The following is a 72089-nucleotide window of genomic DNA, read 5'->3' on the forward strand; positions in this document are numbered from 1 at the left end:
GCAGAAGTTTCATTTATTGGCCAAGAAATTGGATTTAAAACCTTACCGCCAGTTGATTCAAACTCATTGCCAATAAATGAAACTTCTGCTGGCGGAGAAAAAGCGTGACGGGCAGCCACTATCCCGAAGTGAAGAGCTGTGTGGTGTAACCTCCCGGAAATTGGTGTCAACGCACGTACTTTGCTTGCAAAACCGGCGATACTTGTCTTTAGTTTCTGGGTCTTTTCTGCCTTATTAAAGCCTCGTTTTTGGTGAGTGGTTTCTTCGTGATTAGAATGCGGTACCATATCGATAGAGACAAGCTTATATTTGTCCTCAGTGACACTGTTCCTGCCTGAAGCCTATCTAGAATCAGATTAAAAATGATGCTCGAAATATTAAATGCCGTCGCAGTATTTATTCGTTTTGATATCTGCCTACGACTCTTCCGTGTATTCACGAATCCCTCAGGTGTTGCTGGTCGGAGCTCTAAAGATATTACATCTGCTATCGCTCAGTGTGCTGTTCAGATACTCCAGTTTTACAGAACTTCACAAAAGCTACATCACATAAAAAATGCCATGAAGATGTAGTCAAAGGAAGACGCAGAACAGCGCAGGTTGAAAGAAATTCTAATCAAACGGCACTCGTCGGGAGTTATGCACGCTGCGCCACATTCGGAAAAGACTTCGTTTAAAGCGCGTTGAGGGTCTGAATTCTTTGCGCTGAAATACCGATTAGAATCGCATTTGCACACAAGGTGCACATTCCATGTGCAGTGCGCGAACCAGCTGTGGCCGCTGGGGCCCCCAGCTGTGTGAAGAGAATGCGAGGCGCTGTGAGGCTTTCTCAGTGTAACAGCTTCAGCTTCAGACGGCTGCTCTTAGGCAAGATAAGCCAATTTTCCCATAGCTATGAACCGAAAGGTTTCACATTCTGTAAAATTCAGCGCGCAAAGAAAGAGGACAACAGTCACTGAAACCAAGAAAAGCATAGGAAATCCCTATTTTTTTTAATTGGAGCTGCTGATTATTGGGAAAATAGTACCATTCTTATCGTCCTAACCTGAAGCCCAACATTTGGAAGAACCCGACCAAGAACTTATCCGTAATATATCCCGAAAACTTCGGTTTCAAAAGTACCCAGCAGAAAAAAATTATCTGCAGCCATAAGTAGTACTTGGATTTAGAGGTGCTGCAAACAGATCAGCTCCGCTTCCCGCTGCCTAAGACTGCTCTTCCTTCTCTGCTTTTATTTTTTATTCCCTGCTTGGAGAACTTACAGAAGAGAAAAAAGCTTAAAGTGCGCTTATCATCCTGAGATTCCCGTTGGCATTTAAAACTTCTTCAGGTCTACAAGAACAATCAGGAGCCCAACCCAGCCAGAAGGCTCTGGCAGTGCCCGATAGGCTTCACGTGTATGCATGACGCTTTTTGTTAAATTTTCCCTGACTGGCCGAGTGTGGACATAAGCGTGCCTAACCAAGTTCTCCACATGCCATGGGGGCGCAATATTATGAATAAGTCATTAAGGATGCAGAAAAATAATTGCATTGCTTGGTTTACTGCACATTCTTTTTACTCTTGGCACACGATGGCCTTAGATGCATATATGTCATAAAACACAACACAACAAAAAATTATTTTAACTCTTTTGAAAACATCACCCATGGCCTCCATGGTACATGATCCTGTACACAGGCGGGGCTTCCAACGAGCCAGGAAGATCATTATACAGTGTTCTCCTCCTCACGAAATTCAGGTACTCGGTAGAAAAGCGCAGTTTCAACATTCAGAAAGCCAGAACAACTTCACGACAAGACCCAATAACGCCAGGGCATCTGTACTCACAGGATGAGACAACAAACTGTGATGATGCAGTCCCTAAACAGGCTTGCATCACCTTGTGCAAAAATTGGCCGTTTTGACTTCTCAAGAAAAGAAAGCCTGACACAATTTGTTGAACAAGATGGTGGGAGAGGCCTATTGCGTCGTTGCGTACTGCATGAAACAAATTTGAGCCGCTGGTCTGTTCCCACTTTGCACCACCAATGGACACAGGAACACTTCAGATTTTTTTTGCATCGTAGTGCGCTTTATAAAAAAGGATTCCAAACATACTACGGTTTAGCCACTGTAAAGACATCACCGACCGTTTGTCGGGCAAACATGAACAGGTTATGACTGTGCCAATATTGTGTTCTCTCTCTGGCCTTATACGTTTCCGCGCTCCAGTACTCGTCACTTTTCTTGTTGTGATCGAGGTGCAAAGCAAGGTAAAGTCTTTGTCAAAAATATACAGCCCAAAGGGTTTGCTTCCAAGCCATGTCGCGGGGCTCTTCAGTGCATTCAACAGTCCTAAGCCTGGGAGGGTTGAGGACATCAGTTCCTCCCTGGAATAGGGACACCAACCCTGCCAGATAGAATATATCACCATCAGGAAGATGGAAGAACTCTGTTGGACCACTGAATGACTTTGTAATTAGAGCAAATAAAGTTTATCCTATCCTATCCACTTTCGTGGGATTAGGGTCCCTGATTAGGGTCATCGCCTGTTGGCAAAAACTTGGAGATTTATTCCAATTGCCATTTAAAAATCCAGCCGATTTATCCCTGTTTATTTGAAAACCTTTTTCTTTACAAAACTCTCCCAAAGTCGGACCCTTCTATGTCGCTTTGAAGTGGACCTGCATCACTAGCTCGGAGAAAAAGAAAGCCTCGAAAGAAAATGGGCCCGTCCGGGATTTGAACCCGGCATCTCTCGCACCCAAGGCGAGAATCATGCCAACGGGCCAAGCGGGGAAGTCGTGTGAAAACTTGTATGTTCTGAAATGCGGCTTTGCATTTATATTTTCAGTTTCATTACGCTGTCGTGGCACATTTTTCTTTCTAAGAAGCAACCCGCTGCTGCTAATTAAAATTATTGAGGCCATGCGTCTCTTTTATCGCACTGTACCCCATAGATACTCTTTAAATCGCACAAGGCAAACGGCATAAAGATGTTGCTTAGCAAACCATTGAAGGGCACAGATACAAAATATCCGAACTGGTAACCGTCAGCGGGGCTGAACATGTCCGCTTTCTGGGGAGAAACAGGAACGTTCTAACCGAATGGAGGGCACGGCTTAAGTCTTTCTAAGCGAATACCTCAAAACAAGAGACGGCAATTTCTAAAAAAATGTCATAGCACATCTTCCTCTTTGGGGACACAGCGGTTAAAAGAGAAAAAGTGACTTCGCGCACGAAAAGAACATTGATCACCATTCAAAACGGCTGCATCAGAGGAATCTCTACTTTTTGCCTCTAGTTTTTCAGGAGCTACTAGCGAGTGAACTGGAGGTCTTTACATCCCGTTTTAGCACGAAAACCCACTAAAGAAGCAACCTGCTTCCAGTTCCTTCAAAGAACAAACTGGAAACATACCGGACATGACTACCAGCAATAACTGGATGTATCCGGGGAACTTAAAATCAGGGGGTCTGGGAGGGGCCTCAGACCCCTCTCCAGTATTGACAAGAAAGCTGACATCCCATGGGCTTGAATATAGAGACTGCTTTAATCAGAAGCAGGTAACCGTTTATTCTTCTCATTGGTGATCACAATATTAATTATCTAATGTTTGGAAAATTTCAATGTGATTTTTAATAAGAATTTTTACCGTGTCTTCTGAAACCCGAGACAGCGAAAAATAAAAAGTCGGCAGCAATACACAAACGCTGTGAAAAAAAGGGAAACAAGAGCCCTCACGCCAGAAGTCAGTCCAGAGTTGGCCACTCAGGCCCAAAGCTACCTATCTATATGCACACTTGCAGAGCGTGAGGATCACTTGTTTCAGGTATGTGCCACAAACTCAGAAAGCTACGACATTTAAGAAAATAGAAGCCTTCTTAACGGTTCCTTAACGAAAAAAAATGTTCTAGCATTTAGGTTGTCGGTCTTGCTGTCTACGTTGTAATTCCGATGACTTTCCAGGGATTAAATATTCTAACCTTCGCCATCAATATGTTATGTTATGTAGACACAAACACAAAGAACCACTCCAGAGAGGCATGGACATCCGGCCTCAGTATTCGTCAGCTCCTGTCAGACGGATGCTCGGCGCACCATCGCCGCACATAAAAACTATCACTGCCTGCCAAGAATAATAATAATAATTGGTTTTTGGTAAAAAGGAAATGGCGCAGTATCTGTCTCATATATCGTTGGACACCTGAACCGCGCCGTAAGGGAAGGGATAAAGGAGGGAGTGAAAGAAGAGAGGAACAAATAGGTCCGTAGTGGAGGGCTCCGGAATAACTTCGACCACCTGGCGATCTTTAACGTGCACTGCCATCGCACAGCACACGGGCACCTTAGCGTTTTTCCTCCATAAAAACGCAGCCGCCGCGGTCGGGTTCGAACCCGGGAACTCCGGATCAGTAGTCGAGCGCCCTAACCACTGAGCCACCGCGGCGGGGACAGCCAAGAATGCCTGAAACCATATTTTGCACCCATTTCACATCACGACACCAATGCGCGCCAAAACTGGAAATCCACTCACTATGCCTACCTAATCGATGTTAGGTTGGCCTCCCGCCAAACTTTTTGGGGGTGGGCCAACCGCTAAATTTGTAGAGTGGACCAAGTTCTAAATTTTGAGGGTGGGCTAACTGCTTAATTTCGGGGTTGAGCCAACTGCCAGACTTTGAGGCGTGGGTCAACCGCCAAATATTGAAGCAGGGCCAACTGCCAAATAATCAAGCAGGGTCAAATACCAAATTTTTAGGAGGTGGAATGGAAAATTTTTGGTTTGGTCACCTGCCAAATTTCAGGGATGGGCCACACCGAAATTTTGGAGGTGGGCAAAGAGAAAAATTTTGGGAAAAGGCCAAGTAGGTAATGCTTTGGGTCCGCTCCCAAACTTTGGGATGCGCCAAGTGTCAAATTTTTTTGAGGTGGGCCAACTGCCAAATTTCTGGCATGAGCCGAATAGAAAAGTTTTGGGTGGGTGAGCTGCGAAATTTTGAAGGTGGGCCAGCTGCCAAATTTAGTGGTAGTCGAACTAAAAATTTTCGGTTTGGGCCAAGTTCCCAATTTTGTGGGTTGGTCAAGTGCCAAATTTTCTTGAGGTGGGCAAGCTGCCAAATTTCGGGGATGAGCCGAATAGAAAAGTTTTGGGGTGGGTGATCTGCGAAATTTCGGAGGTGGGCCAGGTGCCAGATTTAGGGGTAGTCCAACTGAAAATTTTTGGTTTGGCCCAAGTTCCCAATTTTGTGGGTGGGCCAAGTGCCAAATTTTGTTGAGGAGGGCAAGATGCCAAATTTCCTGGATGAGCCGAATAGAAGAGTTTTGGGGTGGGTGATCTTCGAAATTTCGGAGGTGGGCCAGGTGCCAGATTTAGAGGTAGTCCAACTGAAAATTTCTGGTTTGGGCCAAGTTCCCTATTTTGTGGGTGGGCCAAGTGCTAAACTTTCTTGAGGTGGGCAAGCTGCCAAATTTCGGGGATGAGCCGAATAGAAAAGTTTTGGGGTGGGTGATCTGCGAAATTTCGGAGGTGGGCCAGGTGCCAGATTTAGGGGTAGTCCAACTGAAAATTTTTGGTTTGGCCCAAGTTCCCAATTTTGTGGGTGGGCCAAGTGCCAAATTTTGTTGAGGAGGGCAAGATGCCAAATTTCCTGGATGAGCCGAATAGAAGAGTTTTGGGGTGGGTGATCTGCGAAATTTCGGAGGTGGGCCAGGTGCCAGATTTAGGGGTAGTCCAACTGAAAATTTTTGGTTTGGGACAAGTTACCAAAATTTTGTGGGTGGGCCAAGTGCTAAATTTTCTTGAGGTGGGCCAACTGCCAAATTTTGGGGATGAGCAGAACAGAAAAGTTTTGGGGTGGGTAATCTGCAAAATTTTGGAGATGGGCCAGGTGCCAGATTTAGGGGTAGTCGAACTGAAAATTTTTGGTTTGGCCCAATAATAATAAAAATTGGTTTTTGGGGAAAGGAAATGGCGCAGTATCTGTCATATATCGGCGGACACCTGAACCACGCCATAAGGGAAGGGGTAAATGAGAGAGTGAAAGATGAAAGGAAGAAAGAGGTGCCGTAGTGGAGGGCTCCAGAATAATTTTGACCACCTGGGGATCTTTAACGTGCGCTGACATCGCGCATAAAAGATCCCCAGGTGGTGTTTTGAGAAAATTCTAATTTTGTGGATGGGCCAAGTGCCAAATTTTCTTGAGGTGGGCAAACTGCCAAATTTCGGGGATGAGCCGAATAGAAAAGCTTTAGGGTGGGTGATCTGCGAAATTTCGGAGGTGGGCCAGGTGCCAGATTTACGGGTAGTCGAACTGAAAATTTTTGGTTTGGGCCAAGTTCCCAATTTTGCGGGTGGGCCAAGTGCTAAATTTTCTTGAGGTGGGCCGACTGCCAAATTTTGGGGAAGAGCCGAACAGAAAAGGTTTGGGGTGGGTGATCTGCAAAATTTTGGGGGTGGGCCAGGCGCCAGATTTAGGGGTAGTCGAACTGAAAATTTTTGGTTTGGGCCGATAATAATAATATTAATTTGATTTTGGGGAAGGAAACGGCGCAGTATCTGTCTCATATATCGGCGGACACCTGAAACGAGCCATAATGGAAGGAATAAAGGAGGGAGTGAAAGATGAAAGGAAGGAAGAGGTGCCGTAGTGGAGGGCTCCGGAATAATTTCGACCACCTGGGGATCTTTAACGTGCGCTGACACCGCACATTAAAGATCCCTATGTGGTCTTTTGAGAAGTTCTCAGTTTTGTGGGTGGGCCAAGTGCCAGATTTCTTGAGGTGGGCAAACTGCCAAATTTCTAGTATGAGCCGAATAGAAAAGTTTTGGGGTGGATGATCTGCAAAATTTTTGAGGTGGGCCAGGTGCCACAGTTAGGGGTAGTCCAACTGAAAATGTTTGGTTTGGGCCGAGTTCTCAATTTTGTTGGTGGGCCAAGTGCCAAATTTTCTTGAGGTGGGCAAACTGCCAAATATTGGGGTCTCTTGGAATTTCATAATTCATGCTGCTATCTGACAACTGCCAAGTATTGGGAGTCAATAATTTCAAATCTGGCGGTGCTCTCCGACTGGTTCTTGCCGGTTCGCATGACCCTGATGACGTCATATAAATTTCACAAATCATGAAATTTTGTTAACGAGAAACCAGGTGGTTTTTGCAAGGCGATGACCTAAATGCTATTTAAAATTTCTCGCTTTGTATAAAACGATGCGTAAAATAGGCAAGCGGCCCCTTTCTCTCTTCTCGATTAATTTCTCTCTTCAACGCTGCTCGAATCACTAGAGAGACCCCTTCGATGGATCCAGACTTTGAGGACTGGTGCACCCGTAACACCTGTGTTAATAGAGGAGCTCTCATGCGATGCCAGAGTATTTGCTTTCAAAGAAACTCTGAAAGACAAAAAGAATTCGTCGCACTGCTAAAGATGTGGAGACAGTCACCAGTAGAAGACAGCTACAGGTTCGACAGCCTAAAGAACATCTTATAGGAGGACCTAAGAATATCGGCCCCAGCATTTTTACAGCATTCTTAACACCTAGCAGAACATCCACTATGGCATGCAGTTCATAGGTGACCCCCAGATCACAGCCCAGCCCAAATTGTTGACCCTTGTGGGGAACAGAGTTGCCAGAGGAATTCGCACACTACGAACAGACCTACGCTCTCATAGACCGGGAGGAATACAGCTCGAAGATGCTTTAGGCAGTGGTCCAAACAGTGCTGCCATCGTCTGTTGGCGGTTTTGTAAAATATACATGCTTGCGATTACCGTATTGTCCCCACACGTCATAACACCTCAAGAACGAAGTTTGAGCAAGCACTTTCGAAATTCTACAACCAACTGTGCATAGCGTGTGAACCAATAATGCAAAAAATTGGTGCCCTTTCCTTCTGTGACCCGTTTTGTAAACTGAGAAAAATTTTCCTCATAACCGCCACATTGAGCTTATGCACTGTACACTCTAAAACGGTAGTAAACGGAGCGGTTACCAAGTCTTACTGCACTTTACTACTTTTTTGCTATTTACTACCCTCTTCAAAATAGAATGTAAAAGTCGACCCTTCTTACCCTTTGACTACCTATAGCCGCTAGTTAGTATCTGGTTAATAAGCGTTTCTTCAGCCCTAAACTAAAGGCGCAGAAAATAACTGACATTGATTTCTGTCAGTACCCGGTTTTTATCCCTAAAATAAGGTCGCCGAAAATAATTGACACAGACTGTTTCGAGAATAAAATGGTTTTGCAGTTAAACTTTTTTGCAGCGTGTTGCCTCTAGGTAGATCTAAGCTGATTCTACAATCACATCTTCATAATTAAAGCTGGTATCTTAGCTGAACGGGTAATAGCCACTAGCATGAAACTGAGAGGCAGATTTACGGAGTTTACAAGGCGGAGAAAGGTTTACTCCTGCAAAGCGCACTGCGCGTGTCGCGGTTTCTTGTCTCTTTCTGATATATGACTTTCTTGCAATCTCAACCTTTGTGTGTGCCCGGTAGGGTTGTTGGACGCCATCGCGTCGCATGATTTTACACATAATGCTCACTATGCACGAAACTTAGTGTGTAATTCACGACTAGCACAACGTGGCAGCTGTCGGTGGTGTCGGTCACTCGTCGCATTCAGCATATAGCTTTTTATTTTTGCAGTGTGTACAAAATTTAACAAACTAAGCCAACACACTGCTCAAAACTCAAGCTACACGAGAAAACGGTTTCTAAACATTTTCCTCGTAAACACTACCACCTTTTTGTTCGTGACTGTAGTCTTTATCATTAGCAGTCTACTTTTTACCGGCTCCAGTTGATAAGAACATTCTGGTCTGGTTAGCAGTTGCTTAGCGGATTCTCCGACCGTTTCCTTATAGCGTACAATGTACCGAAAAACGCCTATTTCCCAAAAATTAATGCATACAGCTTAAGTTCACGGCCTAGTTATAATATGCCACGCCGACGGCGTTTCAGCCAAATAACGTCTCTAACAGTTGTTGGCATAAAATGCTATTCTCGCAAGCAGAACGTTTTAACAATGTCAACAAAGCTACTGGGGTGTTTATTATTATAATTGGTTTTTGGGGGAAAGGAAATGGCGCAGTATCTGTCTCATATATCGTTGGACACCTGAACCGCGCCGTAAAGGAGGGAATAAAGGAGGGAGTGAAAGAAGAAAGGAAGAGGTGCCGTAGTGGAGGGCTCCGGAACAATTTCGACCACCTGGGGATCTTTAACGATCATAATTTTCGTTGTTGCCATGTGTCGCTGCGTAGCGCTGTGTATTTGCAACGTGGCAACAGAAGTCATACGGTAGTAAGCAGAAATAAGCTTCTCTAAGTGAATCCCGCGGTTCAAACAGATACCAAGCACAGCGTAGGCCATTGAGAATTTTGCGTTCTTCTGAATGCAGGAAGTCGTACACGTAGAGGTACCGCCAATAGGCAGGAAACAATAAGTTTGTACGGGAAGACAAATCTTTCCATTACTGCTTTACTAAAGTTGACTTTTGGATATTATACGCTAAGAGGAAAAACAGTTAGGGAAAATAAAAAATTGTGCTTGTCACACATTATTATGGAGTAATCGTTAACTGAAAGATAAAACTTTGTTCCCTTTCCTAATGAAGGGACCTGTACGTTCGAGAAACAATTTTGATCTGAAGATACGAGGCGAAGCCGGTGTGTTTAACAACTGCGTGGCTGCGTGAAAACTCCATTTTTTAAGCCGGTTAGAGCCATCGAATACTTATCACATTTCATAAAAGCCACCGGGTAGCAGAACGCTCAGCATCAGCCTTCTGAACGGCAGTAGTTGTGCTCATATTTTCACGAAGTAATCAATGCACATGGGGTCCAGTAAACAACGCAGCACAGTGCGGCTGAAAGCAACACGCATTCAGAATTCAGAAGGGTTCAGAATTCAGAATATGTTGATAGGGTTCAAATATTACTTGCACCAAGCCAGAACGCAATTATCCTCGGTGTTTCTGTGTACCCAAGCGCACCTCGTTTCGACAGCACAGTTGGACATGGCCCGTTTAGGACATTGTTGCTCTTCGCGACAGTATGGGGTTCCTACGTGCAACACCCCCCCCCCCCCCACACACACACACACACTTTTCAGAATATCTCGTGAAAGAGTACAGGAACCCTTCACAGTACAGTTCAGGACATTTTCTACCCGCGTGGAAACCATACATGCAGAAGGGAGGCTGCACGCCTTTTTTTAAACATTTCTGCAGTACACTGATTGTTTCTAAATGGTGACAGCAGGAAAGGACTATTGTCTACTGTCATTGAATGTGTGCGTAGATGGTGTCTTCTGGAGTGGACTATGTTATACTGTGAGCAAATGTGTGTATGGATTGTGGCACTGCAATGGACAATGTTCTACTGGGACTGCATATGTGCATAGATGTGACTTCTGGAGTGGACTGTGGTGTGGACTGTTTGGAGTGAATGTGTGCATAGGCGGTGAATGCGGGGGTGGCATATTTGCTATCATAAGCGACTGTGCGCATGGCGGGGTCGATCCGACAGGTTTCAGGACATTATTAACATAGAAGTGACGCTACGGTGGAGCAATTTCCTGCAGAATAGGCATGGCTCATCCCACCTGTAGCATTCAACACCTCAATTCAACGCAACTCTTCAGTCCTCTCTTCGGGTCCGCTGTTCAGATCCACTGTTCAGGGATAGCAGTTGTTCCGACAGCGATAATGGGCCAACCTCCATGCATGCGGGATTGGTCATTCCCTCCATTCATAGATCAATGGCGAGTTGGAGCATTTGCAATTTTCGACACGTAGTGCAAAAAGACGAGGACACAGAAGAAGGCAACCACGACACGAGCGCTCTCTCACAATTGAACTTTTATTGGAAGGGTAAACAGAATATAAACTCTGGGAAACAAAGAGAATGAAGAAGAAGGGACACATTAAAGACCATGAAAAAACAAGATGTAGTGACGAACAAGATCCTGAATAAATGCCAGTCTGAAAAAAAACAACCAAAAACACGTGCAATGCTACTCAACAACTGATTCTAGGTACGCATTGTCATTTTTCGTCAAGTTGATGGATATGTGACTGGTACACTTTTCCCCTCCTTTCACAATATGAAACGCCTCAATAATTTCCTTGTGCCCTGAATATGCGCTTTGCCAAGTGCAACACTCTTATCGAAAAGGGGACGGCATTTACAATTCCTGCAATGTTTCGGCAAATTTTCGAGTACTGTTGGGGTTAAAGAATTTCTGTGTTCAAACAGGCGGACAACCAAACAACGACCGGTCTACCCTACAGAGTATTTATCACAAGACAAAGGAAACTTGTAAATTACATGTTTTCTGCACTGTACAAATCCTGATTTGTGGTTAACATGGCAATGGGGCGCACTTTGGAATGCTTCTGTTTTCATTTTAACCAAAGCACACAATTCAGATAATTTATGGAAGCTGACATTACTGTGCCCACCTCGTACCGAATGGCAATATTTCGCAACCTATGTGAAAAAAAATGGGCAGTGGCTTAGCTCGGCTATGCCAGGATATACGTAGCGAAAGCTAGGGCGGCTTCTCCTCTGACGTCACGTCAGATGGCGAGGAGGTGGCGCCGTGGCTGGTCACGTGGCGCGGTGCGACCGCGATGGGACTGCGAGCACCGCGAAACTGCGTGTTCATGGCCAATGTAGCTTTCGCTAAAAAACTGTGCACGGTGGGGCTGCCACACTACATCAACTAAACCTTTACTTCATTTTCATTCCGGTTAGTTCAGAGTAGGGCAAAATGCTGTTGTGTCTTCCTCCTAACGCTCTGCTCTTTTTAAGCCGCGCCAGGATAAATATCAAGTTTTCTTGAACAAGTGTAAAGACTGACTGATTCTGGTTATGCGCTTTAAATAATCAGTAGTAGTTGTGAAAAACTTCTGTTGTGGTTGAACGGCAAGAACACCAAGAAGAGTATGTTGTCTGAACTAGGAAGAAGCAGTAAGCCTGCCCTACTTGCACCTTTCGGGGACCAGGATGGCGATGAAACCCAGCACCTCCACCAAACTGTCACGCGTGGATGAGAAAAAGGCCGCAAGAACCAGTGACGGGCTTCGACGAACGTCTTGATCACAGGTCCAGATCACTGCCACTTCCACTTCCTCTTTGGAGGCAGTCGTGCTTTACATCAGGGCTAGGCGAACGTGCGGAATGCATTGTGCCAATATGTATGTTGTAAGCACAGTGCGCGACCTTCGTCTTCATCTGTAAATAGTCATCATAATCACGCATCTTCGTCTTCGGAGGAGTGCCCACCATACTTGCGAGTGGCAATAAAAGCTCGCTTCGTCCACAGTATCATAAATGGTGGAGGCTCCTCTCGATCCTGCGTCCTCTCCATCGCCACACTGCAGCTACGTTCCGGTCGTCACCTGGTCGGAGAGACCTAGTGCGCCACGCATGCCGGATGGCCAGGAACCGTGGTGCCTTGAACTAGGGGCGCCAACCACGCTCAGCCTGGAAGACATCGCCAATCTTTGGGCAAGCAGCAAGACTCCTTTATTAGAGCAATAAAGTTTACTAACTCACTCACTCACTCACCCCCGATAGAAACCGTCGACCAACATCGCAGCGGCTCTCCCGCTGACCTTGCCGGTGCCTCAGCAAGTTTCCTTCCCCTTCATGCGGATCCCTCCGCCCGCAGTCCTGATTCCAACGCACCCGCTACCTCTCCGTCACCTGGACACCCGACATGGACCGTCACCACCCTTCAGTGCAAGCCTCCTACAATTGCGGCTATTCGTGGTGATAACGTCGAGGACAGGCTCGACCAGTACAACCAAGTAAGCGGCTACAATCGCTGGGACTCTGTCATGAAGCTCATCAACGTCTCATTCTATTTAACCGCCGTGGCAAAGACTAGGTTCATCAATCACAAGGATGCTATCCCGGATTGGGTCCACTTTACCTCGCAGCTTCGGCAAATTTTTAAAACTGTTGGTGCAAGCCCGGCCATCTACAAAAAAAGTTAGATGCGCGTGTGCAGCTGCCCGGCGAATAATACACGCATTACAATGAAGGTGTATTAGGCCTGTGTCTTCGTGTCAACAGTGCAATGTCTGAGTACGATCGGGTCCGTCACAATCTTAAAGGCATAGGATCATTTGCTTTTGACACGCTTGCTAGCCGAAATCCTACCTCAATCCACGATACCCGCACCACCTGTCTCCGTCCTGACGACCTTCAATCGCTCCGCTTGCGAGACGCCTGAGACCCCCGCCTTTCAACCGATGTAGACTTGCGCTCTCTCAATAGCTCCATCATCCCAGAGGAGCTGCACAGCTCCACCTTACCGCCGGTGGAATCCCATCAACACCGGCCTCCAACCTCACCGTTGCGCGATCTCATCAAGGACGAGCTCGCTTCAGTCACTCGCACCGAACCACCTGTACCCCTTTGTGTGCCCACATATGCCCAGGTTGCTGCGTCTCCCGCTGCTCTCGGCTACCCTTCACATTCGCCGCCCGTCCAGCAGTGTGTCGCCTCCTTAACCCAGCGACCCGATATGTATCCAGCGGTTTGGCGCCCGCCCCCGCCTCGTCCTATCTGCTACTACTCAGGAATTCGTGGATATTTATTTATTACAATACCTTCAGGGCCCCAGTGGGGCGTTACAGAAGGGAGTGGATAAAAAAGTAAAAACAAAAACAATGCAGCAAAATGAAAACAAAAAGTAAATGGAAAATGTAATGTAATACAGCAAGGAAAGAAAAAACGTAAGCTTGAACAAAATACAAATCAGATTACGTAAGAAAACAGCCTAGTCAAGCAGATAGTTTTCCGCGGAATTTTTGAATAAACAGGTGTCAGAAATGTCGGCAACCAAGGTGAGCAGGTGGTTCCAATCGCTCGCCGTCTTGGGTATAAACGAGTTAAAATATGCATTGCTTCGGCAGTATGGAATGCGTACCTTGTGGCGATGATCCGTGCTAGGTGATATGAACGATGGTTCAAATAGAAGATCCCGTTTTAGCTGATGATTGTGGTAGTAAATCTTGTGAAAAGTTAGTATTCGCGCGAGTTTTCTACGAAGGGAAAGGCTAGGAAGGTTCAAAGTATTTTTCATTGTAGTTACACTAGCAGTGCGGGAAAAATTTGACAAAATAAATCGGGCGCTACAATTCTGTACTGACTCTAACTGATTAGTAAAAGTTTCAAGTCCCGGGTCCCACACAGAGCACGCATATTTTAATTTCGATCTAACTAAGGTTTTATAGAGTAGCAGTTTTAAAGAAGATGGAGCCATGGAAAAATTACGACGCAAGTAGCCAAGCATGCGGTTAGTACTGTTAACAATATAATCAACATGTGCCTGCCATGAAAGGTTAGCAGTTATATGAACCCCTAAATATTTATATGTGGTAACTTGCTCAAGGAGAGAACCTGAAATATTGTAGGGAATAAGATTTTCGTTAGCAGACCGGTGTGAAATACGCATGACCCTACACTTGTTAGTATTCAGTCTCATGAGCCAAATATTACACCAATTAGATACCTTATTTAGGTCACTTTGAAGTAAGGATGAGTCTGAAGCGGATTTGATTACTCGATAAATAACGCAATCATCTTCGAAAAGCCTAATTGTGGAGTTAATAGAAATTGGTAGATCGTTAATGTATATTAGAAACAATAGCGGCCCGAGCACGGAACCTTGAGGCACGCCGGAGGTAACAGAGCATGGTGAGGAATCAGCGTTATTTGCAGTGACGAATTGAGTTCTGTTACGCAAAAAACTCTCGATCCATGAAAGAATGTTTGAGTCGATGTTTAGTTTGCCGAGCTTAAAACAAAGTAGTTGGTGATTAACAAGATCGAATGCTTTCTGAAAATCTAAAAATACACAGTCAATGAAAAATCTCTTGTCTAATGCATCAAATAAATCATGGGTGAAGGAAATCGTTTGCGTTTCACAAGAAAATGATTGACGAAAGCCATGTTGATGAGGGAAAAAAACGAATGATTTTCTAGAAATTTAACCAGATTAGAATAAATGACATATTCCAACAGTTTACACGGGACACTCGTTAATGATATGTTGCCGCGTTTCTCGTCGGCGTCAGCGCGACGAGCGTAACCAGGTGGGTTACTCCCGCAAAGACAAAACCCACTCGTCGTATGGTTACCGCCCTACTTTTCCAGCTAATGCTCCTCACCAAGGCGACACGTACTGATCCTATCCATACCGGCTGACGTTTCTCCCCAGCGATCCTCCCCGCTCCTCCTCTCCGTCGTCCTCTCCCGACCACTCGTCGAACACCGTCACCGTTCCGCCGCTCCTCATCGCCTCTACGTCCAGCCTCAGAACCCTGGTCGCCATACGAAAAACTAAATTGTGCAGATATCGGAGAAAAAGCTGCACCACCGGCCCTCAATTCAATTCCTCCTCCGCCACCCTCGAACATTTTAACCGTTGTTGTTGAAGGCAGTATTGTAGAAGCATTGATTCATACCATCGCCGCTGTTTCCGTCATCAGTTCTGCTTTGTGTTCCCATCTTCGCAGACTGCGCCGTCCTTACTGCGGTCCTTCTCTCCGTGCTGCTAATGAAGAATCAATGCATCCTTCCGGTCTGTGAGCAGCCCGGTCTGTGCACTCCGGTCTGTGTACAGCATTATAATATGCCACGCCGACGGCGTTTCAGCCGATAACATGAATTTCTGATGTTGGCATAAAATGCTATTCCCACATGCAGAACCTTTAAACGGCGCAACAAAGCAACTGGAGGGCCTGTTTAGTTCTTCATTTTGGTTGTTGCAGCGTATCGCTGTGTAGCGCTGTGTATCTGCAACGTGGCAACGGAAGTCCCACGGGAGTAAGGAGAAATATGCTTCTTTCACCAGCTGCCGGAAGGGATTCCGGCGGTTCAAACCGTCTCCGAGCAGACCGTAGGCCATTCAGTAGGGTGGTTTCTTTTCCACGTAGGAAGTCGTACACGTAGAGGCCCCGCCAATAGATAGAAAACAATTCATTTGTTCAAGAACGTGAATTTTTTTATTACTTCTCCACTAAAGTTGAAAATTACTTTTGCATATTAAACATTAAGATGAAAAAAGCTTGGAAAGAGGAAAAAAATGTGCTTGTCACACATTATTACGGAGTAATCATTAACTGAAAACTAAAATTTTGTTCGCTTTTCTAACGATGGGACCTGTATGTAGTTTTATAAACAGTAGTAGTTGTGCTCTTATTTTCACGAAATCATCAAATCACAAGAGGTTATTAGGATTGGCGCCAGCAGGTCTCGAGATTTTCCACCGAGACAGCAACCCTCGCCATGTGTCAGCATAGTTCTTTTACCACGCTTCGCCCGGTCGTGGCGTGGGACCAAACGGGGAGCAGGATTCTGGGAACGTTCCATTTCTGGAGTCCCGACGCCGCCGCCGCCTGTAAGGGGCCGCGGACATCTACGAACCTTCCCCGGCTTCTCTAACGACTTGACTACTCATGGCTTCCCGGGACCCGAACGGGTAGCGTTGAAATCAACCCTTTCGGCGGTATTCAGTGCCGCTCGCCCACAGCAGTCACCGGCCTCGCTAATGGCCGAACCACTCTGGATTATCTCTCGACGGGGCGCTCGGGCTTTGCGCTTCGGCTTCTTCGAAAGAAGAAAAGGGTTCGCCGACCGTGGGAGAATTGGCGGACCAGCTGACGTTACCTACCAGACCGGCGTGGTTCTGACCCCGACTCATTCCGCGATTGTGTAAATTTTTGAAGGAAGCAAAATGCTTAATCTGTAAAGCCAGGAGCTCCGTGGACTGAGCGATACCATTGCCTAAGTGTCCGCTGTGAATGAAGGGCATCATTGAATTTGGACCCGACGTAGTCATACGCGGCCGGGGAATAAAAATGCAGTCAGCGCGTACGCACAGAGCTCGGGTGTGTATACACCCTTTTGCTTGTTGCCTGCTCTGTTCAGAAGCTGCTGAATATCACTTGAAAATGAAGACGTGAACACCTGTGATCCTTCTTCTGAAAGGAGTTTTTGATCTCTGATTTCCTTGATAATTTCTTGCGCTGTCAGTTTGCTTTCAATCCGGTGAGAAGGTGGTGGCGACTCCAGGTCACATGACCAAGGTGGCCCACCTAGCTTGCTTCTGCGGGAATTTTTCACTCCCGACACCGCTGACTCTAAAGTTTAGATTTTCTGTACAACGGGAGCTTTAAAGCTATTCTGTTAAAAGCCTCTGCTAAATTGCAGCTTTGCCAAACACTAATATGTTCTGGGCAGTAAAAATCAACATGCCAAAGCAGAAAGTTTATTTTGTACACACAAAAACAATGGCACTTACACTGACTGCACACACGTGCTGCAGCAAGAGTTGAATGCTCTGGGTAAATGCTGAAGGTCCCTTAAGGTTTTTCAACGTTTATCATTTGAACAATGCAGAAATGCATGAGTGAATTCCACAAAAGATGACAGAAGTAATACTGCCCTTTCTGGGAAACATGAAAGAGAATTGCACTGAAGTGCACAAAGCTGGGCTGCATCAAAGCAACACGATGCAGCTGCCATCTATAAGATGACCCATGCACGACATCACAGAGCCCATCATGAAGGATCATGCATAGATTCCACGGGGCAGGCAGCTATCAGCGGATTAGATCGACTGACAGGATTTCTCCATGTTCTAGTCCACCAACATGACAATCGTAACAGGCACAAGGATCAGCACTGGAAAGCCAAATGGCTACTCATAATATTCTGAAGTGAATCATAAATCGAGTTGACAATAACATGAAATCTAGCCTTTAGATTTCAGCAAGAACACAGGAAGACCCTATGGAGTCTCCTTCAGCAAACCTATCCCAGTGCTTTCCCTAAAAGCTTGGAAAATAGGAGGCACCACATTTTTACGTGGCTCATCAGTGAAAAAAAGCACACAAGGAAAAACCAACAGGTAAAACACCTACATCAGTGCACTGCAGTTACAAAAATCAGGCTAACGAGTATATGACGAACTCAGCTAACGAATCATTATGCCTTCCTTTGGTTCTACAGTGCACCATTTAATCATTTGTGCAAAACAACAAAGCTTCCTTTCTAGTGAATTAGCATTCCACTTCACAATGAAAAGAAGCGGCAGGCACATTTAAAACATACATATTCAATCAGTCGGCAAGCTGCTACCACAAACATCTTTCACAGGTTATTTAGCTAAAATCTTGTTAGCTTCAACACAGAACAGTAGCTAGCAAACATATTGGTAAGAGGCATCATGGACCACTGCTATTTGTGCATTACATCCTTGTGGTGTTTCAAACCTTCCCTCCTAGAGAATGTTTTTTGACACAAGTCGCAATGGAAGGGTTTTTCACCCCTATGGGATTTCACATGCCTCCGCAAGTTTGAGTGGTCTGCAAAGACCATGGGGCACAGATGGCAATGATATGGCTTTTCACCTGTATGGGTACGAATGTGCATCGCCAGGGTGCTCTTCATTGAAAAGCACCTACCACATTTGTCACAACGATACGGATGTTCACCAGTGTGAGTGTGCAGGTGTGCCACTAGGTCACGGTTTTCTGAAAAGCTGATACCACAGTGGTCACAACGAAAAGGACGTTCATCAGTGTGAGTGCGTAAGTGGCGTTGCAGGGCGAATTTGACAGAAAAGTTCTTTCCGCAGTGCTCACAGCGGTATGGGCGTTCACCGGTGTGGACTCTGAGATGAGTCATTAAGTTGGAGTGTTTTTTGAATTCCATGTCGCAGTGGGTGCATTCGTAGCGGTGCTTTCCTGTGGGTTTACTCTGGCGGTTGCCAATGCCAGCAGTAGATTCCATGCAATGGCTGAGATGGGAAAAATCCAGGCCAGGAGATGCACCGTGTCCGGTCTGGATGACCATAGAACCTGCATTTTAAAGGTAGAATACTTTCAGTAAAAGACAAGAACCAAGAGTCCACAGTTCACTTGGAGCTAAGGATATGAGATGAATGCGGAGGACTCTCTCATCAACAGCTATGGATGTTTACAAAGTTTTATTCAGTAGATTAGCCTTAAGAATTCAGGCCAGTAGCAAGACATCCCTACAGTGAATTCTGCATGCGGTTGGAGAACATTTAGGCTGTCTATGAGGAGGCCAAGGCTAAAGGCTAGAATTTTGACGAGACCATGGCCCCTGCACAGGTCTTCGCATCAGGAAACAGAATTCACAAGGGTGACAGTTCAGTCAGTAGTTCACATATCACACAAAATACGTTCCAGAATATCGAAGGCAAATATCGCCGTCATTCACCACAGTTCAGGGAAATAAATATTCCATATCCTTCATAGTGATCTTTGAAAGTCAACCTTCAAGAACTTAAGGAGAAAAACTGCAGGATTTAATCTGGCAAGTTTTTGAACATACGGTACATTATGTGTGCTGTCCCTGATGAAAGCCTGCATGTGAAAGATTATATCCACTGAGACAAGTCTACACACGCCACAGCTCATTTTGCGTTACATACATCAGACAGCAAATACAAAATGCAATCTCTTACAATAGCTGTGCAAATTCAGTAGGGTGAGCTTATAAAAAAGGGAGTCCCAAAGCAAATATTCCTGACTTCTAGTTCTATGAGCAGAAGAGAAGTATACTTATGCTCATAAAAACTGATGATTGCTTAATATTCAGGCATATTGGATTCAAGTCAACAGACACTTTACTGACCTGTTAGCTTGCACAATTACTGGATTCATGAGAAGGACAGTAAAAGTCTGCCTTATCGGGCTATGAACTCATGAGTGTGTTATGCAATTAACGACACAACACACTGGCACAGCACCATCATGACTTGAAATCCATACATAATGAATTATAGATGTTCAGAACAGCAATCAGTATATTCAGAAAACTAAGGAGTTTCTACATCACAGTACGCCTCATGCAGCCAAGTATCGCCTGTTATTAAAAACACCGCAAAACAGCATGGAAGATGTCAGAGCAAGGATAAATGCACACAGAACAAATAGTCTTGACAGTGCAGTAATGCTATGTGCATGAGGAAAGAAGGTCAGTCATCTGTGATCAACCACAAGCAATCTCACTGTTCTCGTCAGCAATGCCAAAAAATTCTTTTAAACCAGCGAACAGTTACAAACAAAATAACATGTAGAATTCACCACACGATACTGACAGAACAGGCTTTGCATAGCTACAGTCTTTACATAGCCCCAGCCAGCAGACAAAGGAGACAAAAGTGGTGCCGTCACATAGAATGACATAAACAAGAATTTGCAGATTCATGGCTGTACAGCACAATAATCAAGACAATAATTGATGTTATGTAAAACACAGATGTACCAAAACGGTAATTGAATTTCAACTCATACGATATTCACCTTTGATATTTCTGCTTTGAGTGAAAAAGACAAAAGGAAACATAATATGGCACACACATATGGCATAAATGAATCAAATAGCAGGCTTAAGAGAGCGACTAAACATTATCCATCATAACTGCATTTTCAACTCAGATATATAATGTGACACGTTTCACAATGGCGATCAAGTGATCTTGCTTTGAAACACCCAATGTGCAACATTTCCCGAAAGTTATGACTGCCCTGAAAAACATGCCAAATTGACCCACTGTCCCCTGGAATGCCCTCCCAGGCCATTCAGAACACTCGCCTTTCCTTCCCCTTATTCTCGTGGAGTGCTTGGCTTGCCTTGGATCACTGCAAGACCAACTGGTACTTGTGCACCAGGCCTACTCCTTTCTTCGCACTTGATACTGAGTGACCAAATAATGTGATTCTAATACTATTGCTACTACTAAGTGCACTTCATGAAGAGTACACAGGTCAGAGGGTCTGCTTTATTGCTGTGCGCGTCAGATGCTCTGTATGTGCCACGACACATGGGAACCTCACCTAGAGCTCAATGAAAACTGTTCAACCACAGTGCACCAATGGTTTATGCTGCATGACACTCGAGCCAAGAAGAAAAAAGATCCCCCCCCAGCACCACAAACCCTGAAGAGACCCCTGTGCAGCCATCTATTATTCCCTCTCTTTTCCAAAACCCGTTGTCATTCCTGTGGAAAGAACTAAATATATTGTTTACAAAACAAGTTCAATAAACAAGATTTCTGCTTTCAGGATGATGCCCATTTCCCTTATTTAGATACCTGTGATTCAGACACATAAAAACCATTTCGATTCCACTTTGACCATAGACACAATGCACTGAAATTACTGCACATGCAATCTTCTAGGCGATGAGCATGAAGAAATGGAGTCATAGAAGCTTGGCAGGCGTCGTATTGAAGGTTTCTTCCTCTGGAACCTTGTATGCATTGGCATTTTAATAATGGCCTGCAAAATAATGAAGAACAAAGGAGTCACTACAAGGAAAAAAAATCCCACAAGCAGAGGTGCCTGTCTGCTTTCATATAAATGACAATGCACAAAGCAGCAGTGAGAATTCACAAAAACCACACCTGACTGCACATTGTCATTTGGTTACTTCTGCAGGCACCAAATATGAAAGGATCTGAACAAGAAAAAAGAAGTGCACATGGCATTGTGCAGTAAAATATGAGAACAAAACTTTGAAACAGATGTTTTCTAACATGCTAAAATGCAATGTCAACTGTGATATTTTTAGCACAGCTGGTGGGGATAGTTCTTTTGGCACAGCCAGATGGATTCTGATGCACCTAAATTCACATGTACAAATAAATGAAGGTAAGTTTTTGCACAAGTTCACAGTGCCCGGTTGCTTTTAAAGGTTCTCCCTCAGGCATGCACTCTGTCCTTCTAATACTGGTCCTCAGGCCTGCAAATTTAAACAAAGCAGAACAGACTAAGCAGGAGACTCCGAAAAACAACATTGTTTATATGCTTTGTGTGTGGAGCATGTAAAATGCAGCAGGCACCTGCATGCTTGAAAGGCATCACAGGTTTATGGATTAATGCGTAAGCAGTACCAAATACTACTAATGGGTGTGTGAATTTACAGCCTTTCAACCGCAAGACACATAGAAAGTAAGGGCTGGAACCAGCTTGCAAGGTTCATTCTTGGCAGATTCTATTCCCAGGCATACATTGCTCTGAAAAGTCAAGTAGAGCAAAGACAGAAAAATTAAGGAAACAACCCAACTGCCATTAGCGGAAGTGCCTGTTTTATGGATTCAACAATCATAAATTGGCATCACAGTGTCGATTTCAAGAGAAGAATAGTTAACTTCAAACGGTGGGTAATAACAGTTATCTGTGGAGCAGCAGTGCTTATAAGAGAGATATGCATTGGGTACAATGGAATGATTTTCTTACTGGAAAAGGGGCACATTTTATCATAGTCTGAAAAGGGTCGCAGGTGACAGGGAGGACTACACTTGACAGCCTGTTAAAATGCCGCTACCAAGCTCCATAATCCGCCAGAGTAGATATGGAATTGCACGGCACATAACACAGCATTGCCTTTTCATGACTGTCATAGTAAAGCTGCCCGATTGTATTGAGCACTGCAGAAAACTCACCCCATATTGGGTGTGTGATTAAGATCCCAAGAAAATGCATACATGTGAGAATAAATGAACGTAGAATCTGTTTTGGCAGCACTCAAGAAGATCATTCCGCCGAAATTCTCCCAGGACACCTAACTAATTAAGTACTTAGGGGAATATGGGAACAATTTGCTTTTCTTAGCCTTGTATTTTTTAAACCCGTTTCTTGCAGGATGAGCAGATTATCTCGGCTGAAAAAAAAAAAGTCAACACAGCTTAGCACAATCAAAAGTAAAAGATGAACAAAACTCAAATCCAACCAAAGACAAAACAGTAACTGTAAACTCTGAAATGGTCTGCAGCAGTATATAGGCTCTGCCAAATCTAGACCTCTCATTTTCTTGTCACAAATTGCCCAGAAGGATTCTGATGTGCCTAACTTAGCAGAGTCAACAGAAATTCAGAGCATAAGACATAATACAGTTGGAAAGGATGTAAGCCTAAGAATATTATATGCATAGTTTGGCAGCAGTTGTCCATGCAGGTTGTTCATCTATCTAGCAGACCATCTCCGACTATTGTTTGATTTGCCTGCAAGATAACACACAGAAAAGCAGAATGTGCACAAGGAAAAGTGACAGTTACACAAAGCAGGGTTTAAACAGCAGACACTTGTGCATGGGTAAGCCAGAGATTGTTTAGCGTGATCAAGAGGCACCATAGCCCCTTAGAGTTTCAGCAGCACCCATCAAAACCCAAGAATACATTTAATCTTGTGATAAACCCACGTCAGCAGAGAGACAACTCCCATACATACGAGACCCGTGGTGTGATGCATCTATGGAACATAGATGTGATTTTAGACGCAGACACCTGGGTAAGGTAAAACTTAGATCCACCACATCAAGGAAAGAAATTCGGAAGGACAGTCGATAATATGCAGTCATAACATGATATGAAGCTCGAACCCCAGTAGCAAAGTGCTGTTACCTACACATGTTATGTACAGAAGTGCTTGCGTGACTAAGCCTACAAGCTGGAAGAAAACTTTCACTGTATTGCTACTGGAAAAAAGACTGGAATGGGCACTTTATCCCCGCCTTAAGGGTAGGACGCAAGAGGGTTACTAAGTTAATAAGCATATATGTTGAATTGGTCCTCCTCTAGTTTACACTCAGCGTAGTAAGGCTAAATGCGATTGAAGTGCTCTACCACTTTTTCACTTTTCGGCTGTTGATGGGATGTAGCTATTCAGATAGCTATAACAGGTTAACGTCCAGATATGAGAAATTCGTCATTCTCAACTTTACATACATAGATCCCTAGAAGTCCCCGTACTACTCCTGGTGCAGTGGCAGAGCTGTTAAGCAAGGTGTTACTGCCCTGCTATGGCAGGCGCTGCCATCAGTGCGACTTGGGATGCTCTGGTCTCTTCTCCCACCTCTTGCGAACCTGTCACTGTCGGCAGGTTGCTATGCATGTGTGCGTGCATGTATGCGCACACACACAAACTGGGCAGGTTCTCCACAACCCAGTGGGTGGGTGGCGAGCAACTAACTGTTGAATTTGATATGTGATTATGGACACAGAAGAATGCATACATCCAAGAACTGCGAATGGTGTGATCTCCACGAGCCTGCAGTCTTTTGGTAAAGCATGCTACCAAAGCGTGGAAAGCTCAGTGGAGACCAAGTTAGTGATATGGTCACAGCTGAAGACACACACACACACAATGAAATTAGATAGGTTGTCATTTCCACCATTCCAGCCTGTATTGCGTCCACTTGTTTTGCAGATGCACGCATTGAATAGCCGGCTTAAAAAAATAACTCCGGCAGGTTTCACCGAAGCAAATTAGTCTCCAATTGCGGCTATACATTTCTGCAGCTTTAGAGGTAAAGGAGTGAACAAGGCCGAATCTGTCCTGACTGTGCGGTGGTGCACAAAGACGAACCACATTTTTACTGGCACACACCATGCAAAAGTGACACTCCCCAAGTCACTCGCAATTCCCCATTCTCTATGGGCATATGGATTTCTTCCCCCGAAGCTTTACCTTCTTCTCACAGACTAACACACAGAAATGAATATGTAAAGCACCACACAGCAGAACTGGAACCAGTGATATACGAATTTTGTGCTAATGTTGATGCAGCTTGTGTCATCATACAGTTTATGAGCATGGTTGCCATGGGCATGTTTAAATACAACTAGACACTATGAACATCACATGGAGAACCTAAATTAACTATATCTTATGAAGCAGCAAATTTTCATCTGTGCATAAGGCACTGTTGATTGCAAGCTGCCTATCAGTTGTGACCCTGCAACATGAGCATGAAATGTGTGACAATTTGATATTCATGAGCTGACACTTATTGGGCCATTAATACCATGAAAGGCAGGAAAACTTTCATAATTTAGATTTCGAGAGACCAGAAAAAATGCCTGAACTGCCCAAAGTTCGATAATAAGAAGCGCAGTAGGTGCCCATGTGCTGTGCATTGTCACGGCACGTTAAAGATCAGCCAGGTGGTCAAAATTATTCCCGAGTACTCCATTATGGGCTTACCAGCTGCCGTGGCTAAGTGGTTAGTGTGCTGGGCAACTGAGCCAAAGTCCCCAGGTTCGAACCCAACCGCTGCAGCGGTGGCTTTTCGATTGAGGCGAAGCACAAAAGGCTCCCGTATGCTGTGCACTGTCACTGCACATTAAGATCACCCAGGTGATCAAAATTATTCCGGAACCCTCCGCTATGGGTTTACATGCTGCGGTGCATAAGTGGTAAGTGTTGCTGGCTGCCCCCCCCAACCCCTTCGAAAAAAAAAGAAAATGCGGTGATAGCTTATGAGGAGGCTGCATTGCCTAAACAGCACACAGTTTCGGCCTGCTGGAAGGACAATGCGGACGTAAACAAGGGGAACGAACGTTGGTATTGAAACGGTGAGACCACTTATGAAAACAAAAGGATATAACCCGTGGCGAGTCAGTTGGCATCTAAAAGTAATGTCGGAAGAGACGCCTTCTCCAATGGACATGTCAGATCTACACGGACTACAATGCAACATGCAATAGGACGGATTTTAACACTATTGCTTGCACTGCCAATGACATGACCGCCCTCTTCTGTCTTCAGAAACCTGATGCAAGTCTACAAGTGGGTTTTCCTCAGGATCTCCAGAGATAGCACAGCTCATGCTACAAGAGTTGTGATGAACAAGTGCCATGGGCATTGGTGTTAAGCATGTGTCACATTAGAGATTAAAAAAAGAGAACGCAGGCTTTCACGTATTTACTCTTAAAAAGGGATGGTTGGCCATCCAGCTTTCATCACATGTGATATGCAGGAAAGTCCACAAAGAGAATTCCAGAGCAAGTCAATGCCTCACAGAGTCCAAAAGTGACCAGCCCACACTATAATTGATGCAGAGGATGCCTTTTTACTCTTTCCATGACACTTTGGTCAATTTTCAGAGGCCCCTTGACATGCCTTGCTTTGGGACCTCCTGCTGAACAATATCTGCAAGAATGTCATTACTGTTAATTACTACTACTTAGTTTTAAATTGATTCATTGACTGATTATACTAGTTCAGATATTGTGGTTTTTCCACATGTGCTAAACGACTACCCATTCTTTCTCTGTCAGCATTGCCAGGATCGACCAAGAAAAAGCCTTCCAGTCCCTGTCAGCAGTTGCATCTCATGGAAACAATAAAACTCTGAACTGCAGAGTAGTGCACTTCACAGAGCAATGCCAGCTCACTCAAATGCAGGTAAACAGCAAACAGTGATGCACGTGCCTTCAACATACAAGAATGCACACCCACGCCAAAACTCTGCCCGTACTCATGTGTCCTCTGGCTGCCGACTTAGCACCAAAGGTCAATAATGTCTCAGAAAGTGGTCACAAAATGCTAATGACATTAACCTGCAAGCATTGTGTACTGTAATATTGCAATGTATTTCAGCAAGCAACTACTGTGGTGGTTCAAGGTTGGGGAGGGATCCAGTCACTGTGATGCAAGTGGATCACACTTTTATGTTATGGCAAGTGTGTGAACTAGTATGCATGTGGTAAGTGTGTAAACACTCAACATCACCTGTGATGATGAAGCATTTCAAGGCTGTGGGGTGTATGCTGGAAATCCGAAGTTGCATTGCACAGAGTCAGAAGTAATTTTTCTTTTCTCTATTCAATTTTGAAATGCGAGCAAGAACTACGACCTTCACGCCACTGCTTACCAGCCCCTTTTATGAAATCATGTGTCAGCAGAACTGAAAAATGAGTAAACTGCCCTTCATGCAGTCACAAATAGGGCATCGTGTGTACAGAGTTGGTTTTGTAACTGCGATGTGCCTTAGAATCGTTCTTTGAGTACACATTGTGTAAGGCGGTCTATATTGTAGGACACCAAATTCGCTTACTCAAACCTGACTACAGTTATGGGTAAACATATACGTCATTTACTTGGACCTGAATGACCAGCCGTAGACATCCCAGTCAGGCAGTCGACCTCGGAGCGACGGAAAAGATCAAATCAAATCAAATCAAATCTCTATTCAGCATTCTTCTGCGTGTAACAAAGGAATGCTGGGACAAGAGCAAAAAAGCTGCTACAAGCAGCTTGACAAGGCCCTTGCCCCTGTTTGATTGGCAGCGTGAAGGTTTTTCAGTCATGTTAAATGCAAGTTTATACATATATATATATATATATGTTGCATCTCACAGATAAAAGCAATACAAATGTATTCGCGTACAACAGCATCCCACGTGCAGGCCAACATATTTGGATACATATGCAGCAAAAGGGAAAGTAAAAGAAAAAAAAAACGAGTTTGTGGTCTAAGTTAGACCATTTACACTCAGGACGTACAGACAAATAAAAGAATCGTACGAACCTAATACAAAAACAAGCATGCTCCAAAATAAGAGAAAACGTTTACATTACAACATTTTTCTTCTGTACTTTTTTCTTAAATTTGGATACCGTCGTTCGTCATTAAAAATTTTTTCCATTGTTTTCAAGTCATGGTGTTCGGGTCTATATGTAACTTTTCAAGGCTATTTAGCAGGAATGGTACACGATATTGCAACCTGTTAAAACCGTTATTGGTTCGGGAAAATGGCAAATCCCATGTATCTCTTTGCCTTACACTGTATGGCAGCTGCAAGGATTTTTTAAGGCGGCTCATTCGAAGAAAATGCTCATTTGTGTGTTTTAAGCTGCTCTTGTATTTTAAGAACAGGTTAAATATGTATGCATGCGTGACAGTCAAGACATTAAATGATTGAAATAAATCCCGCGTATGGGAATCGTATGGGGCATTTGCAATATGGCGGATAGCTTTTTTCTGTATTAAAAGTAATTTGTGGATGTGTGTAGCAGATGTTGTCCCCCAAACAAGGTTACAGTAGTTTATATGCGGGAGAAATAAGGCATTATATACAAGAAGCTTGAGTTTCGGTGGAATCACCTGTCGCAATCTACAAATCATTCCGCATGAGTATGCGTTTTATAGTGTCTGAATGAAATCGATGAGATCAAAAGCTGTGTGTACGCTCCACAATGCTACTCAGAAAGAATTAGCTGCAAAGGTACAGGCAGCACATGCAGTGCAGCTGTGTGCGAGCTTCAAAGAATACCAGTGTAAAACATTAACAGGACTGCACAATGTGCAACAAATACAAAAACTGTTATCTTTTCTTAATTTACAGAGAAGGTTATGATAGTTCATTAATAGAATGAATGCATGCAAGGGCATGTGTATGTAAAAGGGCGGTTTTTGGGAGAACAAAAAATTCATAAATTTTCTCCAAACCAACCAACAAATCTGACACGGTCAAATGATTGAGGGGAATCCCCCAAGGTAGACCAGATTGTAATAAGGAAGTTATTACTCAATGGCATCGACACAAGCGCAGCCTTACGGCTAGAAAGGAAAGCTGTACAGCTTCTACAGATGCCTCGTAGTTAAGGAAAAATTTGTTGGTAGAGCGACTGTCGGAGAGAAGCGGCAGTCCCAGGTTCAAACCCTGGACAAAGACGAATATTTCTTTAACTGCAAGATTTCTGTGCAGGCTGTATAGCATTCCTTTCTAGCTAAAGGCTCTGCTCAGGTGGATGCCAAGGAGTAATTACTCCTTTATTACAAGTTGGTGTGCCACTGTTAAAGCAATGCCATCAGACAGAATGGCTTTGCTGTGAGGAAAAGCACTCAGAGCTCAAGACAGCAATAGGAATTTTGTCCTAGATCCAAGGCGCAATGATGTCTAAGGATGTTTGAAGTATGACAGTAAAAAAAAACAGCACCCTTTTGAAGAAGCAGGCTAACCAAAGAACTGCACTGCTTTTGAATTTTAATCGACAATATGCCAAGTAAGCGAGTTTTACAAAGAGCCAGGACACATTCAACATTTTGTACTGGCAAATGCAATAAATGCTCATGTGTACTAGGCAATTTCACACAACTGATCTAAATTAGGAGCGTTACAATACACTACAAGATTACGTTTTTCGTCTGCAGTACATACAGTATTATTTATTTCAATAACCATAGACCATAGCAGCTTATTATCATGGACGCCTTACAAGAATAGAGAAGCCTTTTTCAAGGATCACCAACACAAATATCGCTGAATCAAAGTGAAATGATCACAAACAGCTGATATTTTGACAACCAGAATAGATAAAAATGGTGTGGACCTAACAGCCTACAAATATTACAGCATTTACATCCAGCAGACATAATCCGCTAAGAAACAGCGATGGAGATCTTGGTGAACTTTGTTAGTTTTCATTCCAAACAACACAAAACTCTTGAAACCTGCAAACTAAAACAAGACGCATCAATTTGAGGCTGAAAATCTACCGTATTTACATGATTGTAAGTCGACTTGAATATAAGTCGATCCCCCAAAATCACATTTCTGAAAAAAAGAAAAAACTTGGCGGTCGTTTACACCTGGCTTTTATTAATAGAACACGATAGCACTATCCTGCTGTCTCCCCTTTTCACCAGCTGCTATCGGCTGCCGTGCGTGGGAGCACCCGTGGGCACATTCCAAAACGAAAAAGTATCTGTCACTGGACAACTCGCGTCTACACTTGCGCCATCGCCCTCACACAGCCGCCGTGGTCGCACAGCTCGTAGTTCTAACATCGTCGTGCAGCAAAATCCCGCACTTTGCAAACAGCCATATCACGACATCCCGTGGAAATGCTGAAAATTTTGCCTCGCTACAGCTGGCAAACCTGTATCACCCGTTGCGAACATCGAACTTGCGGCCTGGCACACAGTTCGTTTTGTAAGCATAAAGAATGAAAGCCATCTTGAATGTAGTCGTGAACGAGCGCCGGTCAGGAGAAACTACGCGTGAGCGGCGTCAGCTCTTCCATCGGCCATTAACTCTCCCCGGCGCCGATGCAGTTCCAAGTGAGGGTGCCACCACGATTGTAACAGCAGCCCTTCCATCAACTATCGATGCTTCCTTGAGCACTGAGTGCGTGGTTGAAAGTAAAAAGAAAGACCAGAAAGCGAATGCATTATTGGGCCGCCACCGCTTATCAGCAGGCGCAATCTGTGGCTATGTGTGGGCAGTGGGCTGGTGCCAGTTTGCTGCTTATCGACTGCCACCATTGGCCGCCACACACGGGGTGGGGATGCTGGCTCTGCGCGTTGACAAAGCAGCTCCTCAAGGAGCGCACCAAGAGCGATGCGGCGGAGCCGCGCAGCAAAAATGCAACCACGCTGTAGCATGCCTCAAATATCTCATTTGTCTCGCCTTTATTTAGGGTGCGATGCTTTGGTTTCGATTTTAAGTTGACCCCCCACTTAGGATTTTCTAATTTTGAAAAATAGGCCAGCTTACAATCGTGGTAATATGGTATTTGTCCCCATTCATTCCTGTCTCTAATAACCCTGTCACACGGGCATTTCAAAGGCCCTCGAACCGATAGCCTATCGACTCAAAGGCGAACGAGCGCTGCTACACGGGCAGTTTCAATGGCCATCGAGTCAATAGTCTATCGAGTCAACGGAGCAGCGCGGAACTCCATCGAGATTTCGAGGGCCTTCGAGTGCTGCCCAAGGCTGCTAGTGTTGCTTCGAGCGGCGCCAAGCACACTTTCGTACATAACACATTAACGGGAGAAAAGCATGAACAAACATTATTAGACTCAAATTTAATGCAAGTCTGTACAATAATTTTAAAATTGTATCAGACAGGTTTCAAGTGCATTAATTTTGCATTGCGGTCTCTGCGTTGCTTACGTACTTAGCGCTGACAACATGACGGCGCCCTGCCCGCCCGCTTCACAGCGATAGCCGCTTCGTCGCTAATCCCTCAAAGCAATATCGTGTCCTAAGCTGTTGTATTCGCCTTCGATTTGCCCATTCTTACCCTTGCATAAAGTTTCATGAGACAAATAGCTCTTGTTTTTCAGATATCAAGGTGATTTCCCAGGTCTTAAGCCTGACGAAGCAGCGCTCCTACGCTGTTAGACTGCCTTGGTTTTGGCTCATCTTGTATTAGAGTTGCTACAGCAGTGTCTGCATCTGTCCGTCGCGTACATGCAATTAAAGGGGTTTTAAACAACATGCGCGCATTCAAGCATTTAGTATACATTTAGCAAATATTTTTGTTATTTTTGCAAAATCCAAAGTAGCGATTGTGGCACCACATAAGCTTGGCGTAAGACACAAGAACCATTTCAATGGAGATTGAGATTTGTCGTGTAGCAGCGACACAACTCCGAGTTCGACGGCGATTGAGAATTTCGAAGACCCTTGACTCGATGGCCATTGAAACTCACCGTGTGACAGGAGTGTAACACTCTTTGAATAAACAAAGAACCTAGAAAGTAAGGGCTGGAAGCAGTTTGAAAGGTCCATTCTTGGGAGCTTTTATTTCCTGGCCTACACTGATCTGCAAAGTCAAGTAGAACAAAGACAAAAAAAAACTACCACTAGCGGAAGTTCATATGCATTCTGTAGCTTCAACAAAAATAAACTGGCATCCCAGGGTTGATTTCAAAAGGCACTTAGTTAACTTTAACAGCCATGGGTAGCAGTGGTTATATGTGGAGCAGCAGTGCTTTTTTAAGATACAGTTGTGCAAAGGGTACAAGAGAATGATTTTCTTACTGGAGAAGGGATATATTTTATCACAATGGAAAAGGGATGCAGGTGACAGGGAAGATTTCTAACAAGGTGATGGTTCGGGCTAGTGGGTATGCGTTATGATCCATAGCGCAGCAACAAAACAGGGGAGAAACACAAGCGCTTGTGTTTGTCCCGTTTTGTTGCTGCGCTATGGATCATAAGATTTCTAAGCTTGAAAGCCTGTTGTAGTAGCTCTAATAAGTTCCAAGTGTGTACCCAAGTGTGGACCCAAAACGGCGCGGCAGATACTGCAGCCATTGCATTTTCATGCATTTCATGCTCCTGCTTACATCGAATGCTTCAGCGAACTCGCTCCCTTATTGGGTGTGTGTGATTAGGATCCCAAGAAAATGTATATACGTAAGAATAAATCGCAGCGTCTGTTTTGCCAGCACCCAAGATCATTCGGCCGCAATTCTCCCAGGACATGCAATTGAGTATTCAGAGGAATATAGGAACAATTTGCTTTTCTCAGCCCTGTACGTTTGAAACCCCTGTTTATTGTGGCACAGCAGATGATCTTAACTGCAAAAGACTCACCAAAAGCAAAATCAATGAACTGGAAAGAAATGCAACAAAAAGTCGTAAACGTAGGCGCGAAAACGGTCTGCAACCCACATACAGGTGCCACCAAATGAAGACCCCTTGTGTTCTTATCAGAAATTACCCAGGAGGATTGTGATGTGCCCAACATAGGATACAGTCACTAGAAATTAAACAGTGCCAGATACACAGTTCAAAAGGATATGAGCATGAAGATATCTACATAGTTTGCAGCAGCTGTACATACAGGTGGTTCCTCCAGCAACGAGACCTTATCTTGATTTGCCTGCAAAATAACACACATAAAATGAGAATATACATAAGGGAAAGCCGCAATTACACAAAGCACAGTTTAATGCAGTAGCTGACATTATCAGTGCAGCCCACCAAGAGACCACAACTCAGTAAAATGCCACTTATCTGTTTTTAATGTGGAGCCTTCTTTCTTTTGAGTGTTTATGTGTTATTATAGTTCATACTCTCTAGTGTGCCCTTCAACAAAAACCAAATCTCCCTTCGCATTGTCGACCATTTGCCTTTAGCTTTTGTAACTAGATGCCAATACAGTGTCTTGAATTTCGTGCATGAAGCGGCAACCACAGTCTACTACAACTTTTGTCGACAAGAGGTACATCACTCTGCCATAACAGCTTTGAGTGTGGAAACTAAAATGGATGCTATTAAAGATATCTTCTTACTCTCTGGCGGGTGAGAATTGTTTTAGTTTTTAACACGGCATTTTTGCCAACATGCATGCAATCACCACTGTGCTTAGCTGACCATAGCTTCCAGCATCGGGATAGATAAAAACCAGTCCATGCTCTGATTTAACAAATCTCGGTAAAAATTCTTTACACCGTTTCGAACAACACCATTGCAGGATCAAGCACCTTAGATAAGTAAACTTTCCATTGTGCGGGAAAAAAAATTGGGTCCGTAAAATTCAGTGTTGACCTCTTCAACACGTGCTATAGCGCACGTTGGTGACTGGTCTGATGAAGGTAGTGTCTATCCTTCTTCCCATCCATTGCTTTTCATGAACGGTAGAAAAAAATGCACCTCAAGATAAGTCACAAATATCACAAGAATGGTTATATATCGCCTAAGGCAGCCAAGTTAACCTCCTTTGTACCAACCATTGCAACCTTGGCTTTATTTGCATCCTTCTCTGCTGTTTCTTCCTTTTTTCTTTTTCTTTCGCACTTTTTCATATGTATATAAACCCGATCCTGTTATGGCCTCAAAGTGAGGCCAACAGTATGTACTAAATAAATAAATAAAACCAGGAACTACCAAGCGCATTAACCAATTTTAGTTCATTAGGACCCCTTCAATGTTAATCCAACTAGAGAGATTATAGTGAAGATCTTGACCTTCAGAGCAGCCTATATTTTAAAAAAAGCCAAGCTCTTTTTTCTTTTTCCAGCAAAACATGGTATATGGTTTCTTAAAGCTTGACAACGCGTACATGTGTACTTGTCAGACTTGCCATCATGTAGCAACTGGCAGCGAGACCAACGTAGATAATGTGCATGCAGGCTGGTGCAGAACTCAAATTCTTTGCTGGAGAAGACTGTCCACAAAGAATTGAAAACAACTATCTTCTAAAAAAACTGTCAGGACTGAAATTACTGAGTCTGTCAGTCGTAATTTAATGAAGAGTTTATTGAGCACAACTGGGAATATTTCTGGTGATAGGCACGCATCTTTACAAGAAGGCCTTAAAGGGGAAGAATTGGCCACACACGATCGCAAATAATAACCAATCATCCGGTATTGTTCAACAGCCATATGCGAGAAAACTCACCCCGTGTGGAGAAAAAAGCGTGATAGGGCTATCTGCTGGTGGCGATAGACAATAATGTTAAGACAATAAACGTGACAGAATTCATAGCAATACTATGGTCATGCTACAATACAATACATAAGCTGAAAACAGACACCACATAACCATTGTTTGCAAGCCAAGTCCTATGAACCTTGAATACGAGCTCTTTGCACCATGTAATAGTCACAATACTGGCACAGCCAGATAATTAGATTGCACCTCCCCTAAAATGAAAGATCAAGTATAGTGCTGGCGAAAACTTATCAAAACAGCAACCTGTGTGTGCCATCATAATTTATCTATTCACCCTCAGGGCCTAAAGACACTACAGAAGGGAGTGTGACAACATACACTGAATACCATAGAGTGGAGCAAAAAAATGTATTACCACGAAAAGGCACCAAAAAAAAGAATATAGCAAGACAAATATGGCAAGGACACAATAATGTAGTCTTCATAATGATAACACTAGAGCTACAGCAATAACTGAAAAGTATCAATGGGAACACCTAGTTTTGTACAAATTCAAATTCTATTCATCTGTCACAAACTGATGCTGCATATTGCAATTTAGATCGAACGAGTTTTATAAAGGAATTTTACTGAACTAGAAAAGGTAAAAATTTCGACACAGGTACGCTAACATACGGTTGGCATTGTTAGCAAAAAATTCAAAACACAGTTTCTAAGAGAGGCGAGAAGTTATATGCACACCGAGGTATTTGTACGATGAGAGGTGTTCAAGAGGGGTATTATTGTTCGTAAGAGGCTGTTATAATGTCAAGTTGAGAAACACGCATGTGTTCACTCTTATTAATGTGCAAACACTATGACAAACCTCAGAGCAGAGCAAAAATCTAGCACGTTCGTCTTGCTTGTGCATCGCTCATTGCCATAGTAACTGTGATACCAAGCAGCAAGAATTTCGATTGAGATACCGCCAAAATTTGATCTTGGTCAAGTTGGACCAAAATTGATGTCCAATCATAACTGAGTGTGCCCAGCACAATAGTGACCTTCAAATTTCCCTCGGGCAGTTTCTGAAATTTGGCTTGCCACCCCAGAAATTTGACCTTGGCTGACCTGACCAACCATATTTGGGTATTCCCGACACAATACGGCATCCAAATTTTGCCCGGGGCACTGCCAAAATTTGACCATTTGGACCAGAAAAGATACGCAGCCAAAAATAGATGTGCCCAACATGATGGAAACCTCCAAATCTGGCAGGGACTATCGCAAAAATTTGACCAAGGTGACCCCCGAAATTTGACCTACCTTGGATGATTCAGACCAAAACGGAGGTACAATTACAATTGAGCATGTCCAGCATGATGGCAACCTCCAAATTTGGCCCACGTCATTTCCAAAATTTGGTCTGGGCCATCCTCAAAGCTAGACCAAGGCCGATCTAACCAACCAAACTGGGCGTGCCTGACAGGATGGCAACTTCCAAATTTGGCCCTGCCAATGAGCCACAGCTCAGGAGCTTCAGCTTTCAATGGGAGATGCCGTGGAGAGCAACATTTTTTCTTCCTATGTATAAAAAAGCCACTAATAACAAAAGATGCAACCCCAAAATTTGACCTCGGCCGATTTGGACCAAAAGCGATGTCCAACTATAATTCAGCATGCCTGACACAACGGCAACCTCCAAATTTGACCTGGGTCTTTATCAAAAATTTGGTGCAGGCCACCCCTGGAAAAGCTGTTCATAGCTTCGAGATTTAAGGTATCTCGTTGTTATGGTATTGATTACAGCGTCACAAATTATGTCACCATGCTTTCACATGTCCCACATCGCTTTAAGCGGAGTTAAACTCTGGTTAGTATTGTAATATTAAATTCCAGGCGGCATGTGTTACACCATTCCAAAGCATGGTTAATATCAAACTGAAGAAGAGAAGCGCGAGTGTCACTTAATTTCATGGTAGATAACACAGTCAACAGCAAGACACAGAAAAAGCAACGTTAGTAGGCAAATCATATACATAACCAAGAAAAAGTAGGGGCCCTAGAAGAGAAACCTGGGAAATGCCTGAGCCCACTGGCGAGGGACGGGAGGTAGTGTGATTTGCAGTCACAAATTGAGAACGACCAGTGAGGAAAGACTATAGCCACAAAACAACATTACAGTCGAGATTGAAGTCACTGAATTTGAAAACCAGTAATTGTTGCGAAACTCTGCCAAAGACTTTTGATAAGTTGAAGAGTGTGCAGTCTGCCAAGTACCCTGGTCAAGAATGAAATGCAGATCGCGTGCAATACAAAGAAGCTGTGCCTTTCATGAAAATGTTGTATGAAACATTCACTGCAAATGACTGGAAAAGAAATTTGACACTAAGGAACTTGGATGATGAGAGCAGATTTCATGTTCCATGATCTTACAGGGGATGCTAACAAATTAAATGGTTTGGTAGTTAGTAGAAGAATGTTTGTCTCCATACTTGTTTAATAGAACTACCTTGCCCACCTTCCAATCAGTGGGGACAAAACCAAACTCAAGAGATTGCTCAAATAGCTTACAAAGAATATTAGCACTATAAACTCATATTTTTTAGATGTTTAGACTTGGTGTTGACCTAATCACATTAAGATAACATCTTGAGATGTTCAATTATTTCTTCAAATGCGGTAGGATCTACAATAATAGGGTTCATTAGAAAAATTACAGGATGGATATTGAGGATATGCGATATCTAAATTGTTTTTAAACGCACCCTTAAACGTTAAGAACATCCAGGCCTATTTTATTGATATTACCTGGCCACCTGAATTTTTTAGGGTAATTGTAAAGTTATAAATATTTGTTACCAACATTCTAAAATTGTTTAGCATTATTAAGTCACAACAATGGAAGAGTGTGACTTCAAAATGATTCCTTAGCTTGTTTTAGAGCGGTTTTAAATTGAGAAGCACAAAAATTATATATATCACACCAATGTACAGAATTACATTTTGGCAGAATGAAGCAGGCATTTTTTGTGGTTAGACAGCTTTTTTAGCGATAAGGGTATGACATTAAGGGTAAGGGCAATTAAGGGTATTACGCAATAGGGTTAATGGGCAAATCGCCATATATGTGGAAGTGGTTATTCCTGACTTTACATTTATAGATCCACGGGACTCTCACATCACTCCTGGAAAAGCAGTGTACCGGTTAAGCGATGCGCCACTGCCGTACGATGGCAGGTGCTGCCTCTGGTGGGGCTTGTGCGACCCAGGTTGTTCTTCCCGATCATTCATTCAATTGCCACCTGCCATGGTGGTCAGTTTGCTCTTAATCTGGTGAGAAGGTGGTGATGACGCCAGAAACGCCAGAAGGTCAAGTGACCTAGGTGGCCCACCTAGCTTGCTTTTGCGGAAATTTTTCACTCCTGACATCACTGACTCTGAAGGATTTTCTGCAGAACGGGAGCTTGAACGCTATTCTGCTGAAACCCTCTGCTAAATTGCAGCTTTACCTAACAGCAACTAATTTGTTCTGAACAGTAAAAATCAACATGCAGGAGGGAAAACTATTTTGTACACGCCAAAATAATTGATGTTGAATTTTTATGGCACAAGGTCATCTGTGGCCAAAGAGCGCCAGGGCACAAGGCTTTTTCTTTTTCTCACGGTGGGGTCAAAGACCCATTTTCCAAGCATTTCACACTAAAGGAGCTGAGCACCAGGCAGGGGAAAGCTTGCACCCATCGTATCACCGGTGGGTACCCAGCGGCACTGGGGATGGAACCCCGCGCCTCCCGCATGCGAGGCGGATGCTTAAACGACTAGGACACTGCTGCAGTTCCCCCCCCCCCCCCAAAAAAAAAAATATTCCTTATACTGATTGCAGGTACTTACCTGCTGCAGCAAGGGTTGAATGCTCTGGTTAAATGCTGAATGTCCCTTCAGATTTTTCGACGTTTAGCATTTGCACAATGCAAAAATGCATGAGTGAACTCCACAAAAGATGTCAGAACAGAATTAATACTGCCCTTTCTGAGAAACATGAAAGAGAATTGCAGCAAAGTGCGCAAAGCTGGGCAGCATCAAAGCAACAGGATGCAGCTGCTATCTATAAGATGACTCATTCACGACATCACAGAGCCCATCATGTTGGACCATGCATAGATTCCTTGGGGCAGGTTCAGCTATCAGCAGATTAGATGGACCAACAGGCTTTCTCCATGCTCTAGCCCACCAACATGGGGATCCTAACAGGCACAAGGATCAGCACTCGAAAGTCAAATGGCTACTCACAATATTCTGAAGTGAATTAGGCATAAATCGAGTTGACAATCACATGAAATCTACTGTCTTTAGATTTCAGCAAGAACACAGGAAAACCCTATGGATTCTCCTTCAGCAAGCCTATCTCAGTGGTTTCCCTAGAATCTTGGAAAATAGTAGGCACCACATTTTTACGTGGCTCTGTTCAGTCCATTAGTAAAACAAATGCACAAGGAGAAACCAACAGCTAATACACCTACATCAGTACACAGCAGTTACAAAGATCAGGCTAACGAGTATGTGATGCCTTCAGCTAACGAATCATTGTGCCTTCCTTTCGTTCTACAGTGCACCATTTAAGCAAAGCTTCCTTTCTAGTGAATTAGCATTCCACTTCACAATGAAAAGAAGCGGCCGGCACATTTAAAACCTACATTTTCATTTAGTCGGCAAGCTGCTACCATACGCTGATCATGCATTAAATTAGATGCCGAGACGCGCACTTGAAATGGGAGCTCAAAATGTTGCGTCCAATGTCGCTTGGGAGTGTAAAGCCAACGTTGGTTTCGATGATTCGAGAACTGTTACGCAAAGCCTCGTGCATCATGACCATGCTAAATTCAAGTAAAAGAATTTCTGGCATAAGTTCTGCGCAGACAAGCTCATATGCAGGCCGCTCAGTTGCGTGCAATTTAACCTTCCGAAATAAATCGTTCCCGCCTATTTCACGAAGCAATTTGCGGATGAAACGCTGAACACGAACGCTCGATTGCACGTCCTGCTCCGTTATTACAGCCTCTGAGCGATGGGCGCCGAGTTCGAGACGATGCTGCACGGTGTGCTTGCGGAGGGTGGAGGCAGCTCGTGCCCTGCCAACGGCCTAGTATTGTCTCAGACCCAGCGGTGCTAATCTCAATCGAAGACGCGCACGAGCGTTCGTGTTTAAGCGTGCCGCAGTACGGTACCTTCTAGGGCAGATACCGAACTTCCCACCGTGACATTCAAGTATGCTGAAATTCGAGCAATCAATAATTTTAAACACCGACAAGCTTTTTCTTCCGCAAAACTACCAGTCGTCTTGCTGGACTTACCAAAAGGATGCTCATTGCGTGCAAGGTTCGTCGGCACTGCAGCGATGTCGGTCTGCCCACAGCCATATTATGGTTGACTAGCATCGAAAGCAACTAAAAAAAATGCAAACGACAGGCGCAGCGGAGCCAGAAACGGACAGTAATCAGGAAGAATAACGCGCCAAACATCGTTTACAACACTTTTCATTGAGCGCTCCTCAGCTTTGCTATGCCTTTGCCGGGCTTGCGTCAGTGCAATAAAAGTAAACAAACAGCGTACGCAGCGCCAGCACTAAAATTTTGGTACAAACAAAACTATACCTTTTAATTTAAAAAACAACAGGGGATAAACTACGAGCATAAAATTTTCTTTTTTTCATTGCCTCCCTTTTTTGGAAAAAGAAGTGGTAGGGTGGCTAGAATGGAGAGGTGTGAAAATCGCGGCGCTTTCCCTCGGCTTCTAGGTGTTGGAAGTAGTAGCTCTATGGCTTCTAGTACAGTCCGCCAAGGAGGTTATATTAAAACTTTTAATATAAAAAGTTTTAATATATAACCTCCTTGAGTCCGCCCAAGGAGGATATATAAAACTTGCTGGAGTGGAAGCCGCCTATCGCGCCTATGGGCAAGGGTGAAGCCGCGCCGAACGGCCGGCGGCCATCTTACCAGAGGCAAAAGGCAGCCGTGCCTGTCCGCGCTTCTACTTTTTCGCGCTGCTCATGAAGGCGCTCGCATTCAGATACCAATGAAAACAAGTGCTTCTGGTTGTAAACGGTTATCTCCCATCAAATATAGCAGCCAACTGGTGTGATGAAGGATATTGAACTGCGGAATTATTAAGGAGAAAAGCATAGCGCAGCCGCGCTTTTTCGCGTTTACAAAGCAACGCTAACAAGCGGTTCTAGTATTAAACGTCTATTTTTCGTCAACCAGAGGGATACTGGCATGTACAAGGCAGTTTTCCAGCTCAAATATTAAGCAGAAAAGCTTAGCACTGCCGCGCTCGTGCTTTTCCGCGCTGCAGATGACGTTGCTCGCATTTAGAGAGCAACAAAAACGAGTGGTTCAAGTTATATACATTTATTTTCCATCAGCTAGCAGAAAACTGGCATGTAAAAGGCAGTGTAACTGTACAAATATTAAGGAGAAAAGCGTAATGCAGCTGCGCTCGCGCTTTTTCGCTTTGCTGATGCAGTTCACGGTTTCGTTCTTTCGTCATGTGGTGTATTCTCACTTTTATATATTCTTCAGCGATTTTTTTGCACAAAATATAAATATGGTTATCAAGTGGATCAAGATCAAGGATGTGGTCCTCCAGTTTCTGGAACCAGTTTTTCTCTGTGCAGGTGCCCAGGACTTCAAGGATGAGGTGTTTTGATCTTACAGTCACCATTTTAATAGTATCATATTCTGCCTGTAGCAACCACAGCCCTTTTTCAACTGCTTCACACAGGCCAACGACGTCTTGTGACGGTGAAATTAGTCCACCTCGGCTCTTTTGCCTAATTAAAGGTGCCAGTTCATCCGAGTGCAGGGCTGCGATGCACAGTTCACGTTGCCGTTGAACGAACTTTCTGAACGACGAAACCTGCAATGTACGGCACTACAGCACCGACAAAAGCTGACAGGCTTTCTGGGCAGTCAATGCGATAGGTATAGTTGTGGTCGTCGGCCTGCAGGATTGATGACCTGCGCATATCAGTAAGCATGCTGCTTTCACCTACCAAGGCTCCTGTAGTTGTTGGATTTAGAATTGAGACTACGTCTTGGGAGCAGTTTCCAGAGCTTGATGAAGTCACTTCTGTCTGAACCAACAGACGCTTGTATGCAGCCATGAACTGCGCAGCGGTTGGGTTGTTATGACCACCTCGTGCACGTATGGACCCGAAGAAGTTTTCGGCGTGATCTTGGCTAAGCTTGTGCGTCAGCAAGTATTTCAGCTGATACTTGCGAACAAGCTCATCGAACAATTTTTCTATGCTGGTCATGCACACCAAAAATCCAACGAACCGTTTTCTTCAGCCCTTCTATTACTGGACGCCCTGCCGGGTTTCTTAGCCCTTGTATGTAGGCACGGGCCTCGGAAAAGAATAGCTTCCAGTTGGCTTCATTCTGCTTGCGAAGAGGTGCCTTATAGGACCTTGCAAGTGGGTTTCGAGAGTTCATGATGTCGAACAAGCGATCAAAAAGCCTAATGAACTTAACTGTTGCAGTGGCACCCTTGAACTGTGGCAGCTTGAGCACTTGTTCGCAGAAGTCCAAGGCGTCAGCAACTGAAGCACTCAACGCTTGTACTGCATATCGTACTTTCATTTTTTGCTTTTCCCACTGGACATGCACCTTTGTGAGCTTGTTTCCAAGCCGCAACCCTTCTCCACGTTGCAATGCCTCCAATGCCAGTATATAAGCCCACTTCACGTGATTTCCTTCCATGTCAATAAGGTGGCTTAGAGTTGCCAATGAGTTCCGCACAAGTTTAATCATGTGACAGGCATCTAAGATAAACTGAATGTTTTTGGTGCAGTCAGCCGGGTTGACAAAGCTTGTAGAAAACCGGTGAGAACACTGTAGAAGCTCAGCGCCTAAACATTTCGCCATAGTGAAGTTAGAGGAGGCACCATCAAATGTAAGAGAGATGACATTAGCATGCACTGACTCAAGCTTGTCAATGCACTGCTTAGTCAGCTCCGCCCTCTCGGCACCAGTGAGTGTGTCGATCAAAAAGTAAGCGACAGGCATCTTGATTCTGACATTTACACCAACAATCATGTACACACACACATTTCTCGCTTCAGGGATACTGTCATCATCTAGCCCTGTTCCAAAGTCCACATACCCGACTATTTTGTTTCCAACAAGTTCTACATGTTTTCTTATGGCCATGTCGTCCACGATCAGAGCGCAGTAGAATGGCTCATTCCGCGATTGTGTAAATTTTTGAAGGAAGCAAAATGCTTAATCTGTAAAGCCAGGAGCTCCGTGGACTGAGCGATACCATTGCCTAAGTGTCCGCTGTGAATGAAGGGCATCATTGAATTTGGACCCAACGTAGTCATACGCGGCCGGGGAATAAAAATGCAGTCAGCGCGTACGCACAGAGCTCGGGTGTGTATACACCCTTTTGCTTGTTGCCTGCTCTGTTCAGAAGCTGCTGAATATCACTTGAAAATGAAGACGTGAACACCTGTGATCCTTCTTCTGAAAGGAGTTTTTGATCTCTGATTTCCTTGATAATTTCTTGCGCTGTCAGTTTGCTTTCAATCCGGTGAGAAGGTGGTGGCGACTCCAGAAGGTCACATGACCAAGGTGGCCCACCTAGCTTGCTTCTGCGGGAATTTTTCACTCCCGACACCGCTGACTCTAAAGTTTAGATTTTCTGTACAACGGGAGCTTTAAAGCTATTCTGTTAAAAGCCTCTGCTAAATTGCAGCTTTGCCAAACACTAATATGTTCTGGGCAGTAAAAATCAACATGCCAAAGCAGAAAGTTTATTTTGTACACACAAAAACAATGGCACTTACACTGACTGCACACACGTGCTGCAGCAAGAGTTGAATGCTCTGGGTAAATGCTGAAGGTCCCTTAAGGTTTTTCAACATTTATCATTTGAACAATGCAGAAATGCATGAGTGAATTCCACAAAAGATGACAGAAGTAATACTGCCCTTTCTGGGAAACATGAAAGAGAATTGCACTGAAGTGCACAAAGCTGGGCTGCATCAAAGCAACACGATGCAGCTGCCATCTATAAGATGACCCATGCACGACATCACAGAGCCCATCATGAAGGATCATGCATAGATTCCACGGGGCAGGCAGCTATCAGCGGATTAGATCGACTGACAGGATTTCTCCATGTTCTAGTCCACCAACATGACAATCGTAACAGGCACAAGGATCAGCACTGGAAAGCCAAATGGCTACTCATAATATTCTGAAGTGAATCATAAATCGAGTTGACAATAACATGAAATCTAGCCTTTAGATTTCAGCAAGAACACAGGAAGACCCTATGGAGTCTCCTTCAGCAAACCTATCCCAGTGCTTTCCCTAAAAGCTTGGAAAATAGGAGGCACCACATTTTTACGTGGCTCATCAGTGAAAAAAAGCACACAAGGAAAAACCAACAGGTAAAACACCTACATCAGTGCACTGCAGTTACAAAAATCAGGCTAACGAGTATATGACGAACTCAGCTAACGAATCATTATGCCTTCCTTTGGTTCTACAGTGCACCATTTAATCATTTGTGCAAAACAACAAAGCTTCCTTTCTAGTGAATTAGCATTCCACTTCACAATGAAAAGAAGCGGCAGGCACATTTAAAACATACATATTCAATCAGTCGGCAAGCTGCTACCACAAACATCTTTCACAGGTTATTTAGCTAAAATCTCGTTAGCTTCAACACAGAACAGTAGCTAGCAAACATATTGGTAAGAGGCATCATGGACCACTGCTATTTGTGCATTACATCCTTGTGGTGTTTCAAACCTTCCCTCCTAGAGAATGTTTTTTGGCACAAGTCGCAATGGAAGGGTTTTTCACCCCTATGGGATTTCACATGCCTCCGCAAGTTTGAGTGGTCTGCAAAGACCATGGGGCACAGATGGCAATGATATGGCTTTTCACCTGTATGGGTACGAATGTGCATCGCCAGGGTGCTCTTCATTGAAAAGCACCTACCACATTTGTCACAACGATACGGATGTTCACCAGTGTGAGTGTGCAGGTGTGCCACTAGGTCACGGTTTTCTGAAAAGCTGATACCACAGTGGTCACAACGAAAAGGACGTTCATCAGTGTGAGTGCGTAAGTGGCGTTGCAGGGCGAATTTGACAGAAAAGTTCTTTCCGCAGTGCTCACAGCGGTATGGGCGTTCACCGGTGTGGACTCTGAGATGAGTCATTAAGTTGGAGTGTTTTTTGAATTCCATGTCGCAGTGGGTGCATTCGTAGCGGTGCTTTCCTGTGGGTTTACTCTGGCGGTTGCCAATGCCAGCAGTAGATTCCATGCAATGGCTGAGATGGGAAAAATCCAGGCCAGGAGATGCACCGTGTCCGGTCTGGATGACCATAGAACCTGCATTTTAAAGGTAGAATACTTTCAGTAAAAGACAAGAACCAAGAGTCCACAGTTCACTTGGAGCTAAGGATATGAGATGAATGCGGAGGACTCTCTCATCAACAGCTATGGATGTTTACAAAGTTTTATTCAGTAGATTAGCCTTAAGAATTCAGGCCAGTAGCAAGACATCCCTACAGTGAATTCTGCATGCGGTTGGAGAACATTTAGGCTGTCTATGAGGAGGCCAAGGCTAAAGGCTAGAATTTTGACGAGACCATGGCCCCTGCACAGGTCTTCGCATCAGGAAACAGAATTCACAAGGGTGACAGTTCAGTCAGTAGTTCACATATCACACAAAATACGTTCCAGAATATCGAAGGCAAATATCGCCGTCATTCACCACAGTTCAGGGAAATAAATATTCCATATCCTTCATAGTGATCTTTGAAAGTCAACCTTCAAGAACTTAAGGAGAAAAACTGCAGGATTTAATCTGGCAAGTTTTTGAACATACGGTACATTATGTGTGCTGTCCCTGATGAAAGCCTGCATGTGAAAGATTATATCCACTGAGACAAGTCTACACACGCCACAGCTCATTTTGCGTTACATACATCAGACAGCAAATACAAAATGCAATCTCTTACAATAGCTGTGCAAATTCAGTAGGGTGAGCTTATAAAAAAGGGAGTCCCAAAGCAAATATTCCTGACTTCTAGTTCTATGAGCAGAAGAGAAGTATACTTATGCTCATAAAAACTGATGATTGCTTAATATTCAGGCATATTGGATTCAAGTCAACAGACACTTTACTGACCTGTTAGCTTGCACAATTACTGGATTCATGAGAAGGACAGTAAAAGTCTGCCTTATCGGGCTATGAACTCATGAGTGTGTTATGCAATTAACGACACAACACACTGGCACAGCACCATCATGACTTGAAATCCATACATAATGAATTATAGATGTTCAGAACAGCAATCAGTATATTCAGAAAACTAAGGAGTTTCTACATCACAGTACGCCTCATGCAGCCAAGTATCGCCTGTTATTAAAAACACCGCAAAACAGCATGGAAGATGTCAGAGCAAGGATAAATGCACACAGAACAAATAGTCTTGACAGTGCAGTAATGCTATGTGCATGAGGAAAGAAGGTCAGTCATCTGTGATCAACCACAAGCAATCTCACTGTTCTCGTCAGCAATGCCAAAAAATTCTTTTAAACCAGCGAACAGTTACAAACAAAATAACATGTAGAATTCACCACACGATACTGACAGAACAGGCTTTGCATAGCTACAGTCTTTACATAGCCCCAGCCAGCAGACAAAGGAGACAAAAGTGGTGCCGTCACATAGAATGACATAAACAAGAATTTGCAGATTCATGGCTGTACAGCACAATAATCAAGACAATAATTGATGTTATGTAAAACACAGATGTACCAAAAGGGTAATTGAATTTCAACTCATACGATATTCACCTTTGATATTTCTGCTTTGAGTGAAAAAGACAAAAGGAAACATAATATGGCACACACATATGGCATAAATGAATCAAATAGCAGGCTTAAGAGAGCGACTAAACATTATCCATCATAACTGCATTTTCAACTCAGATATATAATGACACGTTTCACAATGGCGATCAAGTGATCTTGCTTTGAAACACCCAATGTGCAACATTTCCCGAAAGTTATGACTGCCCTGAAAAACATGCCAAATTGACCCACTGTCCCCTGGAATGCCCTCCCAGGCCATTCAGAACACTCGCCTTTCCTTCCCCTTATTCTCGTGGAGTGCTTGGCTTGCCTTGGATCACTGCAAGACCAACTGGTACTTGTGCACCAGGCCTACTCCTTTCTTCGCACTTGATACTGAGTGACCAAATAATGTGATTCTAATACTATTGCTACTACTAAGTGCACTTCATGAAGAGTACACAGGTCAGAGGGTCTGCTTTATTGCTGTGCGCGTCAGATGCTCTGTATGTGCCACGACACATGGGAACCTCACCTAGAGCTCAATGAAAACTGTTCAACCACTGTGCACCAATGGTTTATGCTGCACGACACTCGAGCCAAGAAGAAAAAAGATCCCCCCCCAGCACCACAAACCCTGAAGAGACCCCTGTGCAGCCATCTATTATTCCCTCTCTTTTCCAAAACCCGTTGTCATTCCTGTGGAAAGAACTAAATATATTGTTTACAAAACAAGTTCAATAAACAAGATTTCTGCTTTCAGGATGATGCCCATTTCCCTTATTTAGATACCTGTGATTCAGACACATAAAAACCATTTCGATTCCACTTTGACCATAGACACAATGCACTGAAATTACTGCACATGCAATCTTCTAGGCGATGAGCATGAAGAAATGGAGTCATAGAAGCTTGGCAGGCGTCGTATTGAAGGTTTCTTCCTCTGGAACCTTGTATGCATTGGCATTTTAATAATGGCCTGCAAAATAATGAAGAACAAAGGAGTCACTACAAGGAAAAAAAATCCCACAAGCAGAGGTGCCTGTCTGCTTTCATATAAATGACAATGCACAAAGCAGCAGTGAGAATTCACAAAAACCACACCTGACTGCACATTGTCATTTGGTTACTTCTGCAGGCACCAAATATGAAAGGATCTGAACAAGAAAAAAGAAGTGCACATGGCATTGTGCAGTAAAATATGAGAACAAAACTTTGAAACAGATGTTTTCTAACATGCTAAAATGCAATGTCAACTGTGATATTTTTAGCACAGCTGGTGGGGATAGTTCTTTTGGCACAGCCAGATGGATTCTGATGCACCTAAATTCACATGTACAAATAAATGAAGGTAAGTTTTTGCACAAGTTCACAGTGCCCGGTTGCTTTTAAAGGTTCTCCCTCAGGCATGCACTCTGTCCTTCTAATACTGGTCCTCAGGCCTGCAAATTTAAACAAAGCAGAACAGACTAAGCAGGAGACTCCGAAAAACAACATTGTTTATATGCTTTGTGTGTGGAGCATGTAAAATGCAGCAGGCACCTGCATGCTTGAAAGGCATCACAGGTTTATGGATTAATGCGTAAGCAGTACCAAATACTACTAATGGGTGTGTGAATTTACAGCCTTTCAACCGCAAGACACATAGAAAGTAAGGGCTGGAACCAGCTTGCAAGGTTCATTCTTGGCAGATTCTATTCCCAGGCATACATTGCTCTGAAAAGTCAAGTAGAGCAAAGACAGAAAAATTAAGGAAACAACCCAACTGCCATTAGCGGAAGTGCCTGTTTTATGGATTCAACAATCATAAATTGGCATCACAGTGTCGATTTCAAGAGAAGAATAGTTAACTTCAAACGGTGGGTAATAACAGTTATCTGTGGAGCAGCAGTGCTTATAAGAGAGATATGCATTGGGTACAATGGAATGATTTTCTTACTGGAAAAGGGGCACATTTTATCATAGTCTGAAAAGGGTCGCAGGTGACAGGGAGGACTACACTTGACAGCCTGTTAAAATGCCGCTACCAAGCTCCATAATCCGCCAGAGTAGATATGGAATTGCACGGCACATAACACAGCATTGCCTTTTCATGACTGTCATAGTAAAGCTGCCCGATTGTATTGAGCACTGCAGAAAACTCACCCCATATTGGGTGTGTGATTAAGATCCCAAGAAAATGCATACATGTGAGAATAAATGAACGTAGAATCTGTTTTGGCAGCACTCAAGAAGATCATTCCGCCGAAATTCTCCCAGGACACCTAACTAATTAAGTACTTAGGGGAATATGGGAACAATTTGCTTTTCTTAGCCTTGTATTTTTTAAACCCGTTTCTTGCAGGATGAGCAGATTATCTCGGCTGAAAAAAAAAAAGTCAACACAGCTTAGCACAATCAAAAGTAAAAGATGAACAAAACTCAAATCCAACCAAAGACAAAACAGTAACTGTAAACTCTGAAATGGTCTGCAGCAGTATATAGGCTCTGCCAAATCTAGACCTCTCATTTTCTTGTCACAAATTGCCCAGAAGGATTCTGATGTGCCTAACTTAGCAGAGTCAACAGAAATTCAGAGCATAAGACATAATACAGTTGGAAAGGATGTAAGCCTAAGAATATTATATGCATAGTTTGGCAGCAGTTGTCCATGCAGGTTGTTCATCTATCTAGCAGACCATCTCCGACTATTGTTTGATTTGCCTGCAAGATAACACACAGAAAAGCAGAATGTGCACAAGGAAAAGTGACAGTTACACAAAGCAGGGTTTAAACAGCAGACACTTGTGCATGGGTAAGCCAGAGATTGTTTAGCGTGATCAAGAGGCACCATAGCCCCTTAGAGTTTCAGCAGCACCCATCAAAACCCAAGAATACATTTAATCTTGTGATAAACCCACGTCAGCAGAGAGACAACTCCCATACATACGAGACCCGTGGTGTGATGCATCTATGGAACATAGATGTGATTTTAGACGCAGACACCTGGGTAAGGTAAAACTTAGATCCACCACATCAAGGAAAGAAATTCGGAAGGACAGTCGATAATATGCAGTCATAACATGATATGAAGCTCGAACCCCAGTAGCAAAGTGCTGTTACCTACACATGTTATGTACAGAAGTGCTTGCATGACTAAGCCTACAAGCTGGAAGAAAACTTTCACTGTATTGCTACTGGAAAAAAGACTGGAATGGGCACTTTATCCCCGCCTTAAGGGTAGGACGCAAGAGGGTTACTAAGTTAATAAGCATATATGTTGAATTGGTCCTCCTCTAGTTTACACTCAGCGTAGTAAGGTTAAATGCGATTGAAGTGCTCTACCACTTTTTCACTTTTCGGCTGTTGATGGGATGTAGCTATTCAGATAGCTATAACAGGTTAACGTCCAGATATGAGAAATTCGTCATTCTCAACTTTACATACATAGATCCCTAGAAGTCCCCGTACTACTCCTGGTGCAGTGGCAGAGCTGTTAAGCAAGGTGTTACTGCCCTGCTATGGCAGGCGCTGCCATCAGTGCGACTTGGGATGCTCTGGTCTCTTCTCCCACCTCTTGCGAACCTGTCACTGTCGGCAGGTTGCTATGCATGTGTGCGTGCATGTATGCGCACACACACAAACTGGGCAGGTTCTCCACAACCCAGTGGGTGGGTGGCGAGCAACTAACTGTTGAATTTGATATGTGATTATGGACACAGAAGAATGCATACATCCAAGAACTGCGAATGGTGTGATCTCCACGAGCCTGCAGTCTTTTGGTAAAGCATGCTACCAAAGCGTGGAAAGCTCAGTGGAGACCAAGTTAGTGATATGGTCACAGCTGAAGACACACACACACACAATGAAATTAGATAGGTTGTCATTTCCACCATTCCAGCCTGTATTGCGTCCACTTGTTTTGCAGATGCACGCATTGAATAGCCGGCTTAAAAAAATAACTCCGGCAGGTTTCACCGAAGCAAATTAGTCTCCAATTGCGGCTATACATTTCTGCAGCTTTAGAGGTAAAGGAGTGAACAAGGCCGAATCTGTCCTGACTGTGCGGTGGTGCACAAAGACGAACCACATTTTTACTGGCACACACCATGCAAAAGTGACACTCCCCAAGTCACTCGCAATTCCCCATTCTCTATGGGCATATGGATTTCTTCCCCCGAAGCTTTACCTTCTTCTCACAGACTAACACACAGAAATGAATATGTAAAGCACCACACAGCAGAACTGGAACCAGTGATATACGAATTTTGTGCTAATGTTGATGCAGCTTGTGTCATCATACAGTTTATGAGCATGGTTGCCATGGGCATGTTTAAATACAACTAGACACTATGAACATCACATGGAGAACCTAAATTAACTATATCTTATGAAGCAGCAAATTTTCATCTGTGCATAAGGCACTGTTGATTGCAAGCTGCCTATCAGTTGTGACCCTGCAACATGAGCATGAAATGTGTGACAATTTGATATTCATGAGCTGACACTTATTGGGCCATTAATACCATGAAAGGCAGGAAAACTTTCATAATTTAGATTTCGAGAGACCAGAAAAAATGCCTGAACTGCCCAAAGTTCGATAATAAGAAGCGCAGTAGGTGCCCATGTGCTGTGCATTGTCACGGCACGTTAAAGATCAGCCAGGTGGTCAAAATTATTCCCGAGTACTCCATTATGGGCTTACCAGCTGCCGTGGCTAAGTGGTTAGTGTGCTGGGCAACTGAGCCAAAGTCCCCAGGTTCGAACCCAACCGCTGCAGCGGTGGCTTTTCGATTGAGGCGAAGCACAAAAGGCTCCCGTATGCTGTGCACTGTCACTGCACATTAAGATCACCCAGGTGATCAAAATTATTCCGGAACCCTCCGCTATGGGTTTACATGCTGCGGTGCATAAGTGGTAAGTGTCGCTGGCTGCCCCCCCCCAACCCCTTCGAAAAAAAAAGAAAATGCGGTGATAGCTTATGAGGAGGCTGCATTGCCTAAACAGCACACAGTTTCGGCCTGCTGGAAGGACAATGCGGACGTAAACAAGGGGAACGAACGTTGGTATTGAAACGGTGAGACCACTTATGAAAACAAAAGGATATAACCCGTGGCGAGTCAGTTGGCATCTAAAAGTAATGTCGGAAGAGACGCCTTCTCCTATGGACATGTCAGATCTACACGGACTACAATGCAACATGCAATAGGACGGATTTTAACACTATTGCTTGCACTGCCAATGACATGACCGCCCTCTTCTGTCTTCAGAAACCTGATGCACGTCTACAAGTGGGTTTTCCTCAGGATCTCCAGAGATAGCACAGCTCATGCTACAAGAGTTGTGATGAACAAGCGCCATGGGCATGGGTGTTAAGCATGTGTCACATTAGAGATTAAAAAAAGAGAACGCAGGCTTTCACGTATTTACTGTTAAAAAGGGATGGTTGGCCATCCAGCTTTCATCACATGTGATATGCAGGAAAGTCCACAAAGAGAATTCCAGAGCAAGTCAATGCCTCACAGAGTCCAAAAGTGACCAGCCCACACTATAATTGATGCAGAGGATGCCTTTTTACTCTTTCCATGACACTTTGGTCAATTTTCAGAGGCCCCTTGACATGCCTTGCTTTGGGACCTCCTGCTGAACAATATCTGCAAGAATGTCATTACTGTTAATTACTACTACTTAGTTTTAAATTGATTCATTGACTGATTATACTAGTTCAGATATTGTGGTTTTTCCACATGTGCTAAACGACTACCCATTCTTTCTCTGTCAGCATTGCCAGGATCGACCAAGAAAAAGCCTTCCAGTCCCTGTCAGCAGTTGCATCTCATGGAAACAATAAAACTCTGAACTGCAGAGTAGTGCACTTCACAGAGCAATGCCAGCTCACTCAAATGCAGGTAAACAGCAAACAGTGATGCACGTGCCTTCAACATACAAGAATGCACACCCACGCCAAAACTCTGCCCGTACTCATGTGTCCTCTGGCTGCCGACTTAGCACCAAAGGTCAATAATGTCTCAGAAAGTGGTCACAAAATGCTAATGACATTAAGCTGCAAGCATTGTGTACTGTAACATTGCAATGTATTTCAGCAAGCAACTACAGTGGTGGTTCAAGGTTGGGGAGGGATCCAGTCACTGTGATGCAAGTGGATCACACTTTTATGTTATGGCAAGTGTGTGAACTAGTATGCATGTGGTAAGTGTGTAAGCACTCAATTAACATCACCTGTGCTGATGAAGCATTTCAAGGCTGTGGGGTGTATGCTGGAAATCCGAAGTTGCATTGCACAGAGTCAGAAGTAATTTTTCTTTTCTCTATTCAATTTTGAAACGCGAGCAAGAACTACGACCTTCACGCCACTGCTTACCAGCCCCTTTTATGAAATCATGTGTCAGCAGAACTGAAAAATGAGTAAACTGCCCTTCATGCAGTCACAAATAGGGCATCGTGTGTACAGAGTTGGTTTTGTAACTGCGATGTGCCTTAGAATCGTTCTTCGAGTACACATTGTGTAAGGCGGTCTATATTGTAGGTCACCAAATTCGCTTACTCAAACCTGACTACAGTTATGGGTAAATATATACGTCATTTACTTGGACCTGAATGAACAGCCGTAGACATCCCTGTCAGGCAGTCCACCTCGGAGCGACGGAAAAGATGAAATCAAATCAAATCTCTATTCAGCATTCTTCCGCGTGTAACAAAGGAATGCTGGGACAAGAGCAAAAAAGCTGCTACAAGCAGCTTGACAAGGCCCTTGCCCCTGTTTGATTGGCAGCGTGAAGGTTTTTCAGTCATGTTAAATGCAAGTTTATACATATATATATGTGTTGCATCTCACAGATAAAAGCAATACAAATGTATTCGCGTACAACAGCATCCCACGTGCAGGCCAACATATTTGGATACATATGCAGCAAAAGGGAAAGTAAAAGAAAAAAAAACGAGTTTGTGGTCTAAGTTAGACCATTTACACTCAGGACGTACAGACAAATAAAAGAATCGTACGAACCTAATACAAAAACAAGCATGCTCCAAAATAAGAGAAAACGTTTACATTACAACATTTTTCTTCTGTACTTTTTTCTTAAATTTGGATACCGTCGTTCGTCATTAAAAATTTTTTCCATTGTTTTCAAGTCATGGTGTTCGGGTCTATATGTAACTTTTCAAGGCTATTTAGCAGGAATGGTACTCGATATTGCAACCTGTTAAAACCGTTATTGGTTCGGGAAAATGGCAAATCCCATGTATCTCTTTGCCTTACACTGTATGGCAGCTGCAAGGATTTTTTAAGGCGGCTCATTCGAAGAAAATGCTCATTTGTGTGTTTTAAGCTGCTCTTGTATTTTAAGAACAGGTTAAATATGTATGCATGCGTGACAGTCAAGACATTAAATGATTGAAATAAATCCCGCATATGGGAATCGTATGGGGCATTTGCAATATGGCGGATAGCTTTTTTCTGTATTAAAAGTAATTTGTGGATGTGTGTAGCAGATGTTGTCCCCCAAACAAGGTTACAGTAGTTTATATGCGGGAGAAATAAGGCATTATATACAAGAAGCTTGAGTTTCGGTGGAATCACCTGTCGCAATCTACAAATCATTCCGCATGAGTATGCGTTTTATAGTGTCTGAATGAAATCGATGAGATCAAAAGCTGTGTGTACGCTCCACAATGCTACTCAGAAAGAATTAGCCGCAAAGGTACAGGCAGCACATGCAGTGCAGCTGTGTGCGAGCTTCAAAGAATACCAGTGTAAAACATTAACAGGACTGCACAATGTGCAACAAATACAAAAACTGTTATCTTTTCTTAATTTACAGAGAAGGTTATGATAGTTCATTAATAGAATGGATGCATGCAAGGGCATGTGTATGTAAAAGGGCGGTTTTTGGGAGAACAAAAAATTCATAAATTTTCTCCAAACCAACCAACAAATCTGACACGGTCAAATGAGAATCCCCCAAGGTAGACCAGATTGTAATAAGGAAGTTATTACTCAATGGCATCGACACAAGCGCAGCCTTACGGCTAGAAAGGAAAGCTGTACAGCTTCTACAGATGCCTCGTAGTTAAGGAAAAATTTGTTGGTAGAGCGACTGTCGGAGAGAAGCGGCAGTCCCAGGTTCAAACCCTGGACAAAGACGAATATTTCTTTAACTGCAAGATTTCTGTGCAGGCTGTATAGCTTTCCTTTCTAGCTAAAGACTCTGCTCAGGTGGATGCCAAGGAGTAATTACTCCTTTATTACAAGTTGGTGTGCCACTGTTAAAGCAATGCCATCAGACAGAATGGCTTTGCTGTGAGGAACAGCACTTAGAGCTCAAGACAGCAATAGGAATTTTGTCCTAGATCCAAGGCGCAATGATGTCTAAGGATGTTTGAAGTATGACAGTAAAAAAACAGCACCCTTTTGAAGAAGCAGGCTAACCAAAGAACTGCACTGCTTTTGAATTTTAATCGAATATATGCCAAGTAAGCGAGTTTTACAAAGAGCCAGGACACATTCAACATTTTGTACTGGCAAATGCAATAAATGCTCATGTGTACTAGGCAATTTCACACAACTGATCTAAATTAGGAGCGTTACAATACACTACAAGATTACGTTTTTCGTCTGCAGTACATACAGTATTATTTATTTCAATAACCATAGACCATAGCAGCTTATTATCATGGACGCCTTACAAGAATAGAGAAGCCTTTTTCAAGGATCACCAACACAAATATCGCTGAATCAAAGTGAAATGATCACAAACATCTGATATTTTGACAACCAGAACAGATAAAAATGGTGTGGACCTAACAGCCTACAAATATTACAGCATTTACATCCAGCAGACATAATCCGCTAAGAAACAGCGATGGAGATCTTGGTGAACTTTGTTAGTTTTCATTCCAAACAACACAAAACTCTTGAAACCTGCAAACTAAAACAAGACGCATCAATTTGAGGCTGAAAATCTACCGTATTTACATGATTGTAAGTCGACTCGAATATAAGTCGATCCCCAAAATCACATTTCTGAAAAAAAGAAAAAACTTGGCGGTCGTTTACACCTGGCTTTTATTAATAGAACACGATAGCACTATCCTGCTGTCTCCCCTTTTCACCAGCTGCTATCGGCTGCCGTGCGTGGGAGCACCCGTGGGCACATTCCAAAACGAAAAAGTATCTGTCACTGGACAACTCGCGTCTACACTTGCGCCATCGCCCTCACACAGCCGCCGAGGTCGCACAGCTCGTAGTTCTAACATCGTCGTGCAGCAAAATCCCGCACTTTGCAAACAGCCATATCACGACATCCCGTGGAAATGCTAAAAATTTTGCCTCGCTACAGCTGGCAAACCTGTATCACCCGTTGCGAACATCGAACTTGCGGCCTGGCACACAGTTCGTTTTGTAAGCATAAAGAATGAAAGCCATCTTGAATGTAGTCGTGAACGAGCGCCGGTCAGGAGAAACTACGCGTGAGCGGCGTCAGCTCTTCCATCGGCCATTAACTCTCCCCGGCGCCGATGCAGTTCCAAGTGAGGGTGCCACCACGATTGTAACAGCAGCCCTTCCATCAACTATCGATGCTTCCTTGAGCACTGAGTGCGTGGTTGAAAGTAAAAAGAAAGAGCAGAAAGCGAATGCATTATTGGGCCGCCACCGCTTATCAGCAGGCGCAATCTGTGGCTATGTGTGGGCAGTGGGCTGGTGCCAGTTTGCTGCTTATCGACTGCCACCATTGGCCGCCACACACGGGGTGGGGATGCTGGCTCTGCGCGTTGACAAAGCAGCTCCTCAAGGAGCGCACCAAGAGCGATGCGGCGGAGCCGCGCAGCAAAAATGCAACCACGCTGTAGCATGCCTCAAATATCTCATTTGTCTCGCCTTTATTTAGGGTGCGATGCTTTGGTTTCGATTTTAAGTTGACCCCCCACTTAGGATTTTCTAATTTTGAAAAATAGGCCAGCTTACAATCGTGTTAATATGGTATTTGTCCCCATTCATTCCTGTCTCTAATAACCCTGTCACACGGGCATTTCAAAGGCCCACGAACCGATAGCCTACCGACTCAAAGGCGAACGAGCGCTGCTACACGGGCAGTTTCAATGGCCATCGAGTCAATAGTCTATCGAGTCAACGGAGCAGCGCGGAACTCCATCGAGATTTCGAGGGCCTTCGAGTGCTGCCCAAGGCTGCTAGTGTTGCTTCGAGCGGCGCCAAGCACACTTTCGTACATAACACATTAACGGGAGAAAAGCATGAACAAACATTATTAGACTCAAATTTAATGCAAGTCTGTACAATAATTTTAAAATTGTATCAGACAGGTTTCAAGTGCATTAATTTTGCATTGCGGTCTCTGCGTTGCTTACGTACTTAGCGCTGACAACATGACGGCGCCCTGCCCGCCCGCTTCACAGCGATAGCCGCTTCGTCGCTAATCCCTCAAAGCAATATCGTGTCCTAAGCTGTTGTATTCGCCTTCGATTTGCCCATTCTTACCCTTGCATAAAGTTTCATGAGACAAATAGCTCTTGTTTTTCAGATATCAAGGTGATTTCCCAGGTCTTAAGCCTGACGAAGCAGCGCTCCTACGCTGTTAGACTGCCTTGGTTTTGGCTCATCTTGTATTAGAGTTGCTACAGCAGTGTCTGCATCTGTCCGTCGCGTACATGCAATTAAAGGGGTTTTAAACAACATGCGCGTATTCAAGCATTTAGTATACATTTAGCAAATATTTTTGTTATTTTTGCAAAATCCAAAGTAGCGATTGTGGCACCACATAAGCTTGGCGTAAGACACAAGAACCATTTCAATGGAGATTGAGATTTGTCGTGTAGCAGCGACACAACTCCGAGTTCGACGGCGATTGAGAATTTCGAAGACCCTCGACTCGATGGCCATTGAAACTCACCGTGTGACAGGAGTATAACACTCTTTGAATAAACAAAGAACCTAGAAAGTAAGGGCTGGAAGCAGTTTGAAAGGTCCATTCTTGGGAGCTTTTATTTTCTGGCCTACACTGATCTGCAAAGTCAAGTAGAACAAAGACCAAAAAAAACTACCACTAGCGGAAGTTCATATGCATTCTGTAGCTTCAACAAAAATAAACTGGCATCCCAGGGTTGATTTCAAAAGGCACTTAGTTAACTTTAACAGCCATGGGTAGCATTGGTTATATGTGGAGCAGCAGTGCTTTTTTAAGATACAGTTGTGCAAAGGGTACAAGAGAATGATTTTCTTACTGGAGTAGGGATATATTTTATCACAATGGAAAAGGGATGCAGGTGACAGGGAAGATTTCTAACAAGGTGATGGTTCGGGCTAGTGGGTATGCGTTATGATCCATAGCGCAGCAACAAAACAGGGGACAAACACAAGCGCTTGTGTTTGTCCCGTTTTGTTGCTGCGCTATGGATCATAAGATTTCTAAGCTTGAAAGCCTGTTGTAGTAGCTCTAATAAGTTCCAAGTGTGTTCCCAAGTGTGGACCCAAAACAGCGCGGCAGATACTGCAGCCATTGCATTTTCATGCATTTCATGCTCCTGCTTACATCGAATGCTTCAGCGAACTCGCTCCCTTATTGGGTGTGTGTGATTAGGATCCCAAGAAAATGTATATACGTAAGAATAAATAGCAGCGGCTGTTTTGCCAGCACCCAAGATCATTCGGCCGCAATTCTCCCAGGACATGCAATTGAGTATTCAGAGGAATATAGGAACAATTTGCTTTTCTCAGCCCTGTACGTTTGAAACCCCTGTTTATTGTGGCACAGCAGATGATCTTAACTGCAAAAGACTCACCAAAAGCAAAATCAATGAACTGGACAGAAATGCAACAAAAAGTCGTAAACGTAGGCGCGAAAACGGTCTGCAACCCACATACAGGTGCCACCAAATGAAGACCACTTGTGTTCTTATCAGAAATTACCCAGGAGGATTGTGATGTGCCCAACATAGGATACAGTCACTAGAAATTAAAGAGTGCCAGATACACAGTTCAAAAGGATATGAGCATGAAGATATCTACATAGTTTGCAGCAGCTGTACATACAGGTGGTTCCTCCAGCAACGAGACCTTATCTTGATTTGCCTGCAAAATAACACACATAAAACGAGAATATACATAAGGGAAAGCCGCAATTACACAAAGCACAGTTTAATGCAGTAGCTGACATTATCAGTGCAGCCCACCAAGAGACAACAACTCAGTAAAATACCGCTTATCTGTTTTTAATGTAGAGCCTTCTTTCTTTTGAGAGTGTTTATGTCTTATTATAGTTCATACTCTCTAGTGTGCCCTTCAACAAAAACCAAATCTCCCTTCGCATTGTCGACCATTTGCCTTTAGCTTTTGTAACTAGATGCCAATACAGTGTCTTGAATTTCGTGCATGAAGCGGCAACCACAGTCTACTACAACTTTTGTCGACAAGAGGTACATCACTCTGCCATAACAGCTTTGAGTGTGGAAACTAAAATGGATGCTATTAAAGATATCTTCTTACTCTCTGGCGGGTGAGAATTGTTTTAGTTTTTAACACGGCATTTTTGCCAACATGCATGCAATCACCACTGTGCTTAGCTGACCATAGCTTCCAGCATCGGGATAGATAAAAACCAGTCCATGCTCCGATTTAACAAATCTCGGTAAAAATTCTTTACACCGTTTCGAAGAAAACCATTGCAGGATCAAGCACCTTAGATAAGTAAACTTTCCATTGTGCGGGAAAAAAAAATTGGGTCCGTAAAATTCAGTGTTGACCTCTTCAACACGTGCTATAGCGCACGTTGGTGACTGGTCTGATGAAGGTAGTGTCTATCCTTCTTCCCATCCATTGCTTTTCATGAACGGTAGAAAAAATGCACCTCAAGATAAGTCACAAATATCACAAGAATGGTTAAATATCGCCTAAGGCAGCCAAGTTAACCTCCTTTGTACCAACCATTGCAACCTTGGCTTTATTTGCATCCTTCTCTGCTGTTCCTTCCTTTTTTCTTTTTCTTTCGCACTTTTTCATATGCATATAAACCCGATCCTGTTATGGCCTCAAAGTGAGGCCCACAGTATGTACTAAATAAATAAATAAAACCAGGAACTACCAAGCGCATTAACCAATTTTAGTTCATTAGGACCCCTTCAATGTTAATCCAACTAGAGAGATTATAGTGAAGATCTTGACCTTCAGAGCAGCCTATATTTTAAAAAAAGCCAAGCTCTTTTTTCTTTTTCCAGCAAAACATGGTATATGGTTTCTTAAAGCATGACAACGCGTACATATGTACTTGGCAGACTTGCCATCATGTAGCAACTGGCAGCGAGACCAACGTAGATAATGTGCATGCAGGCTGGTGCAGAACTCAAATTCTTTGCTGGAGAAGACTTTCCACAAAGAATTGAAAACAACTATCTTCTAAAAAAAACTGTCAGGACTGAAATTACTGAGTCTGTCAGTCGTAATTTATTGAGGAGTTTATTTGAGCACAACTGGGAATATTTCTGGTGATAGGCACGCATCTTTACAAGACGGCCTTAAAGGGGAAGAATTGGCCACACACGATCGCAAATAATAACCAATCATCCGGTATTGTTCAACAGCCATATGCGAGAAAACTCACCCCGTGTGGAGAAAAAAGCGTGATAGGGCTATCTGCTGGTGGCGATAGACAATAATGTTAAGACAATAAACGTGACAGAATTCATAGCAATACTATGGTCATGCTACAATACAATACATAAGCTGAAAACAGACACCACATAACCATTGTTCGCAAGCCAAGTCCTATGAACCTTGAATACGAGCTCTTTGCACGATGTAATAGTCACAATACTGGCACAGCCAGATAATTAGATTGCACCTCCCCTAAAATGAAAGATCAAGTATAGTGCTGGCGAAAACTTATCAAAACAGCAACCTGTGTGTGCCATCATAATTTATCTATTCACCCTCAGGGCCTAAAGACACTACAGAAGGGAGTGTGACAACATACACTGAATACCATAGAGTGGAGCAAAAAAAAATGTATTACCACGAAAAGGCACCAAAAAAAAGAATATAGCAAGACAAATATGGCAAGGACACAACTGTGGTGAAAAATCAGATGGTGAAAACAAATCCCAACAAAACAGACGAGACTTTCTGTTTTGGTTTTGTTTTCACTGCCAGGAGTCAAATGAATAAAAAAATGTTTAGTATGAGATGAAGGAACACCTACTTTTTGGAGATAATCGATGTAGCCTGAAATGTGTAGGGGTAGTTACCAATGTAGGGATAGCTAGATCTTGTGAAACAGACAAAACTGAGAAATTTTTGTGAGGTGTGAAAGCAGTGGCAACAATAATGTAGTCTTCATATAGATAACACTAGAGCTACAGCAATAACTGAAAAGTATCAATAGGAACACCTAGTTTTGTACAAATTCAAATTCTATTCATCTGTCACAAACTGATGCTGCATATTGCAATTTAGATCGAACGAGTTTTATAAAGGAATTTTACTGAACTAGAAAAGGTAAAAATTTCGACACAGGCACGCTAACATACGGTTGGCATTGTTAGCAAAAAATTCAAAACACAGTTTCTAAGAGAGGCGAGAAGTTATATGCACACCGAGGTATTTGTACGATGAGAGGTGTTCAAGAGGGGTATTATTGTTCGTAAGAGGCTGTTATAATGTCAAGTTGAGAAACACGCATGTGTTCACTCTTATTAATGTGCAAACACTATGACAAACCTCAGAGCAGAGCAAAAATCTAGCACGTTCGTCTTGCTTGTGCATCGCTCATTGCCATAGTAACTGTGATACCAAGCAGCAAGAATTTCGATTGAGATACCGCCAAAATTTGATCTTGGTCAAGTTGGACCAAAATTGATGTCCAATCATAACTGAGTGTGCCCAGCACAATAGCGACCTTCAAATTTCCCTCGGGCAGTTTCTGAAATTTGGCTTGCCACCCCAGAAATTTGACCTTGGCTGACCTGACCAACCATATTTGGGTATTCCCGACACAATACGGCATCAAAATTTTGCCCGGGGCACTGCCAAAATTTGACCATTTGGACCAGAAAAGATACGCAGCCAAAAATAGATGTGCCCAACATGATGGCAACCTCCAAATCTGGCAGGGACTATCGAAAAAATTTGACCAAGGTGACCCCCGAAATTTGACCTACCTTGGATGATTCAGACCAAAACGGAGGTACAATTATAATTGAGCATGTCCAGCATGATGGCAACCTCCAAATTTGGCCCACGTCATTTCCAAAATTTGGTCTGGGCCATCCTCAAAGCTAGACCAAGGCCGATCTAACCAACCAAACTGGGCGTGCCTGACAGGATGGCAACTTCCAAATTTGGCCCTGCCAATGAGCCACAGCTGAGGAGCTTCAGCTTTCAATGGGAGATGCCGTGGAGAGCAACATTTTTTCTTCCTATGTATAAAAAAGCCACTAATAACAAAAGATGCAACCCCGAAATTTGACCTCGGCCGATTTGGACCAAAAGCGATGTCCAACTATAATTCAGCATGCCTGACACAACGGCAACCTCCAAATTTGACCTGGGTCTTTATCAAAAATTTGGTGCAGGCCACCCCTGGAAAAGCTGTTCATAGCTTCGAGATTTAAGGTATCTCGTTGTTATGGTATTGATTACAGCGTCACAAATTATGTCACCATGCTTTCACATGTCCCACATCGCTTTAAGCGGAGTTAAACTCTGGTTAGTATTGTAATATTAAATTCCAGGCGGCATGTGTTACACCATTCCAAAGCATGGTTAATATCAAACTGAAGAAGAGAAGCGCGAGTGTCACTTAATTTCATGGTAGATAACACAGTCAACAGCAAGACACAGAAAAAGCAACGTTAGTAGGCAAATCATATACATAACCAAGAAAAAGTAGGGGCCCTAGAAGAGAAACCTGGGAAATGCCTGAGCCCACTGGCGAGGGACGGGAGGTAGTGTGATTTGCAGTCACAAATTGAGAACGACCAGTGAGGAAAGACTATAGCCACAAAACAACATTACAGTCGAGATTGAAGTCACTGAATTTGAAAACCAGTAATTGTTGCGAAACTCTGCCAAAGACTTTTGATAAGTTGAAGAGTGTGCAGTCTGCCAAGTACCCTGGTCAAGAATGAAATGCAGATCGTGTGCAATACAAAGAAGCTGTGCCTTTCATGAAAATGTTGTATGAAACATTCACTGCAAATGACTGGAAAAGAAATTTGACACTAAAGAACTTGGATGATGAGAGCAGATTTCATGTTCCATGATCTTACAGGGGATGCTAACAAATTAAATGGTTTGGTAGGTAGTAGAAGAATGTTTGTCTCCATACTTGTTTAATAGAACTACTTTGCCCACCTTCCAATCAGTGGGGACAAAACCAAACTCAAGAGATTGCTCAAATAGCTTACAAAGAATATTAGCACTATAAACTCACATTTTTTAGATGTTTAGACTTGGTGTTGACCTAATCACATTAAGATAACATCTTGAGATGTTCAATTATTTCTTCAAATGCGGTAGGATCTACAATAATAGGGTTCATTAGAAAAATTACAGGATGGATATTGAGGATATGCGATATCTAAATTGTTTTTAAACGCACCCTTGAACGTTAAGAACATCCAGGCCTATTTTATTGATATTACCTGGCCACCTGAATTTTTTAGGGTAATTGTAAAGTTATAATTTTTTGTTACCAACATTTTAAAATTGTTTAGCATTATTAAGTCACAACAATAGAAGAGTGTAAATTCAAAATGATTCCTTAGCTTGTTTTAGAGCGGTTTTAAATTGAGAAGCACAAAAATTATATATATCACACCAATGTACAGAATTACATTTTGGCAGAATGAAGCAGGCATTTTTTGTGGTTAGACAGCTTTTTTAGCGATAAGGGTATGACATTAAGGGTAAGGGCATTTAAGGGTATTACGCAATAGGGTTAATGGGCAAATCGCCATATATGTGGAAGTGGCTATTCCTGACTTTACATTTATAGATCCACGGGACTCTCACATCACTCCTGGAAAAGCAGTGTACCGGTTAAGCGATGCGCCACTGCCCTACGATGGCAGGTGCTGCCTCTGGTGGGGCTTGTGCGACCCAGGCTGTTCTTCCCGATCATTCATTCAATTGCCACCTGCCATGGTGGTCAGTTTGCTCTTAATCTGGTGAGAAGGTGGTGATGACGCCAGAAACGCCAGAAGGTCAAGTGACCTAGGTGGCCCACCTAGCTTGCTTTTGCGGAAATTTTTCACTCCTGACATCACTGACTCTGAAGGATTTTCTGCAGAACGGGAGCTTGAACGCTATTCCGCTGAAACCCTCTGCTAAATTGCAGCTTTGCCTAACAGCAACTAATTTGTTCTGAACAGTAAAAATCAACATGCAGGAGGGAAAACTATTTTGTACACGCCAAAAAAAATTGATGTTGAATTTTTATGGCACAAGGTCATCTGTGGCCAAAGAGCGCCAGGGCACAAGGCTTTTTCTTTTTCTCACGGTGGGGTCAAAGACCCATTTTCCAAGCATTTCACACTAAAGGAGCTGAGCACCAGGCAGGGGAAAGCTTGCACCCATCGTATCACCGGTGGGTACCCAGCGGCACTGGGGATGGAACCCCGCGCCTCCCGCATGCGAGGCGGATGCTTAAACGACTAGGACACTGCTGCAGTTCCCCCCCCCCCAAAAAAAAAATATTCCTTATACTGATTGCAGGTACTTACCTGCTGCAGCAAGGGTTGAATGCTCTGGTTAAATGCTGAAGGTCCCTTCAGATTTTTCGACGTTTAGCATTTGAACAATGCAAAAATGCATGAGTGAACTCCACAAAAGATGTCAGAACAGAATTAATACTGCCCTTTCTGAGAAACATTAAAGAGAATTGCAGCAAAGTGCGCAAAGCTGGGCAGCATCAAAGCAACAGGATGCAGCTGCTATCTATAAGATGACTTATTCACGACATCACAGAGCCCATCATGTTGGACCATGCATAGATTCCTTGGGGCAGGTTCAGCTATCAGCAGATTAGATGGACCAACAGGCTTTCTCCATGCTCTAGCCCACCAACATGGGGATCCTAACAGGCACAAGGATCAGCACTCGAAAGTCAAATGGCTACTCACAATATTCTGAAGAAAGTGAATTAGGCATAAATCGAGTTGACAATCACATGAAATCTACTGTCTTTAGATTTCAGCAAGAACACAGGAAAACCCTATGGATTCTGCTTCAGCAAGCCTATCTCAGTGGTTTCCCTAGAAGCTTGGAAAATAGTAGGCACCACATTTTTACGTGGCTCTGTTCAGTTCATTAGTAAAACAAATACACAAGGAGAAACCAACAGCTAATACACCTACATCCGTACACAGCAGTTACAAAGACGAGGCTAACGAGTATGTGATGCCTTCAGCTAACGAATCATTGTGCCTTCCTTTCGTTCTACAGTGCACCATTTAAGCAAAGCTTCCTTTCTAGTGAATTAGCATTCCACTTCACAATGAAAAGAAGCGGCCGGCACATTTAAAACCTACATTTTCATTTAGTCGGCAAGCTGCTACCATACGCTGATCATGCATTAAATTAGATGCCGAGACGCGCACTTGAAATGGGAGCTCAAAATGTTGCGTCCAATGTCGCTTGGAAGTGTAAAGCCGACGTTGGTTTCGATTATTCGAGAACTGTTACGCAAAGCCTCGTGCATCATGACCATGCTAAATTCAAGTAAAAGAATTTCTGGCATAAGTTCTGCGCAGACAAGCTCATATGCAGGCCGCTCAGTTGCGTGCAATTTAACCTTCCGAAATAAATCGTTCCCGCCTATTTCACGAAGCGATTTGCGGATGAAACGCTCAACACGAACGCTCGATTGCACGTCCTGCTCCGTTATTACAGCCCCTGAGCGATGGGCGCCGAGTTCGAGACGATGCTGCACGGTGTGTTTGCGGAGGGTGGAGGCAGCTCGTGCCCTGCCAACGGCCTAGTATTGTCTCAGACCCAGCGGTGCTAATCTCAATCGAAGACGCGCACGAGCGTTCGTGTTTAAGCGTGCCGCAGTACGGTACCTTCTAGGGCAGATACCGAACTTCCCACCGTGACATTCAAGTATGCTGAAATTCGAGAAATCAATAATTTTAAACACCGACTAGCTTTTTCTTCCGCAAAACTACCAGTCGTCTTGCTGGACTTACCAAAAAGAATGCTCATTGCGTGCAAGGTTCGTCGGCACTGCAGCGATGTCGGTCTGCCCACAGCCATATTATGGTTGACTAGCATCGAAAGCAACTAAAAAAAATGCAAACGACAGGCGCAGCGGAGCCAGAAACGGACAGTAATCAGGAAGAATAACGCGCCAAACATCGTTTACAACACTTTTCATTGAGCGCTCCTCAGCTTTGCTATGCCTTTGCCGGGCTTGCGTCAGTGCAATAAAAGTAAACAAACCGCGTACGCAGCGCCAGCACTAAAATTTTGGTACAAACAAAACTATACCTTTTAATTTAAAAAATAACAGGGGATAAACTACGAGCATAAAATTTTCTTTTTTTTATTGCCTCCCTTTTTTGGAAAAAGAAGTGGTAGGGTGGCTAGAATGGAGAGGTGTGAAAATCGCGGCGCTTTCCCTCGGCTTCTAGGTGTTGGAAGTAGTAGCTCTATGGCTTCTAGTACAGTCCGCCAAGGAGGTTATATTAAAACTTTTAATATAAAAAGTTTTAATATATAACCTCCTTGAGTCCGCCCAAGGAGGATATATAAAACTTGCTGGAGTGGAAGCCGCCTATCGCGCCTATGGGCAAGGGTGAAGCCGCGCCGAACGGCCGGCGGCCATCTTACCAGAGGCAAAAGGCAGCCGTGCCTGTCCGCGCTTCTACTTTTTCGCGCTGCTCATGAAGGCGCTCGCATTCAGATACCAATGAAAACAAGTGCTTCTGGTTGTAAACGGTTATCTCCCATCAAATATAGCAGCCAACTGGCGTGATGAAGGATATTGAACTGCGGAAATATTAAGGAGAAAAGCATAGCGCAGCCGCGCTTTTTCGCGTTTACAAAGCAACGCTAACAAGCGGTTCTAGTATTAAACGTCTATTTTTCGTCAACCAGAGGGAAACTGGCATGTACAAGGCAGTTTTCCAGCTCAAATATTAAGCAGAAAAGCTTAGCACTGCCGCGCTCGTGCTTTTCCGCGCTGCAGATGACGTTGCTCGCATTTAGAGAGCAACAAAAACGAGTGGTTCAAGTTATATACATTTATTTTCCATCAGCTAGCAGAAAACTGGCATGTAAAAGGCAGTGTAACTGTACAAATATTAAGGAGAAAAGCGTAATGCAGCTGCGCTCGCGCTTTTTCGCTTTGCTGATGCAGCTGCTCCCATTTAGAAAGGAATGCAAATGTGCGGTTCTAGTTGTAGTCGTTTATTTACCATCAACCAGCAGCCAACTGATATGCAGAAGGCAGTTCAAATGAGCAGATATTAAGGAGAAAATCTCACATAGAGTCAAGAACACCATGACAAACACCCTACTGGTGATTGAAAATAATCACCCTCGACAAAAGTGGTCTCACTTTGTTTTTGATCAGTTCACGGTTTCGTTCTTTCGTCATGTGGTGTATTCTCACTTTTATATATTCTTCAGCGATTTTTTTGCACAAAATATAAATATGGTTATCAAGTGGATCAAGATCAATGATGTGGTCCTCCAGTTTCCGGAACCAGTTTTTCTCTGTGCAGGTGCCCAGGACTTCAAGGATGAGGTGTTTTGATCTTACAGTCACCATTTTAATAGTATCATATTCTGCCTGTAGCAACCACAGCCCTTTTTCAACTGCTTCACACAGGCCAACGACGTCTTGTGACGGTGAAATTAGTCCACCTCGGCTCTTTTGCCTAATTAAAGGTGCCAGTTCATCCGAGTGCAGGGCTGCGATGCACAGTTCACATGTTGCCGTTGAACGAACTTTCTGAACGACGAAACCTGCAATGTACGGCACTACAGCACCGACAAAAGCTGACAGGCTTTCTGGGCAGTCAATGCGATAGGTATAGTTGTGGTCGTCGGCCTGCAGGATTGATGACCTGCGCATATCAGTAAGCATGCTGCTTTCACCTACCAAGGCTCCTGTAGTTGTTGGATTTAGAATTGAGACTATGTCTTGGGAGCAGTTTCCAGAGCTTGATGAAGTCACTTCTGTCTGAACCAACAGACGCTTGTATGCAGCCATGAACTGCGCAGCGGTTGGGTTGTTATGACCACCTCGTGCACGTATGGACCCGAAGAAGTTTTCGGCGTGATCTTGGCTAAGCTTGTGCGTCAGCAAGTATTTCAGCTGATACTTGCGAACAAGCTCATCGAACAATTTTTCTATGCTGGTCATGCACACCAAAAATCCAACGAACCGTTTTCTTCAGCCCTTCTATTACTGGACGCCCTGCCGGGTTTCTTAGCCCTTGTATGTAGGCACGGGCCTCGGAAAAGAATAGCTTCCAGTTGGCTTCATTCTGCTTGCGAAGAGGTGCCTTATAGGACCTTGCAAGTGGGTTTCGAGAGTTCATGATGTCGAACAAGCGATCAAAAAGCCTAATGAACTTAACTGTTGCAGTGGCACCTTTGAACTGTGGCAGCTTGAGCACTTGTTCGCAGAAGTCCAAGGCGTCAGCAACTGAAGCACTCAACGCTTGTACTGCATATTGTACTTTCATTTTTTGCTTTTCCCACTGGACATGCACCTTTGTGAGCTTGTTTCCAAGCCGCAACCCTTCTCCACGTTGCAATGCCTCCAATGCCAGTATATAAGCCCACTTCACGTGATTTCTTTCCATGTCAATAAGGTGGCTTAGAGTTGCCAATGAGTTCCGCACAAGCTTAATCATGTGACAGGCATCTAAGATAAACTGAATGTTTTTGGTGCAGTCAGCCGGGTTGACAAAGCTTGTAGAAAACCGGTGAGAACACTGTAGAAGCTCAGCGCCTAAACATTTCGCCATAGTGAAGTTAGAGGAGGCACCATCAAATGTAAGAGAGATGACATTAGCATGCACTGACTCAAGCTTGTCAATGCACTGCTTAGTCAGCTCCGCCCTCTCGGCACCAGTGAGAGTGTCGATCAAAAAGTAAGCGACAGGCATCTTGATTCTGACATTTACACCAACAATCATGTACACACACACATTTCTCGCTTCAGGGATACTGTCATCATCTAGCCCTGTTCCAAAGTCCACATACCCGACTATTTTGTTTCCAACAAGTTCTACATGTTTTCTTATGGCCATGTCGTCCACGATCAGAGCGCAGTAGAATGGCTCATTCCGCGATTGTGTAAATTTTTGAAGGAAGCAAAATGCTTAATCTGTAAAGCCAGGAGCTCCGTCGACTGAGCGATACCATTGCCTAAGTGTCCGCTGTGAATGAAGGGCATCATTGAATTTGGACCCGACGTAGTCATACGCGGCCGGGGAATAAAAATGCAGTCAGCGCGAACGCACAGAGCTCGGGTGTGTATACACCCTTTTGCTTGTTGCCTGCTCTGTTCAGAAGCTGCTGAATATCACTTGAAAATGAAGACGTGAACACCTGTGATCCTTCTTCTGAAAGGAGTTTTTGATCTCTGATTTCCTTGATAATTTCTTGCGCTGTCAGTTTGCTTTCAATCCGGTGAGAAGGTAGTGGCGACTCCAGAAGGTCACATGACCAAGGTGGCCCACCTAGCTTGCTTCTGCGGGAATTTTTCACTCCCGACACCGCTGACTCTAAAGTTTAGATTTTCTGTACAACGGGAGCTTTAAAGCTATTCTGTTAAAAGCCTCTGCTAAATTGCAGCTTTGCCAAACACTAATATGTTCTGGGCAGTAAAAATCAACATGCCAAAGCAGAAAGTTTATTTTGTACACACAAAAACAATGGCACTTACACTGACTGCACACACGTGCTGCAGCAAGAGTTCAATGCTCTAGGTAAATGCTGAAGGTCCCTTAAGGTTTTTCAACGTTTATCATTTGAACAATGCAGAAATGCATGAGTGAATTCCACAAAAGATGACAGAAGTAATACCGCCCTTTCTGGGAAACATGAAAGAGAATTGCACTGAAGTGCACAAAGCTGGGCTGCATCAAAGCAACACGATGCAGCTGCCATCTATAAGATGACCCATGCACGACATCACAGAGCCCATCATGAAGGATCATGCATAGATTCCACGGCCAGGCAGCTATCAGCGGATTAGATGGACTGACAGGATTTCTCCATGTTCCAGTCCACCAACATGACAATCGTAACAGGCAGAAGGATCAGCACTGGAAAGCCAAATGGCTACTCATAATATTCTGAAGTGAAGCATAAATCGAGTTGACAATAACATGAAATCTAGCCTTTAGATTTCAGCAAGAACACAGGAAGACCCTATGGAGTCTCCTTCAGCAAACCTATCCCAGTGCTTTCCCTAAAAGCTTGGAAAATAGGAGGCACCACATTTTTACGTGGCTCATCAGTGAAAAAAAGCACACAAGGAAAAACCAACAGGTAAAACACCTACATCAGTGCACTGCAGGTACAAAATCAGGCTAACGAGTATATGACGAACTCAGCTAACGAATCATTATGCCTTCCTTTGGTTCTACAGTGCACCATTTAATCATTTGTGCAAAACAACAAAGCTTCCTTTCTAGTAAATTAGCATTCCACTTCACAATGAAAAGAAGCGGCAGGCACATTTAAAACATACATATTCAATTAGTCGGCAAGCTGCTACCACAAACATCTTTCATAGGTTATTTAGCTAAAATCTCGTTAGCTTCAACACAGAACAGTAGCTAGCAAACATATTGGTAAGAGGCATCATGGACCACTCCTATTTGTGCATTACATCCTTGTGGTGTTTCAAACCTTCCCTCCTAGAGAATATTTTTTGGCACAAGTCGCAATGGAAGGGTTTTTCACCCCTATGGGATTTCACATGCCTCCGCAAGTTTGAGTGGTCTGCAAAGACCATGGGGCACAGATGGCAATGATATGGCTTTTCACCTGTATGGGTACGAATGTGCATCGCCAGGGTGCTCTTCATTGAAAAGCACCTACCACATTTGTCACAACGATACGGATGTTGACCAGTGTGAGTGTGCAGGTGTGCCACTAGGTCACGGTTTTCTGAAAAGCTGATACCACAGTGGTCACAACGAAAAGGACGTTCATCAGTGTGAGTGCGTAAGTGGCGTTGCAGGGCGAATTTGACAGAAAAGTTCTTTCCGCAGTGCTCACAGCGGTATGGGCGTTCACCGGTGTGGACTCTGAGATGAGTCATTAAGTTGGAGTTTTTTTTGAATTCCATGTCGCAGTGGGTGCATTCGTAGCGGTGCTTTCCTGTGGGTTTACTCTGGCGGTTGCCAATGCCAGCAGTAGATTCCATGCAATGGCTGAGATGGGAAAAATCCAGGCCAGGAGATGCACCGTGTCCGGTCTGGATGACCATAGAACCTGCATTTTAAAGGTAGAATACTTTCAGTAAAAGACAAGAACCATGAGTCCACAGTTCACTTGGAGCTAAGGATATGAGATGAATGCGGAGGACTCTCTCATCAACAGCTATGGATGTTTACAAAGTTTTATTCAGTAGATTAGCCTTAATAATTCAGGCCAGTAGCAAGACATCCCTACAGTGAATTCTGCATGCGGTTGGAGAACATTTAGGCTGTCTATGAGGAGGCCAAGGCTAAAGGCTAGAATTTTGACGAGACCATGGCCCCTGCACAGGTCTTCGCATCAGGAAACAGAATTCACAAGGGTGACAGTTCAGTCAGTAGTTCACATATCACACAAAATACGTTCCAGAATATCGAAGGCAAATATCGCCGTCATTCACCACAGTTCAGGGAAATAAATATTCCATATCCTTCATAGTGATCTTTGAAAGTCAACCTTCAAGAACTTAAGGAGAAAAACTGCAGGATTTAATCTGGCAAGTTTTTGAACATACGGTACATTATGTGTGCTGTCCCTGATGAAAGCCTGCATGTGAAAGATTATATCCACTGAGACAAGTCTACACACGCCACAGCTCATTTTGCGTTACATACATCAGACAGCAAATACAAAATGCAATCTCTTACAATAGCTGTGCAAATTAAGTAGGGTGAGCTTATAAAAAAGGGAGTCCCAAAGCAAATATTCCTGACTTCTAGTTCTATGAGCAGAAGAGAAGTATACTTATGCTCATAAAAACTGATGATTGCTTAATATTCAGGCATATTGGATTCAAGTCAACAGACACTTTACTGACCTGTTAGCTTGCACAATTACTGGATTCATGAGGACAGTAAAAGTCTGCCTTATCGGGCTATGAACTCATGAGTGTGTTATGCAATTAACGACACAACACACTGGCACAGCACCATCATGACTTGAAATCCATACATAATGAATTATAGATGTTCAGAACAGCAATCAGTATATCCAGAAAACTAAGGAGTTTCTACATCACAGTACGCCTCATGCAGCCAAGTATCGCCTGTTATTAAAAACACCGCAAAACAGCATGGAAGATGTCAGAGCAAGGATAAATGCACACAGAACAAATAGTCTTGACAGTGCAGTAATGCTATGTGCATGAGGAAAGAAGGTCAGTCATCTGTGATCAACCACAAGCAATCTCACTGTTCTCGTCAGCAATGCCAAAAAATTCTTTTAAACCAGCGAACAGTTACAAACAAAATAACATGTAGAATTCACCACACGATACTGACAGAACAGGCTTTGCATAGCTACAGTCTTTACATAGCCCCAGCCAGCAGACAAAGGAGACAAAAGTGGTGCCGTCACGTAGAATGACATAAACAAGAATTTGCAGATTCATGGCTGTACAGCACAATAATCAAGACAATAATTGATGTTATGTAAAACACAGATGTACCAAAAGGGTAATTGAATTTCAACTCATACGATATTCACCTTTGATATTTCTGCTTTGAGTGAAAAAGACAAAAGGAAACATAATATGGCACACACATATGGCATAAATGAATCAAATAGCAGGCTTAAGAGAGCGACTAAACATTATCCATCATAACTGCATTTTCAACTCAGATATATAATGTGACACGTTTCACAATGGCGATCAAGTGATCTTGCTTTGAAACACCCAATGTGCAACATTTCCCGAAAGTTATGACTGCCCTGAAAAACATGCCAAATTGACCCACTGTCCCCTGGAATGCCCTCCCCGGCCATTCAGAACACTCGCCTTTCCTTCCCCTTATTCTCGTGGAGTGCTTGGC

General features: G+C 43.6%; 2 protein-coding genes, 1 long non-coding RNA gene and 1 pseudogene across 3 annotated transcripts; all 4 read right to left on the bottom strand.

Moving 5' to 3' along the window:
• Positions 1 to 20803: 20803 nt before the first annotated feature.
• On the bottom strand, positions 20804 to 25502 carry LOC144115365 (uncharacterized). The gene is made up of 2 exons (XR_013311381.1): positions 21445 to 25502; positions 20804 to 21319 (listed from the first exon to the last, which is right to left on the bottom strand). It is a non-coding gene; the product is annotated as an uncharacterized LOC144115365 (long non-coding RNA).
• Positions 25503 to 29838: 4336 nt separating this feature from the next.
• On the bottom strand, positions 29839 to 41104 carry LOC144120216 (uncharacterized; annotated as a pseudogene).
• Positions 41105 to 42874: 1770 nt separating this feature from the next.
• Positions 42875 to 51057, bottom strand: LOC144115366 (uncharacterized). The gene is made up of 2 exons (XM_077649721.1): positions 46682 to 51057; positions 42875 to 44351 (listed from the first exon to the last, which is right to left on the bottom strand). The coding sequence occupies exons 1-2, from the start codon at positions 46725 to 46727 to the stop codon at positions 43729 to 43731; spliced, it is 669 nt and encodes a 222-aa protein (XP_077505847.1). The 5' UTR covers positions 46728 to 51057; the 3' UTR covers positions 42875 to 43728.
• Positions 51058 to 66346: 15289 nt separating this feature from the next.
• On the bottom strand, positions 66347 to 67048 carry LOC144098699 (uncharacterized). Its single transcript, XM_077631519.1, has one exon. It carries the CDS (start codon positions 67046 to 67048, stop codon positions 66347 to 66349), a length of 702 nt encoding a protein of 233 aa, XP_077487645.1.
• Positions 67049 to 72089: the final 5041 nt, after the last annotated feature.

This window comes from Amblyomma americanum, chromosome 1, assembly GCF_052857255.1.
Source record: "Amblyomma americanum isolate KBUSLIRL-KWMA chromosome 1, ASM5285725v1, whole genome shotgun sequence".
NCBI classification, from domain to species: domain Eukaryota; kingdom Metazoa; phylum Arthropoda; class Arachnida; order Ixodida; family Ixodidae; genus Amblyomma; species Amblyomma americanum.

What these genes read in the sequence shown, in the direction of transcription:
- LOC144098699 (XM_077631519.1), bottom strand. Translation starts at nt 67,048, where the DNA reads ATGGCTGCATACAAGCGTCTGTTGGTTCAGACAGAAGTGACTTCATCA.
- LOC144115366 (XM_077649721.1), bottom strand. Translation starts at nt 46,727, where the DNA reads ATGACTCCATTTCTTCATGCTCATCGCCTAGAAGATTGCATGTGCA. An exon ending in CCTAGAAGATTGCATGTGCA is followed by an intron (nt 44,352 to 46,681) that starts GTAATTTCAGTG and finishes TTTAAAATGCAG; the next exon opens with GTTCTATGGTCATCCAGACC.